The sequence below is a fragment of the Henckelia pumila genome, chromosome 2 (genome assembly GCF_033568475.1).
Source record: "Henckelia pumila isolate YLH828 chromosome 2, ASM3356847v2, whole genome shotgun sequence".
In the NCBI taxonomy this organism is placed as follows: domain Eukaryota; kingdom Viridiplantae; phylum Streptophyta; class Magnoliopsida; order Lamiales; family Gesneriaceae; genus Henckelia; species Henckelia pumila.
In genome coordinates, this window is record NC_133121.1 from 65,529,996 (window position 1) to 65,602,084 (window position 72,089).

The 72,089-nt window shown below is 38.3% G+C and overlaps 1 protein-coding gene across 1 annotated transcript; it reads right to left on the reverse strand.

Annotated features, from left to right (window-relative positions):
* Positions 1-44,244: 44,244 nt before the first annotated feature.
* LOC140877701 (uncharacterized) lies at positions 44,245-55,791 on the reverse strand. The gene is made up of 8 exons (XM_073281255.1): positions 55,740-55,791; positions 46,480-46,974; positions 46,084-46,383; positions 45,763-45,969; positions 45,614-45,711; positions 45,075-45,521; positions 44,896-44,996; positions 44,245-44,386 (listed from the first exon to the last, which is right to left on the reverse strand). The coding sequence occupies exons 1-8, from the start codon at positions 55,789-55,791 to the stop codon at positions 44,245-44,247; spliced, it is 1,842 nt and encodes a 613-aa protein (XP_073137356.1).
* Between the last annotated feature and the right edge of the window lie 16,298 nt (positions 55,792-72,089).

Genomic DNA, 72,089 nt, shown 5'->3' on the forward strand with positions numbered 1-72,089 from the left:
AAATTGGAGAATGAATGGAATAAGTAACTTTTAATTTGTGAATGTGTTCCAAGATTAAAAGTTGACTTAAAATAATTAGTTTATGAAAATGGTGATTTTCTAAACTATTATTTTGAACTTAGTTAATTAATTCAAGTGTTGAATTAATTTAACAGTAGTAGACATTTTAATGTACAAATAATTAAATTAATTCAAGTGTTGAATTAATTAAACACTATTGAGTCTAGTAGAGCTCAAATTAATATAGTGTTGTATAATTATTGATACTAGTGGACTTGAATGGGTTCAAGTTAAATTTAATTAATTGATTAAACTTAAATGGGTTTAAGTTTAATAATTAATTAAAAATAAGTTCAAATTACATTTAAATATATATATTTATATATGTATATATATATAGGCGTGTATATATATATATATATATGATATATATATGTGTGTGTATGGAATTTGAAGGGTTGTAAGATGGTTTGCAATTTTCCATGCATGCCTTGCAATTTTCCATGCATGTTTAATTGTACCCATTAAATCCTTAACCATTAATATATTATTATGAATAATATATACATATAACACACAATATTCCATTCCAATTCAACCATAGTGGCCGAACACTCCTTGGCAATTTTCTCCAAATTTTTCTTTCATTTTGAGGAAGAATTAAAATGATATCTCAATGAAAAATCCTCTAAATATTCTAGTGCATATTTAGAGTGGATTTAGATTGTCTAGTCGTGGACCTTATTCGGAGGTCGAAGAGTTGAATCCATTTTGAGCAAGGAGTGCTCTTGGAAGCTTGTAGATTGAGTCTACCATTTTTCAAGAGCCTAGTTGTTTATCAACTTGGTTGGAGCCATAAATCAATCTTTGAGATTGATAGGTAAAATTCTAAACACCCTATGGTTGTTTGAGTTTTTTGAATACTACACAAGTGCTCGGATTTCTTTTATTAAAAATTTTATATTTTCGCTGCGTTTCCGGGCACGAGTTAACCGATCCCCTTCAGTGGTATCAGAGCCTAGGTTACTCTTTTGTGTAGTATTTGTTGGATATTATGTTGAGGTCAATTTCTAACCGCATGAGAAAATCAATATTTTAACATTTAGGGAAAATTTTATAAAAATTATTTTTTTTATTTTCGGGCAGCCCGTGGGCTGCCCGAAGGTGTCCTAGGGGCAGCCGTGGGCTGCCCCATATTTTTAATAAAAAAAAAAAAAAATTTTGGCCGGAATCCGGCGACGGAGTTTCGGTGACGACTATGACGACTTGAGTTTTTCAAAAGGTGTTTTGGAATATCATGTTTCATAGGCCCTAAATTGTTAAATATATTATAGTTAATTTTTATGAAAAATTAAACTTTATAATATGTGATTTTTCTCATAAAATAAATAGTTAAAGTGTGACTTTGATTATTTATAGTAAATTGTGATTTACAAGAAATTCAATTATAAATAAATTAATTTGAAAGTAAACAAAGGTGTTTGTTTATTTTGTTAATTTATTTTATAATTGTGGTGGTTAGTGATTGGACCAAGATATATAATATTTGATCAATTAATTATTGAGATAATTAATTGATAGTGTATGATATGTGATATTGTGCATGAAGGATGATTAAAAGCCCAATACCAATTTGCTAGGTGTATGCTAGGATATTTTGTGTTGAATGGTTGTAATAATTATCAAATTACAAAGTGGGCTTGGTTTATGGCCCGTTCCCACCCCATGAGATGTATCCCTATTTGCCATGGATATTTTCATGTAAAATATTTAATAGCGGAAGTTCAAGATTGGAAGATGGTGGGCCATGATGAATTATGAAGATTCAAGACATGTAAATATTGGAAGCTTATGTAATTGTTGCATTTGCATCCCATGCATTCCCTAAGAATTGGACCTAGGCCCGTGTTTGGCTCACACGGGCCAAATAGTTTTTGGGGCGATTAATCATCCTTATTAATTAGTATGTGCGTTATTATTTTATAATAACAAAGTTGCATGAATCCGGCAAACATACGATCAAACATGGCGATCTTTAAAATTAATGATGAGACCTTTTCAAAATTAAAAAACCCTCATTTTGAATTAGATTCAAAATTTATATCAAGCCCGAAAAGGGGAATTATAAATTTGTTTATAATTTCCATGTCTTCCATCGACAATAGATGCATGACGAACGCTACCCGTATTCAATGCTCGGCTCATATTATTGGGGGGGCTTGGATGCCGGAAAGCTGTGACATCCATTGACATGGTGATGTGAACTACGTGGAACTCCCATGACTTCGGCTCATATTATTGGGGGAACTCATGGCGACCGTCCATTAAGGTTCGATATCGATGGGTAAGGCTTGACACGTAAAGATGAACGATGTCATATTATTGGGTCCTAATCAAGCGTGAGACAAAAGTTTACGTAAGGGTTGCATGGAGATGCAATTGGAAACTACCTTTTAGAAATTATGATTGGCTGATATTATTCGGGATCGTAATTGGCTAATTGGACCTTATGTACCTACTGAGGAAAGGAGTTTCCCGTTTTTACTAGAGGGTAGTAAAAATGTCAAAACAGTGGGAGTAAATATTTATAAAGTTAAAGTCCATACTTCATATCTTATTAAATATTTTAAAAAGTCATTGACATTTATCTGTTATTATTTTTCAGTACAAAGTTTTGACAATGTCATCAATTCGCAATCCGTTGTCTGCAATACTCGACAAACATTTACTGACCGGTCCAAATTACCTCGATTGGCTAAGAAATTTGAAAATCGTCTTGAACTCGGAAAATATTGCATACACACTTGATGAGTCGCCCCCTGATACGGCTCCGACTGATTGTAGCCCTGAGGAGCTACAGACTAACAAGGATTGGTGTGACCATGACTTGAAAGCCAAGTGTTATATGCAGGCTTCTATGAATGATGAGCTTCAGCGACGTTTTGAGAGTGCAAATCATGCTGCTGACATTCATTTGCATCTCAAAGAACTTTTTGGTGAACAAACACGCCCTCTTCGACATGCGATTGTCAAGGAGCTAATCACTTTGCGCATGCGAGATGGGGCTTCGGTCCATGAGCATGGCCTGAAGTTGATTGGGCTCGTGGAGAAACTCGTTAGCATGGATCTTGTGCTACCAACTGAGTTGACCACAGACGTGTTGCTCTTGTCACTGCCTAGCTCATTTGATCCTTTTGTGGTGAATTTCAACATGAACAGGTTAGATCCAACCCTTGAGGAGTTGGTTAACATGCTTGTTACGTTTGAATCCACAATCAAGAAAGAGAAGCCGGTTCTTTATGTGGGATCTTCATCTGGTTCAAAGAATAGACCACATGGGAAGGGAAAGAAGCGTTCCTTCCATGCTCCCAAAAAGAACGTGCCCTTGAAGAGGCAAGCTCCGAGTCCCGTTGTGGTAGCCACACCAGTTAAGGCTAACAAGACTAATGACGTCTGTCATCACTGTAAGAAACCTGGACATTGGAAGCATAATTGCAAGGAATATCTTGATCTGAATGGTTCTGGAAAAGGTATGTTCTACATTGAAGTAAACATTTCACTTAACTCTTCTTCTTGGGTATTGGATACCGGCTGTGGCTCACATCTCTGTAATGATTTGCAGGTGATGGCAAGAAGTAGGAGACTCAGAGATGGTGAGACCTTCTTGAGGATGGGCAATGGGGCAAGAGTTGCAGCCAAAGCTATTGGAGATGTTTACTTATTGTTGGACAATGATTTTAAATTATGTTTGAGAGATGTTTTGTTTGTACCAGAATTGGTGAAAAACATTGTTTCCATTTCTATGCTTGATAAAGATGGATATTCTTGTTTATTTGGCAAAGGTGTTTGCAATATTTACAAGAATGAATGTTTAATTGGTACAGGACAATTGGAAAATGATCTCTATAATTTAAAATTAAAAGATATTCCTATGTATAATGTCCAAGAGATATCAACAACATCCAAAAGAAAACAAGATACTCTAAATCCAGCACACTTATGGCATGCTCGATTAGGTCATATATCTTTTAAAAGGATGAACAAGCTAGTGGGAGAAGGCATGTTTGATATGTGTGATATTAATTCTCTTACTACTTGTGAACCCTGTCTAAAAGGAAAGATGACCAAAATTCCCTTTAAGGGCCATGTGGAGCGAGCCAAGGGACTGTTGGATTTGATCCATACAGATGTGTGTGGTCCACTTAGCATCACCACTAAGCACGGACATTCTTACTTCATTACCTTTACCGATGACTTCTCTAGGTATGGGTATGTGTATTTGATGAAATACAAATCTGAAGCTTTTGAAAAGTTCAAAGAATTCAGAAATGAAGTAGAAAAACAATTGGGACAAAGCATCAAGGCACTTCGATCGGATCGAGGTGGTGAGTACTTGAGTACTGAATTCCAAGAGTATCTTAGGGAGAATGGGATTCTCTCACAGTGGACTCCTCCTGGTACACCTCAGTTGAATGGTGTTTCAGAACGTCGTAATCGAACTTTGATGGACATGGTTCGGTCTATGATGGGGTTCACGGAGTTGCCGTCATCCTTTTGGGGATATGCACTTGAGACAGCGGCACTGTTGTTGAACAATGTCCATTCAAAGGCAGTTGATAAGACACCATATGAGATATGGATTGGAAAATCTCCAAAGTATTCTTATCTAAGAATATGGGGATGCCCTGCTTATGTAAAACAGATAGTGGGAGATAAATTGGATGCTCGATCCATTTTATGCTACTTCGTGGGATATCCAAGGAATTCGGTTGGATATTATTTCTATCATCCCAAAGAAACAAAGGTGTTTGTTTCTAGGAATGCAACCTTCTTGGAGAAGGAATTTCTATTGGATAGAAAATGGGAGATGATAGAACTCGAAGAAGTTCGAGAAACACCCACGATTGTGGAACCCACACCCGAACAGCCAAGAGAGGAGACACTAGCTCCTAGAAGATCCGAGAGGATCTCAAGACCACCTATGAGGTATGGTCTGCTTCTTGAAGAGGGCCAAGATGAGCCTGACCATGGATGTGATCCAAGGACCTTCAAGGAAGCATTGTCTGATGCCGATTCATCCAAGTGGCTTGAAGCTATGGAATCTGAGATGAATTCCATGTATTCGAACCAAGTGTGGAATCTTGTGGATCCACCTGAAGGAATTGTTCCTATAGGGTGTAAATGGATTTACAAGAGGAAGCTTGGGACGGATGGGAAGGTTCTGACCTTCAAGGCTCGATTGGTGGCAAAAGGTTATACTCAAAGGCAAGGAGTTGACTTTGAAGAAACTTTTTCTCCAGTCGCAATGTTCAAGTCCATAAGGATATTGCTTGCCATTGCCGCATGGTATGACTATGAAATATGGCAGATGGATGTGAAGACAACTTTTCTTAATGGGGATATTAAGGAAGAAATTTACATGTCTCAACCTGAAGGGTTCACATCTATCGGAAGTGAGCATAAAGTATGCAAACTTCAGAGATCTATCTATGGTCTCAAACAGGCATCTAGGAGCTGGAACCTCAGATTTGATGGTACAATCAAAGAGTTTGGGTTTACTAAGAATCCTGAGGAACCATGTGTGTATAAGAAGGTCAGCGGGAGTGCTGTGACATTCCTAATACTTTATGTTGATGACATTCTACTCATTGGGAATGATGTAGGAATGTTGCAATCAACTAAAGTATGGTTATCGAGTAAGTTCTCGATGAAGGACTTGGGTGAAGCATCTTTTGTATTGGGAATACAAATCTATCGGGATAGATCGAAAAGATTGCTTGGTCTCACCCAGTCCACATACATTGATACCATCGTGAAGAGGTTCTCGATGGATGAGTCCAAGAGAGGACATCTACCAATGTGTCATGGCGTGTCTCTATCCAAGTCCATGTCTCCCAAAAATGATGCAGAGATAGAGACGATGACACGCATTCCATATGCATCTGCAATTGGTAGTATCATGTATGCGATGATATCTACACATCCTGACGTGGCCTTTGCACTTAGTGTTACAAGTAGATATCAATCGAACCCTGGTCTTCCACACTGGAAAGCTGTGAAAGACATTCTCAAGTATTTGAGAAAGACTAAGAATATGTTCTTGGTTTATGGGGGTGAAGAACTAAAATTGGAAGGCTATACCGACTCTAGCTTCCAAAGCGATGTTGATGATTCGAAGTCAACTTCCGGTTTTATATTCATGCTCAATGGTGCTGCTGTTTGTTGGAAGAGTTCCAAGCAAAATAGCACTGCGGATTCAACCACTGAGGCAGAATATATTGCTGCATCCGATTCTGCAAAGGAAGCTGTTTGGATTAGGAATTTCGTCCAAGAGTTGGGCGTTATTCCTAATGGAGTTGATCCAGTCCCGGTGTACTGCGACAACACTGGTGCAATTGCTCAGGCAAAAGAACCAAGGTCTCATCAGAAATCCAAACATGTACTGAGAAAATATCACATCATCCGGGAAATTGTGGAAAGAGGAGATGTCTTGTTAGACAGAGTCGCCTCCGCAGATAATGTTGCTGATCCACTAACTAAGCCTTTACCAGGACCATTGTTCGAAAAGCATCGCGAATCAATGGGTTTGAAAAATATGGGTAGTTGGCTCTAGTGCAAGTGGGAGATTGTTAGAGTAGATGCCCGTCGAGCCAATGTGTTGGCCGATGGTCCTTGAGAAAACTCTTGTATGACAATCTTTATTTTAATAATATTTGACATTATTTAATTTGGCACATCTTTATCTTTATACCCATGCAAGCTACATAGATAAAGCCCTTGAATATACAAATAGTAGAAAGAATATGAGATGGTCATGTGATGACTATCATGAAACTCATATTTGGAATACTGTATATTCTAAACTGTTCCTAGTCGATTCAGCCGCCATAAAGAAGGATAAAGGCTGCTCGAGCTTGAGACTAGTATTTGCGATGTGAGTACCATGTTTCATTGGTAGGGGACATGGAGATGTCCAAGCATGCAAATAGGTGCTCCTTGTAGAGTGCACTGAACAACCCTCCCTAAAGGATTTTCCAAGTGGTTCTCACTTATCGAGTGGAGAAGTCCTAGTTTATGGTTGTACACCATTAGTCCTATAACCCGGGACAACATGGAGACTCTATATGCTAGTGCTTCACTTTGACTTGTTTACCGACTCATCTGGGGTCATCAGGTGGCAATGTTGGGTGTTGTGACGAAACATATAGGAGTCAATGCATTGTAGTCGGGGATTCACCGCTTACCTACGGGTATGGATATCCTATGTTATATCATGGATACATAGCTTGAAATCTCTGATCAGAGTAAGTGGTAATTAAGAAAGGAGTTTCTTGAATTACACTTTCGATGCAACTACGGCATGACACATAGTTATCGATTCAATGACAACTCTCGATAAACCAATGGTTGTCGAATCGGTCGGGATATATGAGTTGAAGGGACCGTACTGTACGCTAACCATAATTGATTGGTTCTTGCAGGCACTATCATTTGATACCTAGGGAGTCATGTAAGCAATGCTGCTAGATGTTTACATGACTGGTTGGGTACTATCAGACTTGAGTTTTCTGACGTTCTTATTATCAATGTGTTGATTAATAAGAATGGAGCTATCTAGGGTATGCTCATATAAGGGACTTGTTGATCCTGAATCACATGGAGATGTGAACCCACTGCTAGTTGTATCAGTGAACCATTGAGGGTCACACAAGTACTAGCTTTCTAGATCCCGTTGAGATTAAAATTAGTTCATTGTGTTGAATAACTTATAAAGAAGTTTATAAGTAAAATAAATTAGAAGTTTGACTTCTAAATTGGAGAATGAATGGAATAAGTAACTTTTAATTTGTGAATGTGTTCCAAGATTAAAAGTTGACTTAAAATAATTAGTTTATGAAAATGGTGATTTTCTAAACTATTATTTTGAAGTTAGTTAATTAATTCAAGTGTTGAATTAATTTAACACTAGTAGACATTTTAATGTACAAATAATTAAATTAATTCAAGTGTTGAATTAATTAAACACTATTGAGTCTAGTAGAGCTCAAATTAATATAGTGTTGTATAATTATTGATACTAGTGGACTTGAATGGGTTCAAGTTAAATTTAATTAATTGATTAAACATAAATAGGTTTAAGTTTAATAATTAATTAAAAATAAGTTCAAATTACATTTAAATATATATATTTATATATGTATATATATATAGGCGTGTATATATATATATATATGATATATATATGTGTGTGTATGGAATTTGAAGGGTTGTAAGATGGTTTGCAATTTTCCATGCATGTCTTGCAATTTTCCATGCATGTTTAATTGTACCCATTAAATCCTTAACCATTAATATATTATTATGAATAATATATACATATAACACACAATATTCCATTCCAATTCAACCATAGTGGCCGAACACTCCTTGGCAATTTTCTCCAAATTTTTCTTTCATTTTGAGGAAGAATTAAAATGATATCTCAATGAAAAATCCTCTAAATATTCTAGTGCATATTTAGAGTGGATTTAGATCGTCTAGTCGTGGACCTTATTCGGAGGCTCGAAGATTTGAATCCATTTTGAGCAAGGAGTGCTCTTGGAAGCTTGTAGATTGAGTCTACCATTTTTCAAGAGCCTAGTTGTTTATCAACTTGGTTGGAGCCATAAATCAATCTTTGAGATTGATAGGTAAAATTCTAAACACCCTATGGTTGTTTGAGTTTTTTGAATACTACACAAGTGCTCGGATTTCTTTTATTAAAAATTTTATATTTCCGCTGCGTTTCCGGGCACGAGTTAACCGATCCCCTTCATGAACTATTGGAACACGGTCGTTCTCCGGATCGAAAAAGAAAGTGATACCCGGTGCAGCGGAAGTTTTAAAATTTTATATGGAATGATTCCATATGGATATCAAATTCCTACGATTAAAATTGATAACATAAAATTTAAACAATATAAATTTTACCTTAAAATCTCGAAGCGAGATTATGGACACCAACAGGTTAAACTGCTCTTGTTGTATATCCCAGGAACTGATGAACGAACAATTTTTCAATCAGGTCCACGAACAAAAATTTAATCCCTCTGATAGATTGCACTAGAAAGTCTATCAGAAGTTTCTACGAAGTGATAGAACAGATATGATATGTTAAATCAGTCTGCAAATTCAAAAATTTACAGACTGAATTTTCGAACACTGTGAGAGGGAGAGGGAGGGGTCGGCCGAAAACCCTAAGAGAGAGCTCTATAGGTTTTCGAAATTATGACCTATGTTGTGTAATTTCTGTACTGCAATAACTTATTTATAATGTGGGATGCTAACAGCTTAGGGCCCATTAGTCATAAGTTCAAGCCTGACAAGCAAAACCCGCATGTTCAAAAATTAATATAAAATTCATCGTGACTCAGATTGATAAAGCAATTTCACCAATGTGCACAGAAACCATTTCTGCATCTTTTAAAGTCAAGATAAATTTTCTGAATCCGAATTCAGTGATTTTCAAAAATGTCCATCACTATGTCATTTTAGGAAATCTTACTCCCTCTACTCTTAAATAAGAAGTCCCACTTCTTTATTCACTAAATTTAACTCTTTAAATTTAATTATCTCAACGGGGATTAGAAATCCATTGCTTGTGTGACCCTCAATGGTTCAGGGATACAGCTAGCCGTGGGCTCACAACTCCTTGTGACTCGGAACAACAATTTCCGACTTACCCATCGAATCATGGTAAGAGCGCCTAGCAACATCGCCCCATGATTCCCTAGGTATCACTGATAGTGCCTGCAAGAACCAATAGATTTTGGTTAGCGTACAGTACGGTCCCTTCATCCATATATCCCGATCGAATCTTACAACCATTGGTAAATCGAGAGTCGTTCGAGATTCGATAACTATGCAATGCATCTTGAAGATCAAATAGTGACATCGCATGTGCTACTATGAAACCAAGTAACCTAAAACACATCATGTACTATGGCCAGAGATTCGTCACACTAATATATCCTCAGATTGCATAGGATATCCACACTCGCAAGTATGTTGTGAATCCTTGACAACAAAGCATCGACTCCTATATGTGTCGTAACTGTACCCAATCCCGACACCTGATGACCCCAATAGAGTCGGTAAACGAGTCAAAGTATAGTACTAGCATACAGAGTCTCAATGATGTTTCAAGTAGTAAGGACTAATGGTGTACAACCAAAACCGCAGACTTTATCCACTCGATAAGTGATAACCACTTGGAAAGTCCGGATAGGGTAGTTCGATCATTCATCATATGAATATCCATTTGCATGCTTTGAACATCTCTATGTTCCATACCAATGAAACGTGGTACTCGGCATCGCAAATGCTAGTCTCAATCTCGAGCGATCCTTATCCTTATTAACGGACGGCTCAATTGACTAGGAACTGTTTAGAATATACTGTGACTATAAGATGTGTTTCATGATAGCCATCCCCATGTGCTACCATATCTTACATACACTATAGTATATTCAAGGTCTTCATCTAAACATCTTATAGTATGTCACAACATAATAATATGATAAAAGATAAATTAAATGCTATTATAAAAGTGTAAATTATATTAAACAAAAGATTTTTTATACATAGAGTCATAAAAGCCCTTAGCCACAAGTTGGCTCACCGGGCACCCACTCTTTCAATCTCCCACTTGCCCTAAAGCCAACTAGTCATACTACGTAGTTCCATTGCTTCGCGATGTTTGTCAAATAATGGTCCTGGCAAGGGCTTAGTAAGTGGATCAGCGATATTGTCTGCAGAGGTCACTCTCTCGACAGTGATGTCACCTCTTTCTACGATCTCCCGGATGATGTGGTATTTACTCAGTACGTGTTTGGATATTTGATGAGACCTTGGTTCCTTTGCCTGAGCAACGGCACCCGTGTTGTCACAGTACACCGGGACTGGACCAACAGCTTCAGGAACAACGCCCAACTCTTGGACGAAATTCCTCATCCAAACGGCCTCTTTAGCAGCAGCTGATGCCGCAATGTATTCTGCCTCAGTGGTGGAATCCACTGTGGTGTCCTGCTTGGAACTCTTCCAAGAGACAGCACCGCCATTGAGCATGAACACAAATCCAGATGTTGACTTCGAGTCATCCACGTCACTTTGGAAGCTAGAGTCGGTATAGCCTTCCAATTTCAGTTCTCTTCTTCCATATACCATGAATACATTCTTAGTTCTTCTCAAGTACTTAAGAATATCCTTCACGACTTTCCAATGCATTTGACCGGGATTGGATTGATATCTGCTCGTGACACTCAGAGCAAATGCCACATCCGGTCTGGTAGATATCTTCCCATACATGATACTCCCTATGGATGACGCATATGGTATGTGTGTCATTTTCTCTATCTCTTCGTCAGTCTTGGGACACATAGACTTGGACAGAGAGACTCCATGACACATAGGTAGATGTCCTCTCTTGGACTCATCCATTGAAAACCTTTTCAATATAGTGTCGATGTAGGTAGCTTGAGTAAGTCCTATCATTCTCTTAGATCTATCTCTATAGATCTGTATCCCTAGAATATAGGACGCCTCACCCAAATCCTTCATCGAAAATCTACCTGATAACCATATCTTTGTTGACTGCAACATCCCTACATCATTCCCAATGAGTAAGATGTCATCAAAATAAAGTACTAAGAATGTCACAGCATCCTTAACTACTTTCTTGTACACGCATGGTTCCTCCGGGTTCTTGATGAAACCAAAATCCTTTATTGTTTCATCAAATTTCTGGTTCCAACTTTTTGATGCTTGTTTGAGACCATAGATCGATCTCTGAAGCTTGCATACCTTATGCTCGCTTCCCATGGATGTGAATCCCTCGGGCTGTATCATATAGATTTCTTCCTTAATGTTTCCATTAAGGAATGCAATATTCACATCCATTTGCCATATCTCATAGTCATACCATGCAGCAAAGGCAATAAGGATTCTTATGGACTTGAACATTGCGACTGGTGAAAAAGTTTCATCATAGTCAACACCTTGTCTTTGAGTATAACCTTTTGCCACCAATCGTGCCTTGTAGGTAAGTACCTTTCCATCAGGCCCAAGTTTTCTCTTTTAGATCCATTTACACCCTATTGGAACAATTCCATCGGGAGGATCTACTAAAGATAAAACTTGGTTTGTATGCATCGAATCTATTTCCGACTGCATAGCTTCAAGCCATAAATTCGAATCCGCATCAGAAATTGCTTCCTTGAAGTTTCTTGGATCACATCCAATGTCGGGTTCACTTTGATCCCCTTCAAGAAGAGAACCATAGCTAATAGGAGGCCTAGAAGTCCTCTCGGATCTTCTAGTAATAGGCGTGTCAATCAATGGTTCCTGAGGTGTAGGACCATTATTTTGTATCTCGGGTTCTTCTCGAATTTCTACGAGTTCCATCATCTTGCCTTTCTTATCCAATAAGAACTCCTTCTCCAAGAAGGTGGCATTCCTTGAAACAAACACTTTTGTTTCAGTAGGATGATAGAAATAATATCCGATTGAATTCTTCGGATACCTTACAAAATAACATAAGGTGGATCGACTATCCAACTTATCTCCCACTGTCTGCTTCACATAAGCAGGACATCCCCAAATCCTCAAGTACGAATACTTAGGAGCTTTGCCATTCCATAACTCGTATGGTGTTTTGTTCACTGCTTTAGTGTGGAAGTTTTTCAACAACAATACCGCCGTTTCAAGAGCATAGCCCCAAAACGAAGGTGGGAGCTCAGTGAAGCTCATCATAGATTGAACCATGTCCAACAATGTTCGATTGCGACGCTCCGAAACTCCATTCAGCTGAGGTGTCATAGGAGGAGTCCACTGAGAGAGAATCCCGTTCTCTTTTAGATAGCTCAAAAACTCGGTACTCAAGTATTCTCCACCTCGATCCGATCGAAGTGCTTTAATACTCTTACCTAGTTTGTTTTCTACTTCAGCCTTGAATTCTTTGAACTTTTCAAATGATTCAGACTTATATTTCATCAAATACAAGTACCCATACCTAGAATAATCATCAGTAAAGGTAATGAAGTAGGTGTGACCAAATTTTGTACCAATACTAAATGGTCCGCAAACATCTGTATGGATCAAATCCAATAGATTTTGACTACGCTCTTTTTTTCCTTTGAAAGGAGATTTGGTCATTTTTCCTTTCAGGCAGGACTCACAAGTAGGTAGAGAGTTAATGTCAGACATATCAAACATGCCCTCTCCCACTAGCTTGTTCATCCTCCTTGTGGAAATATGACCTAGCCTAGCATGCCAAAGGTTTGCCGGGTTTTGACTATCGATTTTCCTTTTGTTCGTTGTTACCGGTTTATCAACATAATTTATTGGAACGTCTTTTAATTTTAAGTTATATAGATCGTTTTCAAGTTGTCCATTTCCAATCAAACATTCATTCTTGTAAATATTGCAAATCTCATTCACAAAATTGCAAGAAAAACCATCTCTATCAAGCATAGAAACAGAAATAATGTTTTTAATCAAGTCTGGAACAAATAAAACATCTTTCAAAAGTAACTTCAAATCGTTCTGCAAAATTAAATAAATGTCTCCCACAGCTTTGGCTTCAACTCTAGAACCATTTCCGAGCCTCAGCTGAGTCTCACCCATCCTAAGCTTGCGACTTCTTGTCATCACCTGCAAATCTTTGCAAATGTGAGATCCACATCCGGTATCCAATACCCAAGAAGTATTATTAAGTGAAACATTTATTTCAATATAAAACATACCCTTCGCAGTTCGCAACTGCTCAAGATATTCCTTGCAGTTACGTTTCCAATGACCGGGTTTCTTGCAGTGATGGCAAACATCTTTGGATTTTTCCATGTTTGAAGCATTTGTCTTGTTCTTCTTCTCGGGTCCGGTTTTCTTGGATGGGGCAGAACGTTTCTTACCCTTTGTACTTGGCCCCTTCTTAGCAGAAGAAGAGGATCCTACCAAGAGAACCGGTTTATCCTTCTTTAAAGTGGCTTCATAAGTTACAAGCATATTGACCATCTCTTCAAGGGAGGCCTCTATCTTGTTCATATTGAAATTCACCACAAAACCGTCAAACGATGAAGGAAGAGAGAGAAGTAATAAGTCCACATTGAGTTCATGCTCCAATACCAATTCAAGCGTTACCAACTTCTGAATGAGCCAAATCACGCATACACCATGATCACGGACCGAAGTCCCTTCATGCATGCGACACGTCATTAACTCTTTTACAGTAGCGAACCTCTCAGCTCTCGATTGAGCCCCAAAAAGTTCCTTGAGTTGTACATGAATGTCAGCAGCATTCACGGTATCCTCAAATCGCCTCTGGAGTTCATCAGACATCGAAGCTTGCATATAGCATTTGGCCTTGATATCATGGTCCCACCATTTATCAAGTTTTGCCAACTCTTTCGGACTTATATCAGCTGGTGCTTCCTTCGGAGGAGATTTTTCTAACACGTAGAACATCTTCTCCGAGGTCAAGACAATCTTCAACTTACGGAACCATTCCGTATAGTTTGCGCCAGTCAGTTTATTTTGTTCGAGAATAGAGAATAGTGGATTGCGCGAATTCATCTTAATGAAATACTGAAAAGAAACAGACAATAATCAGTGATTGTTTAATTAATTTACTAAGACATAAAATAAGGCAAAATTTATTTTATGAATCTCACTCCCACTATTTTAACGATTTCACTACCCTTTAGTGGGAACATGGAGTCCAATTGACAAACTATAGTCCCGAATAATATCAGCCAACCATAATTTTCAAATGGTAGAGCCCAATTGCTTCCAAAGCAACCTCCATGTTTTTTTTACCTCATGTCCAATAAGGGCCCAATAATATGACGCCGTTTATTGTGACACGTCAAGATGACCCATCAATATTAAGTTGTGATGGACGGTCGCCATGTGGATCCCCAATAATATGAGCCAATCCCATGGGAGTTCCATCCAACTTACAACATGTGTCGATCCAATGTACAGCTTTCCGACGAACGGGCCCCCCCAATAATATGAGCCGGACCGTATCCGCGGGTAGCATCTCATACATTGATCGTTGATGGAAGGTAGGAACATTTAAACAATATTTAAATTTCCTTTATTTATCTTGATATCAATTTTAAATCATATTTAAAATGAGGAATTTTTAATGTTTGAAAATTTGTCTCATCATTTAAAATTTGTATGCTTGCGGGATTCATACAATTTAGTCTAAACATGCATACAATGATAATATCATATATTATATTTTAGGATGATCGATTCCATTACTAATCGACCAATGGTTGCCAATCACGAGTCTAAGTCCAATCCTAGGTGATATGCAAGTATGCAATGCAATCCTATTACATTGTGATTCCAATTTACATTTCTTCAGTCTTTATCATTGCTTGCTGGTCCCACCTCCATCTTCAAAATCTCCCACTATTTCTAGTGAATTTACAATACATTACTATGACAAATAAAGGGATACATTATAGGGATGGGAACGGGCCATAAACCAGACCCACTTTTATTACAAATGATAAAATCAAATTTGGGCCATAAACCAGGCCCATTAATAAAATCCAACAATCAATAATAAAGCCAAATGTAAACAACCTAACATACACCTATAATATTGGTCATGGCAATCGATCATCCTTATCTAATAATATTTAATTCAAAAATTAATTTATTGGATATCATGCAATGGCAATAAATATAAATAGATAAAATCATATTTCATACATAAAATCTTATTTTATATATAAAATCATATTTTATCTAGTTTATCCATAAAATCATATTTTACATATAAAATCCAATTTTATACATAAAATCATATTTTATTATCAATTGTACAAAAATTAATAATTAAAGATTTAATTTATGGGATTAAATTTATAAATTTCCAAAATTCAAAATTTATCCAAAAATTAATTTTCTTAAAAAATTTTGGGCTCAAACAATTTTGACCCATTGCCTCGTAGACCAACTGAAACAATTTTCAATCGTGCCAAAAACTGGGCCCAAAACCATTTTGGGCTAGAATTCATAATTCAATAAAAAATTTAATTTTTTTTTAATTAAAAAATTTCTGGGCAGCCCGGGAAATTAAAAATTTCTGGGCAGCCCGGGACAATCCCAGGCTGCCCGCCCGTTGCTAGGCCGCTCCATGCGGCCCAGCTGCGCGGGCTATGGCAACGCTTTCCCTAGCTCGCACAGGGCTGCTGCGTGCAGCCCATCTGCGCGCAGCCAAGCTGCACGCGGCGCTGCTCGCTGCCTTCAGGCAGCGGGCAGCCTTGAAATTTTTTTTTTCTTTTTCGTTTTATTTTTCTGAAAAATCGAGGCTTTGTACAATCGATAAAATTTTAATCGTAAAATCCGAGAACAACCTGGCTCTGATACCACTGTTGGAACACGGTCGTTATCCGGATCGAAAAAGAAAGTGATACCCGGTGCAGCGGAAGTTTTAAAATTTTATATGGAACGATTCCATATGGATATCAAATTCCTACGATTAAAAATTGATAACATAAAATTTAAACAATATAAATTTTACCTTAAAATCTCGAAGCGAGATTATGGACACTAACAGGTTAAACTGCTCTTGTTGTATATCCCAGGAACTGATGAACGAACAATTCTTCAATCAGGTCCACGAACAGAAATTTAATCCCTCTGATAGACTACACTACAAAGTCTATCAGAAGTTTCTACGAAGTGATAGAACAGATATGATCTGTTAAATCAGTCTGCAAATTCAAAAATTTACAGACTGAATTTTCGAACACTGTGAGAGGGAGAGGGAGGGGTCGGCCGAAAACCCTAAGAGAGAGCTCTCTAGGTTTTCAAAATTATGACCTGTGTTGTGTAATTTCTGTACTGCAATAACTTATTTATAATGTGGGCTGCTAACAGCTTAGGGCCCATTAGTCATAAGTTCAAGCCTGACAAGCAAAGCCCGCATGTTCAGAAATTAATATAAAATTCATCGTGACTCAGATTGATAAACCAATTTCACCAATGTGCACAGAAACCATTTCTGCATTTTTAAAGTCAAGATAAATTTTCTGAATCCGAATTCAGTGATTTCCAAAAATGTCCATCACTATGTCATTTTAGGAAATCCTACTCCCTCTACTCTTAAATAAGAAGTCCCACTTCTTTATTCACTAAATTTAACTTTTTAAATTTAATTATCTCAATGGGGATTAGAAATCCATTACTTGTGTGACCCTCAATGGTTCAGGGATACAGCTAGCCGTGGACTCACAACTCCTTGTGACTCGGAACAACAATTTCCGACTTGCCCATCGAATCATGGTAAGAGCGCCTAGCAACATCGCCCCATGATTCCCTAGGTATCACTGATAGTGCCTGCAAGAACCAATAGATTTTGGTTAGCGTACAGTACGGTCCCTTCATCCATATATCCCGATCGAATCAACAACCATTGGTAAATCGAGAGTCGTTCGAGATTCGATAACTATGCAATGCATCTTGAAGATCAAATAGTGGCATCGCATGTGCTACTAGGAAACCAAGTAACCTAAAACACATCATGTACTCTGGCCAGAGATTCGTCACACTAATATCTCCTCAGATTGCATAGGATATCCACACTCGCAAGTATGTGGTGAATCCTTGACAACAAAGCATCGACTCCTATATGTGTCGTAACTGTACCCAATCCCGACACCTGATGAACCCAATAGAGTCGGTAAACGAGTCAAAGTACAGTACTTGCATACAGAGTCTCAATGATGTTTCAAGTAGTAAAGACTAATGGTGTACAACCAAAACCGCGGACTTTATTTACTCGATAAGTGATAACCACTTGGAAAGTCCGGATAGGGTAGTTCGATCATTCATCATATGAATATCTATTTGCATGCTTTGAACATCTCTTTGTTCCATACCAATGAAACGTGGTACTCGGCATCGCAAATGCTAGTCTCAATCTCGAGCGATCCTTATCCTTATTAACGGACGGCTCAATCGACTAGGAACTGTTTAGAATATACAGTGACTATAAGATGTGTTTCATGATAGCCATCCCCATGTGCTACCACATCTTACATACACTATAGTATATTCAAGGTCTTCATCTAAACATCTTATAGTATGTCACAACATAATAATATGATAAAAGATAAAGTAAATGTCATTATAAAAGTGTTAATTATATTAAACAAAATATTGTTTATACATAGAGTCATAAAAGCCCTTAGCCACAAGTTGGCTCACCGGGCACCCACTCTTTCACGAACAATTCTTCAATCACGAACAGAAATTTAATCCCTCTGATAGACTGCACTAGAAAGTATATCAGAAGTTTCTACGAAGAGATAGAACAGATATGATCTGTTAAATCAGTCTGCAAATTCAAAAATTTACAGACTGAATTTTCGAACACTGTGAGAGGGAGAGGGAGGGGTCGGCCGAAAACCCTAAGAGAGAGCTCTCTAGGTTTTCGAAATTATGACCTGTGTTGTGTAATTTCTGTACTGCAATAACTTATTTATAATGTGGGCTGCTAACAGCTTAGGGCCTATTAGTCATAAGTTCAAGCCTGACAAGCAAAGCCCGAATGTTCAGAAATTAATATAAAATTCATCATGACTCAGATTGATAAACCAATTTCACCAATGTGCACAGAAACCATTTCTGCATCTTTTAAAGTCAAGATAAATTTTCTGAATCCGAATTCAGTTATTTCCAAAAATGTCCATCACTATGTCATTTTAGGAAATCTTACTCCCTCTACTCTTAAATAAGAAGTCCCGCTTCTTTATTCACTAAATTTAACTCTTTAAATTTAATTATCTCAACGGGGATTAGAAATCCATTACTTGTGTGACCCTCAATGGTTCAGGGATACAGCTAGCCGTGGGCTCACAACTCCTTGTGACTCGGAACAACAATTTCCGACTTACCCATCGAATCATGGTAAGAGCGCCTAGCAACATCGCCCCATGATTCCCTAGGTATCACTGATAGTGCCTGCAAGAACCAATAGATTTTGGTTAGCGTACAGTATGGTCCCTTCATCCATATATCCCGATCGAATCAATAACCATTGGTAAATCGAGAGTCATTCGAGATTCGATAACTATGCAATGCATCTTGAAGATCAAATAGTGACATCGCATGTGCTACTATGAAACCAAGTAACCTAAAACACATCATGTACTCTGGCCAGAGATTCGTCACACTAATATCTCTTCAGATTGCATAGGATATCCACACTCGCAAGTATGTGGTGAATCCTTGACAACAAAGCATTGACTCCTATATGTGTCGTAACTGTACCCAATCCCGACACCTGATGACCCCAATAGAGTCGATAAACAAGTCAAAGTACAGTACTAGCATACAGAGTCTCAATGATGTTTCAAGTAGTAAGGACTAATGGTGTACAACCAATACCGCGGACTTTATCCACTCGATAAGTGATAACCACTTGGAAAGTCCGGATAGTGTAGTTCGATCATTCATCATATGAATATCCATTTGCATGCTTTGAACATCTCTATGTTCCATACCAATGAAACGTGGTACTCGGCATCGCAAATGCTATTCTCAATCTCGAGCGATCCTTATCCTTATTAACGGACGGCTCAATCGGCTAGGAACTGTTTAGAATATACAGTAACTATAAGATGTGTTTCATGATAGCCATCCCCATGTGCTACCACATCTTACATACACTATAGTATATTCAAGGTCTTCATCTAAACATCTTATAGTATGTCACAACATAATATATGATAAAAGATAAAGTAAATGCCATTATAAAAGTGTAAATTATATTAAACAAAAGATTGTTTATACATAGAGTCATAAAAGCCCTTAGCCACAAGTTGGCTCACCGGGCACCCACTCTTTCAGTTCCTAAGACCGCATTCAGAACGAGGTATGGTCATTTTGAGTTTATAGTCATGTCGTTCAGTTTGACTAACGCTCCAGCAGTTTTTATGGGTTTGATGAACCGTATCTTTCAGCGTTATTTAGATGAGTTTGTTATTATCTTCATCGATGATATTCTTATCTACTCGAAGAACCGTACTGACCATGCAGAGCACTTGAGGATCATCTTGCAGATTTTGCGAGTTGAACAGTTGTTTGCCAAGCTATCTAAGTGTGAATTATGGTTGGATCGAGTTGTCTTTCTCCATCACATTATTTCTGGAGATGGATTTTTTTCGATCCCAGCAAGATTGAAGTGATTATGAATTGGTCTAGACCGACATCAGTACCTGAGATCCGAAGCGTTTTGGGTTTAGCTGGTTACTATCGCCAATTCATCAAGGGTTTCTCGTCTATTGCCAAGCCGATTACCCATCTGACATAGAAGAATGCGCCTTTTATCTGGACTGAAGATTGCGAGGCTAGATTTGTTGATTTGAAGAGGAGACTGACCAGTGCTCCGATTCTTTCTATTCTGAAAGGTACTGGAGGTTTTACCGTGTATTGAGATGATTCTAACCGAGGCTTGGGTTTTGTTCTTATGAAGCATAAGCATGTGATAGCGTATGCATCGAGGCAGCTGAAACCGCACGAGACTCGTTATCCGGTTCATGATCTTGAACTAGCTGCGATCGTATTTGAAGATCTGGCGTCACTATCTTTATGGTGAGTCTTTCGAGATCTTTTCTGATCATAAGAGTCTTAAGTACCTGTTTTCTCAGGAAGAGCTGAATAAGAGACAGAGGAGATGGTTAGATCTGTTGAAGGATTTCGACTGTGAAATCAAGTACTATCCGAGAAAGTCGAATGCAGTTGCAGATGCCTTGAGCAGAAAGCTTTGTTCTTTCTCTCTTTCTACTATTGGTGTTTCTCAGTTGATCGATGATTGTTGCACTTCTGGTTTAGAGTTTGAAATAGATAGAGAGACTCTCAGAGTGTTTCCTATTCAAGCCAAGGCGGAGTTGTTTATTGCGATCAAAGAAGCACAGAAGTCTTATCCGAGCATTCAGGTTTCAGTAGAGAAAGTCAGATCTGGGCATCAGTCTGAATTCCAGGTTAGAGATGACTTTTTGTTTGTGAATAACCGTATTGTTGTGCCTGATATTTCGTAGTTGAGACAGCGTATTCTCCGAGAGGCTAATTGCAGTCGATTCAGTGTTCACCCTGGAGGTCGTAAGATGTACAACGATCTGAAGAACCAGTTCTGGTGGAAGAGAATGAAGAGCGATATTTTGAGGTTTGTATCTCGATGTTTGAACTGTCAGCAAGTGAAAGCAGAAAGGAAGCGACCGGGTGGTCTGTTTCACAGTCTATCTGTTCCTGAATGGAAATGGAATCACATTTCTATGGATTTCGTCATGAAGCTACCACGATCTGTTCGAGGATGCGATGCTATTTGGGTAGTGATCGACCGATTGACGACGTCTGCTTGTTTTATTCCGTACAGGATGGCGTATCGTCATGATCAGATGGCTGAGTTATATGTTAGCAATGTTGTGAGATTGCATGGTGTGCCGAAGTCGATCGTTTCAGACTGAGACCCTAGATTCACTTCGCACTTTTTGCACAGTCTGCAGAAGGCACTTGGTACTCGATTGCATCCGAGTACAGCTTATCATCCTCAGACCGACGGACATTCAGAGCGGACTATCCAGACGTTAGAGGATATGCTGCGAGCGGTAGTGCTAGACTTTGGCACTAGTTGGCAAGACTCTTTGCCTCTTGTTAAATTTTCTTACAACAACAGCTTCCAAGAAAGTATTGGTATGGCGCCTTTTGAGGCTTTGTGTGGCAAGAAGTGCCGATCTCCATTTTTTTGGGATGATTTGTCCGAGTCACCTGATTTGGGACCGGATATGGTTAGAGATATGGCAGAGCAAGTTAAGATCATTCGGTTGAGAATGAAGTCAGCTCAGGATAGACAAGCAAAGTATGCAAATGTCAGACGTAGACCTCTGAGTTTTGAGCAGAGAGACCGTGTATTCCTTAAGATTTCTCCTTTCAGAGGTACTGTCAGATTTGGAAAGAGAGGGAAGTTATCTCCGAGATTCATCGGGTCGTACGAGATTCTCGAGAAGATAGGCGATCTTGCTTACAGACTTGCACTTCCTCCGTCTTTATCTGGTATTCACGATGTTTTTCACGTCTCTATGCTGCGGAAGTATCATCCAGATCCTTCTCATATTCTTCAGCCTGACGAAGCCGAGTTAGACGAGACTCTGAGCTACTTTGAGCAACCGATTCAGATCCTTGATTGGAAGGAGAAGCAGCTCAGAACCAAGTTGATTCCGTTGGTGAAAGTACAGTGGAGCCGTCACGGGGTCAAGGAAGCAACTTGGGAGACAAAATCCGATAGAGAAACGCAGAAATATGATCAAAGTATCCAGAATTCGATTGAGATGGTCAGAGCAGGACATCAATCCGAATATAAGGTCAGTGCTGATGAGGTTCTTTATGTGAATAACTGTATTGTTGTACCAAATATTTTTGAGTTGAGACAGGATATTTTGAAAGAAGCTCACTACAGTCGATTCAGTATTCATTCTGGAGGCAGAAAAATGTACAATGACTTGAAGAATCAGTTTTGGTGGAAAAAAATGAAGTCTGATGTAACTGAGTTTGTGTCTAAGTGCTTGAATTGCCAACAGGTGAAGGCTGAAAGAAAAAAACCAGGTGGTTTAATGCACAGCTTATCTATTCCAGAATGGAAATGGGATCATATTTGGTAGCGCTTATCGCGTACGCCCAAATTACCTGACTCAATTAGATAATCACTGAAAATGTAGTAGCGTGAGTAGGGATCGTTCCCACGAGGAAAGTGAAATTTATTTGTGTTCTTTAAAATAAAAGGGGGTTTTGGAGTTTGGATTAACTACTAAAAACTTTAAGCAATCAAAATTCACTAGCATGCAAAATTTAAATAAAAGACTGGAGAAATTCAATAAGAAATAAGACTTGGTATCGGTCGACTACACCCTTGATATTATTCATTCAATCATTGATCATCTAAAAATAATTAATCTTATCAAATATTCGTCATTGGAAATTTAATTTCAGTCTCACCTTAATTTTAGTTAACTAGACAACAGCAGTCTAAGTTAACCCTTACCCCATAAACTAACCCAATACCAGCGATCAGATTTAAATTCACGGTAGCATTCAAACTAGTAAAACTCACAAAACTAGACAACACAAACACCAGCGGTTGTATTTAGCCTAGTCAATTATTATTCCTACGAAATAATAAATTCAAAAGCAAAAAATATTACACGCAGTTGCTTCGCAAATTAGAGGTTTCAAACAATTACGGATTTGAATTCTAATTTAGCTTTTGTTTATATAATGAAATTCTAAGAGGGCCAATCTAAAAATCTCATACACAAGCATATCAATCAATTTAGAATAATTCTTGATACTCGATAAAAATCAAACATTGTAAATCAAAATCTCATGAATAAGTAAAATCAAGGGTTTTGTATTCCTCAACCAAGTACTAAAGTTTAGCCAACAATACTCATGAATTTTCTACAAAAAATCATGAGAGAAAATAAAAATAAGAAAAGATAGATGAAAACCTAGCCGTCCACAGAGTGTTCTTCGCGTTCTCCGCGTGTAGAATAGTCTGATAAAATCCCTAAAACCGACTTAAAAATCAAATAAAAGTCTAGAGCCTTAATTAAAAGAGTTTTCAAAATTATAACTTTTTCCCGCAATAGACTCGCGCGCTCGATCCGGTAAAATTCTAGGATCGAGCACGCAAAACTGGGAAACCTTCTGCCTCAAAAATTCCTTGATCTCGCTCGATCCGGGACTTCCACCTGATCGAGCGCACAACATAGAGCATCCTACTGCCTTCAGACTTCCTTGGCCGCGCTCGATCTGGGCAAATGCCAGGATCAAGCTCATGCTTCTATGATGAAAAATTTGCTTCGCTGCTATCTTTGGACGCATGGACGCACTTCGATTTCTTTAATCAAAACAAGGTAATTCCTACACAATGAATAAAAAAAAGTAAGTTAAGAAGCTCAATGCATGACATAAATTAAAACTAGAATAAAACATGAATAATGACACAAAATGCATGCAAAACACTTAACAAAGCGACACTAAAAATGCAAACAAAACACTACTACCAAATACCCCCACACTTGAACCTTGCTCGCCCTCGAGCAAGTTATGCAAAAACAAAATGAAACAGAACAAAAACATAAGCAAGGATGAATCACGCAAATCATAGCCTCAGAGAAAACCATTTTCACCTAAAAAATAAGCTCATAGCAAACTCTCAATTATCAATGATACACCTTCAGTCGAATGCAAACGTGTGTGTGTGCCATGTTACCCCAGCTACATGCAACTTCAAAAGACAAAGTTTCAAGACTGTTCGCTGACCTGTAACAATTCAGTGCAAGTCTCACTTCAAGTGCCCATTCCTTCCAATGACCTCTATATACATCCACCTCCAATCAAGAGTTAAATTTTTTTCAAAAATCAATTTGTCAACTATCTCATCATAGGCTAACAATTTCATCCTCAACTCATGCACACAAAACACTCATAAAACAATTTACGAACTATATGCAAGTACGCAACAAACACAATGCAAAACAAACAACAAAACACTGACTGCACCCCCCCCCCCCCCACACACTTAACGTGAAAGAGTGGGTGCCCGGTGAGCCAACTTGTGGCTAAGGGCTTTTATGACTCTATGTATAAACGATCTTTTGTTTAATATAATTTACACTTTTATAATGGCATTTAATTTATCTTTTATCATATTATTATGTTGTGACATACTATAAGATGTTTAGATGAAGACCTTGAATATACTATAGTGTATGTAAGATGTGGTAGCACATGGGGATGGCTATCATGAAACACATCTTATAGTCACTGTATATTCTAAACAGTACCTAGTCGATTGAGTCGTTCGTTAATAAGGATAAGGATCGCTCGAGATTGAGACTAGCATTTGCGATGCCGAGTACCACGTTTCATTGGTATGGAACATAGAGATGTTCAAAGCATGCAAATGGATATTCATATGATGAATGATCGAACTACCCTATCCGGACTTTCCAAGTGGTTATCACTTATCGAGTGGATAAAGTCCGCGGTTTTGGTTGTACACCATTAGTCCTTACTACTTGAAACATCATTGAGACTCTGTATGCTAGTACTGTACTTTGACTCATTTACCGACTTTATTGGGGTCATCAGGTGTCGGGATTGGGTACAGTTACGACACATATAGGAGTCGATGCTTTGTTGTCAAGGATTCACCACATACTTGCGAGTGTGGATATCCTATGCAATCTGAGGAGATATTAGTGTGACGAATCTCTGGCCAGAGTACATGATGTGTTTTAGGTTACTTGGTTTCCTAGTAGCACATGCGGTGTCACTATTTGATCTTCAAGATGCATTGCATAGTTATCGAATCTCGAACGACTCTCGATTTACCAATGGTTGTTGATTCGATCGGGATATATGGATGAAGGAACCGTACTGTACGCTAACCAAAATCTATTGGTTCTTGCAGGCACTATCAGTGATACCTAGGGAATCATGGGGAAATGTTGCTAGGCACTCTTACCATGATTCGATGGGCAAGTCGAAAATTGTTGTTCCGAGTCACAAGGAGTTGTGAGCCCACGGCTAGCTGTATCCCTGAACCATTGAGGGTCACACAAGTAATGGATTTCTAATCCCCGTTGAGATAATTAAATTTAAAGAGTTAAATTTAGTGAATAAAGAAGTGGGACTTCTTTTTTAAGAGTAGAGGGAGTAAGATTTCCTAAAATTACATAGTGATGGACATTTTTGGAAATCACTGAATTCGGATTCAGAAAATTTATCTTGACTTTAAAAGATGTAGAAATGGTTTCTGTGCACATTGGTGAAATTGGTTTATCAATCTGAGTCACGATGAATTTTATATTAATTTCTGAACATGCGGGCTTTGCTTGTCAGGCTTGAACTTATGACTAATGGGCCCTAAGCTGTTAGCAGCCCACATTATAAATAAGTTATTGCAGTACAGAAATTACAAGACACAGGTCATAATTTTGAAAACCTAGAGAGCTCTCTCTTAGGGTTTTCGGCCGACCCCTCCCTCTCCCTCTCACGGTGTTCGAAAATTCAGTCTGTAAATTTTTGAATTTGCAGACTGATTTAACAGATCATATCTGTTCTATCTCTTCGTAGAAACTTCTGATAGACTTTCTAGTGCAGTCTATCAGAGGGATTAAATTTCTGTTCGTGGACCTGATTGAAAAATTGTTCGTTCATCAGTTCCTGGGATATACAACAAGAGCAGTTTAATCTGTTGGTGTCCATAATCTCGCTTCGAGATTTTAAGGTAAAATTTATATTGTTTAAATTTTATGTTATCAATTTTAATTGTAGGAATTTGATATCCATATGGAATCGTTCCAAATAAAATTTTAAAACTTCCGTTGCACCGGGTATCACTTTCTTTTTCGATCCGGAGAACAACCGTGTTCCAACAATGGTATCAGAGCCAGGTTGTTCTCGGATTTTACGATTAAAATTTTATCGATTGTACAAAGCCTCGATTTTTCAGAAAAATAAAACGGAAAAGAAAAAAAAAATTCGGGGCTGCTTGCTGCCCGAAGGCAGCGAGCAGCGCCGCGTGCAGCCCTGCGTGCAGCCCATCTGCGCGCAGCAGTCCTGCGCGAGCTAGGGCAAGCGTTGCCCTAGCCCACGCAGCTGGGCTGAATGGAGCGGCCCAGCGGCTGGGCTGGACACGGGCGGGCAGCCCGGGATTGTCCCGGGCTGCCCAGAAATTTTTTAATTAAAAAAATCAATCCCGGGCTGCCCAGAAATTTTTTAATTAAAAAAATTAAATTTTTTCGTGAATTATGAATTCTAGCCCAAAATGGTTTTGGGCCCAGTTTTTGGCCCGATTGAAAATTGTTTCAGTTGGTCCACGAGGCAATGGGTCAAAATTGTTTGAGCCCAAAATTTTTTAAAAAAATTAATTTTTGGATAAATTTTGAATTTTGGAAATTTATAAATTTAATCCAATAAATTAAATCTTTAATTATTAATTTTGGTACAATTGATAATAAAATATGATTTTATGTATAAAATTGGATTTTATATGTAAAATATGATTTTATGGATAAAATAGATAAAATATGATTTTATATATAAAATAAGATTTTATGTATGAAATATGATTTTATCTATTTATATTTATTGACATTGCATGATATCCAATAAATTAATTTTTGAATTAAATATTATTGGATAAGGATGATCGATTGTCATGACCAATATTATAGGTGTTTGTTAGGTTGTTTACATTTGGCTTTATTATTGATTGTTGGATTTTATTAATGGGCCTGGTTTATGGCCCAAATTTGATTTTATCATTTGTAATAAAAGTGGGCCTGGTTTATGGCCCGTTCCCATCCCTATAATGTATCCCTTTATTTGTCATAGTAATTTATTGTAAATTCACTAGAAATAGTGGGAGATTTTGAAGATGGAGGTGGGACCAGCAAACAATGATAAAGACTGAAGAAATGTAAATTGAAATCACAATGTAATAGGATTGCATTGCATACTTGCATATCACCTAGGATTGGACTTAGACTCGTGATTGGCAACCACGGGTCGATTAGTAATGGAATCGATCATCCTAAAATATAATATATGATATTATCGTTGTATGCATGTTTAGACTAAATTGTATGAATCCCGCAAGCATACAAATTTTAAATGATGAGACAAATTTTCAAAAATTAAAAATCCCTCATTTTAAATATGATTTAAAATTGATATCAAGATAAATAAAGGAAATTTAAATATTGTTTAAATGTTCCTACCTTCCATCAACGATCAATGTATGAGATGCTACTCGCGGATACGGTCCGGCTCATATTATTGGGGGGGCCCGTTCGTCGAAAAGCTGTACATTGGATCGACACATGTTGTAAGTTGGATGGAACTCCCATGGGATTGACTCATATTATTGGGGATCCACATGGCGACCGTCCATCACAACTTAATATTGATGGGTCATCTTGACGTGTCACAATAAACGGCGTCATATTATTGGGCCCTTATTGGACATGAGGTAAAAACATGGAGGTTGCTTTGGAAGCAATTGGGCTCTACCATTTGAAAATTATGGTTGGCTGATATTATTCGGGACTATAGTTTGTCAATTGGACTCCATGTTCCCACTAAAGAAAATGTTTCTCGTCTTTCACTAGAGGGTAATGAAATTGTTAAAATAGTGGGAGTGAGATTCATAAAATAAATTTTGCCTTATTTGATGTCTTAGTAAATTAAGTAAACAATCACTGATTATTGTCTGTTTCTTTTCAGTATTTCATTAAGATGAATTCGCGCAATCCACTATTCTCTATTCTCTAACAAAACAAACTGACTGGCGCAAACTATACGGAATGGTTCCGTAAGTTGAAGATTGTCTTGACCTCGGAGAAGATGTTCTACGTGTTAGAAAAATCTCCTCCGAAGGAAGCACCAGCTGATATAAGTCCGGAAGAGTTGGCAAAACTTGATAAATGGTGGGACCATGATATCAAGGCCAAATGCTATATGCAAGCTTCGATGTCTGATGAACTCCAGAGGCGATTTGAGGATACCGTGAATACTGCTGACATTCACGTACAACTCAAGGAACTTTTTGGGGCTCAATCGAGAGCTGAGAGGTTCGCTACTGTAAAAGAGTTAATGACGTGTCGCATGCGTGAAGGGACTTCGGTCCGTGATCATGGGGTACGCGTGATTTGGCTCATTCAGAAGTTGGTAACGCTTGAATTGGTATTGGAGCATGAACTCAATGTGGACTTATTACTTCTCTCTCTTCCTTCATCGTTTGACGGTTTTGTGGTGAATTTCAATATGAACAAGATAGAGGCCTCCCTTGAAGAGATGGTCAATATGCTTGTAACTTATGAAGTCACTTTAAAGAAGGATAAACCGGTTCTCTTGGTGGGCTCCTCTTCTTCTGCTAAGAAGGGGCCAAGTACAAAGGGTAAGAAACGTTCTGCCCCATCCAAGAAAACCGGACCCGAGAAGAAGAACAAGACAAAGGCTTCAAACATGGAAAAATCCAAGGATGTTTGTCATCACTGCAAGAAACCCGGTCATTGGAAACGTAACTGCAAGGAATATCTTGAGCAGTTGCGAACTGCGAAGGGTATGTTTTATATTGAAATAAATGTTTCACTTAATACTACTTCTTGGGTATTGGATACCGGATGTGGATCTCACATTTGCAATGATTTGCAGGTGATGACAAGAAGTCGCAAGCTTAGGATGGGTGAGACCCAGCTGAGGATCGGAAATGGTTCTAGAGTTGAAGCCAAAGCTGTGGGAGAAGTTTATTTAATTTTGCAGAACGATTTTAAGTTACTTTTGAAAGATGTTTTATTTGTTCCAGACTTGATTAAAAACATTATTTCTGTTTCTATGCTTGATAGAGATGGTTTTTCTTGTAATTTTGTGAATGGGATTTGCAATATTTACAAGAATGAATGTTTGATTGGAAATGGACAACTTGAAAACGATCTATATAACTTAAAATTAAAAGACGTTCCAATAAATTATGTTGATAAACCGATAACAACGAACAAAAGGAAAATCGATAGTCAAAACCCGGCAAACCTTTGGCATGCTAGGCTAGGTCATATTTCCTCAAGGAGGATGAACAAGCTAGTGGGAGAGGGCATGTTTGATATGTCTGATATTAACTCTCTACCTACTTGTGAGTCCTGCCTGAAAGGAAAAATGAACAAATCTCCTTTCAAAGGAAAACCTGAGCGTAGTCAAAATCTATTGGATTTGATCCATACAGATGTTTGCGGACCATTTAGTATTGGTACAAAATTTGGTCACACCTACTTCATTATCTTTACTGATGATTATTCTAGGTATGGGTACTTGTATTTGATGAAATATAAGTCTGAATCATTTGAAAAGTTCAAAGAATTCAAGGCTGAAGTAGAAAACAAACTAGGTAAGAGTATTAAAGCACTTCGATCGGATCGAGGTTGAGAATACTTGAGTACCGAGTTTTTGAGCTATCTAAAAGAGAATGAGATTCTCTCACAGTGGACTCCTCCTATGACACCTCAGCTGAATGGAGTTTTGGAGCGTCGCAATAAAACATTGTTGGACATGGTTCGATCTATGATGAGCTTCACTGAGCTCCCACCTTCGTTTTGGGGCTATGCTCTTGAAACGGCGGTATTGTTGTTGAACAACGTCCACACTAAAGTAGTGAACAAAACACCATACGAGTTATGGAATGGCAAAGCTCCTAAGTATTCGTACTTGAAGATTTTGGGATGTCCTGCTTACGTGAAGCAGACAGTGGGAGATAAGTTAGATAGTCGATCCACCTTATGTTATTTTGTAGGGTATCCGAAGAATTCAATCGGATATTATTTCTATCATCCTACTGAAACAAAAGTGTTTGTTTCAAGGAATGCCACCTTCTTGGAGAAGGAGTTCTTATTGGATAAGAAAGGCAAGATGATGGAACTCGAAGAAATTCGAGAAGAACCCGAGATACAAAATAATGATCCTACACCTCAGGAACCATTGATTGACACGCCTATTACTAGAAGATCCGAGAGGACTTCTAGGCCTCCTATTAGATATGGTTTTCTTCTTGAAGGGGATCAAAGTGAACCCGACATTGGATGTGATCCAAGAAACTTCAAGGAAGCAATTTCTGATGCGGATTCGAATTTATGGCTTGAAGCTATGCAGTCGGAAATAGATTCGATGCATACAAACCAAGTTTGGTCTTTAGTAGATCCTCCCGATGGAATTGTTCCAATAGGATGTAAATGGATCTAAAAGAGAAAACTTGGGCCTGATGAAAAGGTACTGACCTACAAGGCACGATTGGTGGCAAAAGGTTATACTCAAAGACAAGGTGTTGACTATGATGAAACTTTTTCACCAGTCGTAATGTTAAAGTCCATAAGAATCCTTATTGCCATTTCTGCATGGTATGACTATAAGATATGACAAATGGATGTGAAGACTGCATTCCTTAATGGAAACATTAAGGAAGAAATCTATATGATGCAGCCCGAGGGATTCACATCCATGGGAAGCGAGCATAAGGTATTCAAGCTTCAGAGATCGATCTATGGTCTCAAACAAGCATTAAGAAGTTGGAACCAGAAATTTGATGAAACAATAAAGGATTTTGGTTTCATCAAGAACCCGAAGGAACCATGTGTGTACAAGAAAGTAGTTAAGGATGCTGTGACATTCTTAGTACTTTATGTTGATGACATCTTACTCATTGGGAATGATGTAGGGATGTTGCAGTCAACAAAGATATGGTTATCAGGTAGATTCTCGATGAAGGATTTGGGTGAGGCGTCCTATATTCTAGGGATACAGATCTATAGAGATAGATAAGAGAATGATAGGACTTACTCAAGCTACCTACATCAACACTATATTGAAAAGGTTTTCAATGGATGAGTCCAAGAGAGGACATCTACCTATGTGTCATGGAGTCTCTCTGTCCAAGTCTATGTGTCACAAGACTGACGAAGAGATAGAGAAAATGGCACACATACCATATGTGTCAGCCATAGGGAGTATCATGTATGAGATGATATCTACCAGACCGGATGTGGCATTTGCTCTGAGTGTCACGAGCAGATATCAAGACAATCCCGGTCAAATGCATTGGAAAGCCGTGAAGGATATTCTTAAGTACTTGAGAAGAACTAAGAATGTATTCATGGTTTATGGAGGAAGAGAACTGAAATTGGAAGGCTATACCGACTCTAGCTTCCAAAGTGACGTGGATGACTCGAAGTCAACCTCTGGATTTGTGTTCATGCTCAATGGCGGTGCTGTCTCTTGGAAGAGTTCCAAGCAGGACACCACAGCGGATTCCACCACTGAGGAAGAATACATTGCGGCATCAGCTGCTGCTAAAGAGGCCGTTTGGATGAGGAATTTCGTCCAAGAGTTGGGCATTATTCCTGAAGCTATTGGTCTAGTCCCGGTGTACTGTGACAACATGGGTGCCATTACTCAGGCAAAGGAACCAAGGTCTCATCAAAGATCCAAACACGTACTGAGGAAATACCACATCATCCGGGATATCATGTAAAGAGGAGACATCACTGTCGAGAGAGTGGCCTCTGCAGACAATATCGTTGATCCACTTACTAAGCCCTTGCCAAGACCATTATTTGACAAACATCGCGAAGCAATGGAACTACGTAGTATGACTAGTTGGCTTTAGGGCAAGTAGGAGATTGAAAGAGTGGGTGCCCGGTGAGCCAACTTGTGGCTAAGGGCTTTTATGACTCTATGTATAAACAATCTTTTGTTTAATATAATTTACACTTTTATAATGGCATTTACTTTATCTTTTATCATATTATTATGTTGTGACATACTATAAGATGTTTAGATGAAGACCTTGAATATACTATAGTGTATTTAAGATGTGGTAGCACATGGGTATGGCTATCATGAAACACATCTTATAGTCACTGTATATTCTAAACAGTTCCTAGTCGATTGAGCCGTCCGTTAATAAGGATAAGGATCGCTCGAGATTGAGACTAGCATTTGCGATGTCGAGTACCACGTTTCTGAAAGAGTGGGTGCCCGGTGAGCCAACTTGTGGCTAAGGGCTTTGATGACTCTTTGTATAAACAATCTTTTGTTTAATATAATTTACACTTTTATTAATGGCAATGACTTTATCTTTCTTCATATTGTTATATTGTGATATACTATTGTTGTTTTGATAAAGACCTTGAATATACTATAGTGTATGTAAGATGTGGTAGTACATGGGGATGACTATCATGAAACACATCTTATAGTCACTGTATATTCTAAATAGTTCCTAGTCGATTGAGCCGTCCGTTAATAGGGATAAGGATCGCTCGAGATTGAGACTAGCATTTGCGATGCCGAGTACCACGTTTCATTGGTATGGAATATAGAGATGTTCAAAGCATGCAAATGGATATTCATACGATGAATGATCGAACTACCCTATCCGGACTTTCCAAGTGGTTATCACTTATCGAGTGGATAAAGTCCGCGGTTTTGGTTGTACACCATTAGTCCTTACTACTTGAAACATCATTGAGACTCTATATGCTAGTACTATACTTAGACTCGTTTACCGACTCTATTGGGGTCATCAGGTGTCGGGATTGGGTATAGTTACGACACATATAGGAGTCGATGCTTTGTTGTCAAGGATTCACCACATACTTGCTAGTATGGATATCCTATGCATTCTGAGGAGATATTATTGTGACGAATCTCTGCCCAGAGTACATGATGTGTTTTAAGAAATGGTTTCTTAGTAGCACATGCGTTGTCACTATTTGATCTTCAAGATGCATTGCATAGTTATCGAATCTCGAACGACTCTCGATTTACCAATGGTTGTTGATTCGATCGGGATATATGGATGAAGGGACCGTACTGTACGCTAACCAAAATCTATTGGTTCTTGCAGGCACTATCAGTGATACCTAGGGAATCATGGGGCGATGTTGCTAGGCGCTCTTACCATGATTCGATGGGTAAGTCGAAAATTGTTGTTCCGAGTCACAAGGAGTTGTGAGCCCACGGCTAGCTGTATTCCTGAACCATTGAGGGTTACACAGAGTAATGGATTTCTAATCCCCGTTGAGATAGTTAAATTTAAAGAGTTAAATTTAATGAACAAAGAAGTGGGACTTATTATTTAAGAGTAGAGGAGTAAGATTTCCTAAATTGACATAGGGATGGGCATTTTTGGAAATCACTGAATTCGGATTCAGAAAATTTATCTTGACTCTAAATGATGCAGAAATGGTTTCTGTGAACATTGGTAAAATTGGTTTATCAATTTGAGTCACAATGAATTTTATATTAATTTCTGAACATGCGGGCCTTTTTTGTCAGGCTTGAACTTATGACTAATGGGCCCTAAGCTGTTAGCAGCCCACATTATAAATAAGTTATTGCAGTACAGAAATTACACAACAGAGGCTCACAATTTTCGAAAACCCTAGTTGTTTTATTAAAAGTGGCCGCCCCCCTCCCTCTCTGCTCGGGAAAATCCAGCCTGTGAATTTTGAATTTTCAGTCTGGTTTAACGGATCAAATTCGTTAATTCTCTTCGTAGAAACTTCTGATAGATTTTCTAGTGCAATCTATCAGAGGGATTGAATCTCTGTTTGTGGACCTGATTGAAGAATTGTTCGTCCATTAGTTCCTGGGATATACAACAAGAGCAGAGTAATCTGTTGGTGTCCATAATCTCGATTCGAGATTGGAGGTAAAAATTTAATTGTTATTTAATTTTTACACGCACAATTTAATCGTAATGTTTTGATACCCATTATGGAATCGTTCCATATAAAATTTTTAAACTTCCGCTGCACCGGGTATCAATTTTGATTGATCTGATCACCGTTCTCCAACAGTGGTATCAGAGCCAGGTTGCTCAGATCAAGCGATTAAAATAATCGATTGTACAAAAACTTTTAAGCCTCGGTTTTTGAAACAAAATAAATTTTTTTTAAAATAAATTTTTTCGGGCAAAACACGGGCAGCGATTGGATCGCTGCCCGGGCCGGGGGCAGTGAGGGTCGCTGCCCCAGGCAGCGCACGGCGCTGCCCAGGGCAGCGATCGTCGCTGCCCGGCCCGATCCCCTTTGGGGCGCGGGCAGCCCGGGAGCGTCCCGGGCGGCCCGGGAAAATTAATTTTTATTTTTTAAATTAAAATTTTAATATGTTAAAATTCTATTTTTGGTCCGATCGAAAATTATTTTTGATTGGTCCACGAGGCGTCGGATCGAATTGTTCGAGTTCGAAAATTTTAAAATTGATTTTTGGATAAATTTGAATTTTTGGAAAATTTATAGATTTTATCCGTTATATCAGATTTTATGAAATTAATTATTTTTGGTACAATTGATGATAAGATATGATCTTATGGAAATATTGAGTAAAATATGATTTTATGTATAAAATTGGATTTTACATGTAAAATATGATTTTATTTGATAAAAAGATAAAATATGATTTTGTATGTAAAATAAGATTTTATATATGGAATATGATTTTATCCTTTTAATTTAAATTGCCATTGCATGTTATCCAATAAATTAATTTTGAATTAAATATTATTGGATAAGGATGATCGATTGCCATGACCAATTTTGTAGGTGTATGTTAGGAATTTACATTTGTTTTTATTGTTGTTGGATTTATTAATGGGCCTGGTTTATGGCCCAATATGAATTGTCATATGTAATAAAAGTGGGCCTGGTTTATGGCCCGTTTCCACCCCTTGAAATGTATCCCCTACTTGTCATAGTTATTTATTGTAAATACATTAGACTTAGTGGGAGATGAAGATTTGAAGATGGAGGTGGGCCCAGCAGACAATAAAGACAGAAGAAATGTAAATTGGAAGCTCAATGTAATAGGATTGCATTGCATACCTGCATATTACCTAGGATTGGACTTAGACTCGTGATTGGCAACCATGGGTCGATTAGAAATGGAATCGATCATCCTATATAATATATGATATTATCGTTGTATGCATGTTTTAGACTAAATTGTATGAATCCCGCAAGCATACAAATTATAAATGATGAGAAAAATTTTCAAAATTAAAATCCCTCATTTTAAATATGATTTAAAATTGATATCAAGATAAATAAAGAAAATTTAAATATTGTTTAAATGTTCCTACCTTCCATCAACGATCAATGTATGAGATGCTACCCGAGGATACGGTCCGGCTCATATTATTGGGGGGGCCCGTTCGTCGGAAAGCTGTACATTGGATCGACACATGTTGTAAGTTGGGTGGAACTCCCATGGGATCGGCTCATATTATTGGGGGATCCACATAGCGACCGTCCATCACAACTTAATATTGATGGGTCATCTTGACATGTCACAATAAACGACGTCATATTATTGGGCCCTTATTGGACATGAGGTAAAAATGTGGAGGTTGCTTTGGAAGCAATTGGGCTCTACCTTTTGAAAATTATGGTTGGCTGATATTATTCGGGACCATAGTTTGTCAATTGGACTCCATGTTCCCACTAAGGAAAACAGTTTCCCGTTTTCACTAGAGGGTAGTGAAATCGTTAAAATAGTGGGAGTGAGATTCATAAAATAAATTTCGCCTATTTTATGTCTTAGTAAATTAATTAAACAATCACTGATAATTGTCTGTTTCTTTTCAGTATTTCATTATGATGAATCTTCGTAATCCACATGTTTCAATTCTCGAACAAAACAAACTTACTGGCGCAAACAATACAAAATGATTCCATAAGTTAAGATTGTCCTAAGTTCGGAAAAGATTTTCTAAGTGTTAGAAAAGGCTTCTCCGAAAACAGCCCCGGCTGATGTAACTACCGAAAGGTTGGCCGAACTAGAGAAATGGTTGGACCATGATCTCAAGGCCAAATGTTACATGCAAAATTGGACAAGTCTAAACAAGTTTGCCATCACTGCAAAAAACCCGGTCATTGAAAACGTAACTGCAAAGAATACCTCAAGCAGTTGCGAACTGCAAAGGGTATATTTAACATTGAAATAAATTTTTTTCTTAATACTACTTCTTGGGTATTGGATACTGGATGTAGATCTCACATTTGCAATGAGTTGCAAATGATGACAAGAAGTCGCAAGCTTAGAATGGGTGAGACCCAGCTGAGGCTCGGAAATGGTTCTAGAGTTGAAGCCAAAGCTGTGGGAGACGTTTATTTAATTTTGCAGAACGATTTTAAGTTACTTTTGAGAGATGTTTTATTTGTTCCAGATTTGATTAAAAACATTATTTCTGTTTCTATGCTTGATAGAGATGGTTATTCTTGCAATTTTGTGAATGGGATTTGCAATATTTACAAGAATGAAATCTATATAACTTAAAATTAAAAGACGTTCCAATAAATTATGTTGATAAACCGGTAACAACGAACAAAAGGAAAATCGATAGTCAAAACCCGGCAAACCGTTGGCATGCTAGGCTAGGTCATATTTCCTCAAGGAGGATGAACAAGCTAGTGGGAGAGGGCATGTTTGATATGTCTGATATTAACTCTCTATCTACTTGTGAGTCCTGCCTGAAAGGAAAAATGACTAAATCTCCTTTTAAGGGGAAACCTGAGCGTAGTCAAAATCTGTTGGATTTGATCCATACAGATGTTTGTGGTCCATTTAGAATTGGTACTCAATTTGGCCACACCTACTTCATTACCTTTACTGATGATTATTCTAGGTATGGGTATTTATATTTAATGAAATATAAGTCTGAAGCATTTGAAAAGTTCAAAGAATTCAAGGCTGAAGTAGAAAACAAGCTAGGTAAAAGTATTAAAGCACTTCGATCGGATCGAGGTGGAGAATACTTAAGTACCGAGTTTTTGGACTATCTGAAAGAGAATGGGATTCTCTCACAGTGGACTCCTCCTATGACACCTCAGCTGAATGGTGTATCGGAGCGTCGTAATCGAACTTTGTTGGACATGGTTCAATCCATGATGAGCTTCACTGAGCTTCCACCTTCGTTTTGGGGCTACGCGCTTGAAACGGCGGTGTTGTTGTTGAACAACGTCCACACCAAAGAGGTGGACAAAACACCATACGAGTTATGGAATGGCAAAGCTCCTAAGTATTCGTACTTGAGGATTTGGGGATGTCCTGCTTACGTGAAGCAGATAGTGGAAGATAAGTTGGATAGTCGATCCACCTTATGTTATTTTGTAGGGTATCCGAAGAGTTCAATCGGATATTATTTATATCATCCTACTGAAACAAAAGTGTTTGTTTCAAGGAATGCCACCTTCTTGGAGAAGAAGTTCTTATTGGATAAGAAAGGCGAGATGATGGAACTCGAAGAAATTCGAGAAGAACCCGAAATACAAAATAATGATCCTACACCTCAGGAACCATTGATGGACACGCCTATACCTAGAAGATCCGAGAGGACTTCTAGACCTCCTATTCGATATGGTCTTCTTCTTGAAGGAGATCAAGATGAACCCGATGTTGGATGTGATCCAAGAAACTTCAAGGAAGCAATTTCTGCGGATTCAAATTTATGGCTTGAAGCTATGCAGTCGGAAATAGATTCGATGCATACAAACCAAGTTTGGTCTTTAGTAGATCCTTCCGATGGAATTGTTTCAATAGGGTGTAAATGGATCTACAAGAGAAAGCTTGGACCTGATGGTAAGGTATTGACCTACAAGGCGCGATTGGTGGCGAAAGGTTATACTCAAAGACAAGGAATTGACTATGATAAAACCTTTTCACCAGTTGCAATGTTCAAGTCCATAAGAATCCTTATTGCCATAGCTGCTTGGTATGACTATGAGATATGGCAAATGGATGTGAAGACTGCATTTCTTAATGGAAACATTAAGGAAGAGATCTATATGACGCAGCCTGAGGGATACACATCCATGGGAAGCGAGCATAAGGTATGCAAGCTTCAGAGATCAATCTATGGTCTCAAACAAGCATCAAGAAGTTGGAACCAGAAATTTGATGAAACAATAAAGGATTTTGGTTTCATCAAGAACCCGGAGGAACCATGCGTGTACAAGAAAGTAGTTAAGGATGCTGTGACATTCTTAGTACTTTATGTTGATGACATCCTACTCATTGGGAATGATGTAGGGATGTTGCAGTCAACAAAGATATGGTTATCAGGTAGATTCTCGATGAAGGATTTGGGTGAGGCATCCTATATTCTAGGGATACAGATCTATAGAGATAGATCTAAGAGAATGATAGGACTCACTCAATCAACTTAAATCGAAACCATATTGAAAAGGTTTTCAATGGATGGGTCAAAGAGAGGACATCTACCTATGTGTCATGGAGTTTCTCTATCCAAGTCTATGTGTCCCAAGACTGATGAAGAGATAGAGAAAATGACACATGTACCATATGCGTCAGCCATTGGTAGTATCATGTATGGGATGATATCTACCAGACCGGATGTAGCATTTGCTCTGAGTGTCACGAGTAGATATCAAGCTAATCCCGGTCAAATGCATTGGAAAGCCGTGAAGGACATTCTTAAGTACTTACGAAGGACTAAGAATATGTTCATGGTATATGGAGGAGGAGAACTAAAATTGGAAGGCTATACCGACTCTAGCTTCCAAAGTGACGTGGATGACTCGAAGTCAACCTCTGGATTTGTGTTCATGCTCAATGGCGGTGCTGTCTCTTGGAAGAGTTCCAAGCAGGACACCATAGCGGATTCCACCACTGAGGCAGAATACATTGCAGCATCAGCTGCTGCTAAAGAGGCCGTTTGGATGAGGAATTTTGTCCAAGAGTTGGGCGTTATTCCTGAAGTTGTTGGTTCAGTCCCGGTGTACTGTGACAACACGGGTGCCATTGCTCAGGCAAAGGAACCAAGGTCTCATCAAAGATCCAAACACGTACTGAGAAAATACCACATCATCCGGGAGATCGTAGAAAGAGAAGACATCACTGTCGAGAGAGTGGCCTCTGCAAACAATATCGCTGATCCACTTACTAAGCCCTTGCCAGGACCATTATTTGACAAACATTGCGAAGCAATGGGTCTACGTAGTATGACTAGTTGGCTTTAGGGCAAGTGGGAGATTGAAAGAGTGGGTGCCCGGTGAGCCAACTTGTGGCTAAGGGCTTTGATGACTCTTTGTATAAACAATCTTTTGTTTAATATAATTTACACTTTTATTAATGGCAATGACTTTATATTTCTTCATATTGTTATATTGTGATATACTATTGTTGTTTTGATAAAGACCTTGAATATACTATAGTGTATGTAAGATGTGGTAGTACATGGGGATGACTATCATGAAACACATCTTATAGTCACTGTATATTCTAAACAGTTCCTAGTCGATTGAGCCGTCCGTTAATAGGGATAAGGATCGCTCGAGATTGAGATTAGCATTTGCGATGCCGAGTACCACGTTTCATTGGTATGGAACATAGATATGTTAAAAGCATGCAAATGGATATTCATACGATGAATGATCGAACTACCCTATCCGGACTTTCCAAGTGGTTATCACTTATTGAGTGGATAAAGTCCGCGGTTTTGGTTGTACACCATTAGTCCTTACTACTTGAAACATCATTGAGACTCTATATGCTAGTACTGTACTTTGACTCGTTTACCGACTCAATTGGGGTCATCAGGTGTCGGGATTGGGTACAGTTACGACACATATAGGAGTCGATGCTTTGTTGTCAAGGATTCACCACATACTTGCTAGTATGGATATCCTATGCATTCTGAGGAGATATTAGTGTGACGAATCTCTGCCCAGAGTACATGATGTGTTTTAAGAAATGGTTTCTTAGTAGCACATGCGATGTCACTATTTGATCTTCAAGATGCATTGCGTAGTTATCGAATCTCGAACGACTCTCGATTTACCAATGGTTGTTGATTCGATTGGGATATATGGATGAAGGGACCGTACTGTATGCTAACCAAAATCTATTGGTTCTTGCAGGCACTATCAATGATACCTAGGGAATCATGGGGCGATGTTGCTAGGCGCTCTTACCATGATTCGATGGGTAAGTCGGAAATTGTTGTTTCGAGTCACAAGGAGTTGTGAGCCCACGGCTAGCTGTATTCCTGAACCATTGAGGGTTACACAGAGTAATGGATTTTTAATCCCCGTTGAGATAGTTAAATTTAAAGAGTTAAATTTAACAAACAAAGAAGTGGGACTTCTTATTTAAGAGTAGAGGAGTAAGATTTCCTAAAATGACATAGGGATGGGCATTTTTGGAAATCACTGAATTCGGATTCAGAAAATTTATCTTGACTCTAAAAGATGCAGAAATGGTTTCTGTGAACATTGGTAAAATTGGTTTATCAATCTGAGTCACGATGAATTTATATTAATTTCTGAACATGCGGGCTTTGCTTGTCAAGATTGAACTTATGACTAATGGGCCCTAAGCTGTTAGCAGCCCACATTATAAATAAGTTATTGCAGTACAGAAATTACACAACAGAGGCTCACAATTTTCGAAAACCCTAGTTGTTTTATTAAAAGTGGCCGCCCCCCTCCCTCTCTGCTCGGGAAAATCCAGCCTGTGAATTTTGAATTTTCAGTCTGGTTTAACGGATCAAATTCGTTAATTCTCTTCGTAGAAACTTCTGATAGATTTTCTAGTGGAATCTATCGGAGGGATTAAATCTCTGTTTGTGGACCTGATTGAAGAATTGTTCGTCCATCAGTTCCTGGGATATACAACAAGAGCAGAGTAATCTGTTGGTGTCCATAATCTCGATTCGAGATTGGAGGTAAAAATTTAATTGTTATTTAATTTTTACACGCACAATTTAATCGTAATGTTTTGATACCCATTATGGAATCGTTCCATATAAAATTTTTAAACTTCCACTGCACCGGGTATCAATTCTGATTGATCTGATCACCGTTCTCCAACAGTTTCATTGGTATGGAACATAGAGATGTTCAAAGCATGCAAATGGATATTCATATGATGAATGATCAAACTACCCTATCCGAACTTTCCAAGTGGTTATCACTTATCGAGTGGATAAAGTCCGCGGTTTTGGTTGTACACCATTAGTCCTTACTACTTGAAACATCATTGAGACTCTGTATGCTAGTACTGTACTTTGACTCATTTACCGACTCTATTGGGGTCATCAGGTGTCGGGATTGGGTACAGTTACGACACATATAGGATTCGATACTTTGTTGTCAAGGATTCACCACATACTTGCGAGTGTGGATATCCTATGCAATCTGAGGAGATACTAGTGTGACGAATCTCTGGCCAGAGTACATGATGTGTTTTAGGTTACTTGGTTTCATAGTAGCACATGCGATGTCACTATTTGATCTTCAAGATGCATTGCATAGTTATCGAATCTCGAACGACTCTCGATTTACCAATGCTTGTTGATTCGATCGGGATATATGGATGAAGGGACCGTACTGTATGCTAACCAAAATCTATTGGTTCTTGCAGGCACTATCAGTGATACCTAGGGAATCATGGGGCAATGTTGCTAGGCGCTCTTACCATGATTCGATGGGCAAGTCGAAAATTGTTGTTCCGAGTCACAAGGAGTTGTGAGCCCACGGCTAGCTGTATCCCTGAACCATTGAGGGTCACACAAATAATGGATTTCTAATCCCCGTTGAGATAATTAAATTTAAAGAGTTAAATTTATTGAATAAAGAAGTGGGACTTCTTATTTAAGAGTAGAGGGAGTAAGATTTCCTAAAATTACATAGTGATGGACATTTTTGGAAATCACTGAATTCGGATTCAGAAAATTTATCTTGACTTTAAAAATGCAGAAATGGTTTCTGTGCACATTGGTGAAATTGGTTTATCAATCTGAGTCACGATGAATTTTATATTAATTTCTGAACATGCAGGCTTTGCTTGTCAGGCTTGAACTTATGACTAATGGGCCCTAAGCTGTTAGCACCCCACATTATAAATAAGTTATTGCAGTACAGAAATTACAAAACACAGGTCATAATTTCGAAAACCTAGAGAGCTATCTCTTAGGGTTTTCGGCCGACCCCTCCCTCTCCCTCTCACAGTGTTCGAAAATTCAGTCTGTAAATTTTTGAATTTGCTGACTGATTTAACAGATCATATCTGTTCTATCTCTTCGTAAAAACTTCTGATAGACTTTCTATTGCAGTCTATCAGAGGGATTAAATTTCTGTTCGTGGACCTGATTGAAGAATTGTTCGTTCATCAGTTCCTGGGATATACAACAAGAGCAGTTTAATCTGTTGGTGTCCATAATCTCGCTTCGAGATTTTATGTTATAAATTTTAATCGTAGGAATTTGATATCCATATGGAATCGTTCCATATAAAATTTTAAAACTTCCGCTGCACCGGGTATCACTTTCTTTTTCGATCCGAAGAACGACCGTGTTCCAACAAAACAAAGCTTTGCCCTCAATGCTCGAGAACTAAACTAAACAACTAACAACACAAAAGAAAATGAATGCAATGCAAAGGAATGAAAACAGAAAAAGAAAACTCCCCAGGTTTATGGATTGGCGTCCGCCCCATCCTCATCATGCTCTGGCGGTGGCACTGGGTCGACCCATGGAAACTCAAAAGGTGGCGGGAAAGGAACAGCTGGTGGGAGCGTGGTGGGATCAATCCCAAGTCTCTCGGAGATGCCACGAGTAATGTAATCTATCACCTGAAAATTTGCAGCTGTGGCCGCATTGAATATGTTCTGGTGCTGCGTGAAAGCGGCCATCTCTTGAACAGTAACTGCAGTAGGGCGGCGTGAAGGTGGAATAGGACGCACCGGTTGGTGCACCACCACAAATTGGTCATCCACCAGAAATAGGCTCCGCCTATAAGCTCTTTTGGCATCAACAGCTGCTTGGTCAATGGGTCGCATTGGCTGCAACCATTCCTCGTCTGCTCTAGCTTGCACACCAGCGCGCAGGCATAACTGTGTAATGATCATGGGAAAGAAAAGACCGGATGTCTTAGAAGTGATCGACTGCCGTATCTGATCATGAATAACTCGACCCACATTGACCGGGAGTCCGACATCAAGAGCGTATAGCAGCACAGCACGCTCAACATGAACTTCACTCTTGTGTGAGATTGGCATTAGGCGGCGGCAGAGGAATGCGTACCAGGTGGCCGGATTCACAAAAAGATATTTCTCTTTGAAGCACTTGTAATTAATCGGATCCAACCAAGCAGCCCCGGTAAAGCACAACTGAGTAAGGATCTCGTGAACATCCGGGGAAAGGGCAGCACTTTGGAAAATGCTGTCATCGACATCTGGTGTCTCTAGCATGGCGTTCAACTCAGAAGCTGCGTAGGAAATCAAAGTGCCCCGGACAAAGGCCTTGCCATCCGTCCGCTCCGCAGCATTAGCATAGAATTCCCTAACAAGAGGGACAATGGTTGGAGCGGGTTGCTTACAGAACGTTCCCCACCCACGTGCCAAGACTTGAGCCGCTTCTTCGTTTACAGTCACATCGAGATCAAAACCCCTCTCAGTAATAGGGGAGCGATGGTTCTTAGCATGGTCATAGCGATCCCGGGCCGCTTGATTAACAAAACGGCCGGCAAGGTTGAAGGATGCGGTTGTAGCTCGTGTGCCTTGGCGAGAAGATTCGCCTCTCTCAGTAGTACGCTTTGGACCCATGATCACTCAAAAATTGGCAAGGATGAGTAATATTGGCAATTCGTCGAACACCTTGTGTGCACGAACAATTCCAGCTTTTCTAGCAAAATATGACCTTGGAGGAGTAGAGAGGAAGGAAAAAATAAAGATTCCAAGCCCTTGAATGATCCTGCAATAGATAGATAACCAATTGTGAAAAATTTGGAAATTTCGAAAATTTGGAGGAAATTGGTTCTAAGGGCCGAGGGGAATTTGAAAGGGGGAGTGGGGGAAAAGAGGGAGAAAATGCTCAGAAATAAAGCAAAGTAAAGGGCGCGCTCGATCCTATAACTTTCCCGGATCTAGCGCGCCTGTTAAAATGTACGGGCAGTGAGTTTAGAAATTCCGCGCGCTCGATCCTACAACTTTCCCGGATCGAGCGCGCCTGCTACTTCAGAAGTTATATTTTTTAATTTTCCAAAAATTTTCCGAAACAAAAATTAAAAACAAAAATTCTCCGAAACCAAAATTAAAAACAAAAATTCAACGAAACAAAAAAATAGAACGAAGCAAAAACAAAAAAAACTGATTGCTGGGTTGCCTCCCAGTCAGTGCCTTTGTTTACGGTCATTGGCTCGACTGAATGTTGCAGTTCCTCAGGGTGGTTTAAATCTGGTTCCTTTGTCCACCTTTACCCACTTCATAATTTTTCCAGTCAATGTTCCATGCTTTTTCTGCTTCGACTTCTTGGCGATTCTTTTCGCTCGGTCAGGAGGATGTTTTGTCGCGGTTTTTGGTGCCTACATATCAGAGATAAAATTTTCAGCAGTAGAAATTTCAGCAGGCGTTGCAAGTATATTAACAACACTTTCACAAACAGGATTTTTCAGGGCATCAAAAATATTAAATTTGGCAATTTTCCCATCGAATTCCATAGTGAGAGTACCGTTATCAACATCTATTACAGACTTAGAAGTTTTCAAGAATGGTCTTCCTAATAAAATAGGATTATTCAATTCATTGTTTTTCATGTCAAGAATATAAAAATCAGCCGGGAAGACCAATTCGCCAACTTGCACTAGGACATCTTCTAATAAACCCCTCGGGAAAATAGTAGATCGATCAGCCATTTGGATAACAATATCAGTTTCATTCAAAGACCCAAGATTTAAGGAAGCATAAACAGAGTATGGCATGACATTAATCGACACTCCTAAATCTTGCATGGCTGTATCAAGCTGAACATCTCCTATTTTACATGAAATCGAGAACATACCTGGGTCCTTGCATTTTGTAGGTACCTTTCTTTGAATAACGGCAGAGACCTTGCTCCCAATTCAACTTTCTTACAACCCTTCAATTTTTGTTCTCTTTTCGCAGTACATAATTCTTTCAAAAATTTAGCATAGCGAGGTACTTGCTTAATAGCATCTAACAGTGGAATGTTTACCTCGCATCTACAAAAAGTTTCATAGAGCTCCTTAATCCCCTCATTTTTCCTAGAATCCTTCAAAGCTAAGGGAAAAGGGGCTACAGGTTTATACTCATAAAAAGGGGGAAACTTACCTCGCGGTGCTTCTTTAGGGATGGGCTCATTCTCCTCCACCTTAGATTCTTCGTCCCCTTCAGTCTCTACCGGTTCTTTGACCAATCCATTGTGAATCTGCAGCTCTTTTCCACTCCTCAAAGTAATAGCACTCATGTTCTCCCTCGGATTCACCACTGTTTGTGAAGGCAAACGGCTGGAATTTTGTGCTTCCAACTTGCAGATTGCTGCAGCGAGATGCCCCATTTGCGTATTTAAGTTTTGGATGCTCGTCCGGGTGTCCTGTTGAAAAGCCAAAGTATTAGTGGCAAGATTCTAAACTATGTTTTCAAGAGACTCACCTGGCGTAGGAATCTGAGGGCGCTGTGGTGGAGGGTACGGTTGCCTATAAGATTGATTGTGCTGTGGTGCTTGAGGTCCAGGCTGATTCGCTTGTGGATTGCCATATCTAAGGTTTGGATGATCCTTCCAACCTGGATTGTATGTGTTAGAGTAAGGATCATACCTCTGCTGAGGTGGTCCTGGAAATCCTCCTGCCACATTAACTTGTTCCGCAGACCCCTCTTGAAGAGTGGGACACATGTCAGTTGCATGTCCCAATTGAGTACAAATTCCACATACCCTTGCAATCTGTCCATTTCCTACAGCCATATGACGCACAAGAGACGTCAGTTCGCTCAGTTGTTGTTCAAGGGAAGAAACGTTTACCTCGTTACTTTTTCTGGGCGCAGGATCACTTCTGGTGGTACCAAATTGCTGAGAATTAGCAGCCATATTCTCTATTAGATTTCTTGCTTGCACTGGAGTTTTATCCACGAAAACCCCACCACTGGCCGCATCCAGCATACTCCTATCATGAGACAACAACCCTTCATAACAGTATTGAATTAGTAAATTTTCACTTATCTGGTGCTGCGGACAGCTGGCGCAAAGTTTCTTGAAGCACTCCCAATACTCGTGCAGTGACTCTCCCATCTGCTGTTTGCACCCATAAATTTCTTTCCGGATGTTTGCTGCTCTAGAAGCTGGAAAGTACTTCTCTAAAAATATCCTCTTCATCTCAGTCCAGGTGGTGATGGATCCAGAAGGTAGGTAGTACAGCAAATCCTTAGCAGAACTCTTTAAAGAGAAAGGAAAGGCTCTGAGCTGAATCTGCTCCTCTGTTACTCCATGCGGTTTCATGCTTGAACACACCACGTGGAATTCCATCAGATGCTTGTGCGGATCCTCACCTGCAAGACCATGAAAAGCAGGCAGTAAGTGTATCAGTCCAGATTTCAATTCAAAATTAGCATTATTTTCTAGAGTGGGGAAAGTAATGCATAAGGGCTGTTGGTTAGGATCAGGAGTGCCCAATTGTCTCAAACTCAGATTGGCGTTAGCAGCCATCTCTTCTTCTGGGAATGCAGCTCAAGCAGCTTCCTCTTGTTGTTTTCTACGAAGTTCTCTCCTCCGCGTATGCAAGGTCCTTTCTATTTTCGAATCGTAGAGAAAATCTTCTTCAGCAGAGTCACCTGAAAGCATGAACAAACTAGAGTAGCACTACGAGGAATAAAAATAAAATAAAAAATTAAAATTAAAAATAAAAATAAGAAGAACACAATAAATTAACACCGTTCTCCGGCAACGGCGCCAAAATTTGGTAGCGCTTATCGCGTACGCCCAAATTACCCGACTCAATAAGATAATTACTGAAAATGTAGTTGCATGAGTAGGGATCGTTCCCACGAGGAAAGTGAAATTTATTTGCGTTCTTTAAAATAAAAGGGGGTTTTGGAGTTTGGATTAACTACTAAAAACTTTAAGCAATCAAAATTCACTAGCATGCAAAATTTAAATAAAAGACTGGAGAAATTCAATAAGAAATAAGACTTGGTATCGGTCGAATACACCCTTGATATTATTCATTCAATCATTGATCATCTAAAAATAATTAATCTTATCAAATATTCGTCATTGGAAATTTAATTCCAGTCTCACCTTAATTTTAGTTAACTAGACAACAGCAGTCTAAGTTAACCCTTACCCCATAAACTAACCCAATACCAGCGATCAGATTTAAATTCACGGTAGCATTCAAACTAGTAAAACTAATGAAACTAGACAACACAAACACCAGCGGTTGTATTTAGCCTAGTCAATTATTATCCCTACGAAATAATAAATTCAACAGCAGAAAATATTACACGCAGTTGCTTCGCAAATTAGAGGTTTCAAAAAATTACGGATTTGAATTATAATTTATCTTTTGTTTATATAATAAAATCCTAAGATGGCCAATCTAAAAATCTCATACACAAGCATATCAATCAATTCAGAATAATTCTTGATACTCGATAAAAATCAAACATTATAAATCAAAATCTCATGAATAAGTAAAATCAAGGGTTTTTTCTTCCTCAACCAAGTACTAAAGTTTAGCCAACAATACTCATGAATTTTCTACAAAAAATCATGAGAGAAAATAAAAATAAGAAAAGATAGATGAAAACCTAGCCGTCCACAGAGAGTTCTTTGCGTTCTCCGCGTGTAGAATAGTCTGATAAAATCCCTAAAACCGACTTAAAAATCAAATAAAAGTCTAGAGCCTTAATTAAAAGAGTTTTCAAAATTACAACTTTTTCCCGCAATAGACTCGCGCGATCGATCCGGGAAAATGCGAGGATCGAGCGCGCAAAACTGGGCAACCTTCTGCCTCGAAAATTCCTTGAGCTCGCTCGATCCAGGACTTCCACCCGATCGAGCGCACAACATTGAGCATCCTACTGCCTTTAGACTTCCTTGGCCGCGCTTGATCTGGGCAAATTCCAGGATCGAGCGCATGCTTCCATGATGAAAAATCTGCTTCGCTGCTATCTTTGGACGCATGGACGCACTTCGATTTATTTAATCAAAACAAGGTAATTCCTACACAATGAATAAAAAAAACTAAGTTAAGAAGCTCAATGCATGACATAAAGTAAAACTAGAATAAAACATGAATAATGACACAAAATGCATGCAAAACACTTAACAAAGGGACACTAAAAATGCAAACAAAACACTACTATCAATATTTCCATGGATTTCGTAATTAAGTTACCACGCTCAGCCCGAGGATGCGATGCTATTTGGTTAATTATCGATCGATTGACGAAATCCGCATGCTTTATTCCGTATAAAATGACATATAGACACGATCAGATGGCCGATTTATATGTGAAGGAAGTTGTAAGACTACACGGTGTGCCTAAGTCTATTTTATCTCATAGAGATCCTCGATTCACATCACACTTTTGGCACAGTTTGCAACAAGATCTAGGTACGAAGTTACATTTGAGTACTACTTATCATCCTCAAACTAACTGACAATCTGAAAGAACTATTCAAACACTTGAGGATATGCTTAGAGCTATGGTGTTAGATTTTAACACTACTTGGCAAGAGTCATTACCACTCGTGGAATTTTCATACAACAATAGCTATCAAACAAGTATTGAAATGGCTCCATTTGAAGTGTTGTATGGGAATAAGTGTAGATCACCATTGTATTGGGATGATGTATCTGAAATTCCTGATATCAAACAAAGACCGTTGTGTTTTGAGAAAGGAGACAGGGTATTTTTGAAGATCTCACCTTTACAAGGCACAGTTACATTTGTCAAGCGAGGGAAGTTATCTCCACGATTTATTGGTCCGTACGAGATTCTCGAGAAGATAGGCAATCTTGCTTATCGACTCGCTCTTTCTACATCTATGTCCGGTATCCATGATGTATTCCATGTCTCTATGCTTCGAGAGTATCAACTTGATGAATCTCATATCTTGCAACCTGATGAAGATGAGATCGACGAGACTCTTAGCTATTTTGAGCAGCCTATTCAGATACTTGATAGAAAAGAAAAGCAACTCCGAACTAAGACTATTCCATTGGTGAAGATTCAATGGAGTCGGCATGGTATTGAAGAGGCTACTTGGGAAGCTGAAGAAGATATGAGACAGAGATTTCCAAAAAAATTTCATTGATGTGAGTCTTATTCTGTTTTTTCTTATTTCAGTATATTATGTGCATACAGATTATTTGAGATTTCGAGGACGAAATCATGTCTTAGAGGGGGAGAATTGTAAAGCCCCGAAATTATTTAATTTTAATCTGAGAATATGTAATTTGGGAATATTTGGAATTTAGAATTAAATTCTAATAATCTTAAATTAATTAGGATTGAAATTGAATTATTTTGAGTTTTCGGGGACTGAATTGCAAATAATGGAAACTTGAGGGGCCAAATTGCAAACATTGGCATAAATGACTTGGAAACTTGTATAATTGTATCTCAACGTATATCATCATCTTCATATCCAATTTTTAGCAAGGAATCGAGAATTCAGATTTGCAAATCCAAATATCATTTTCAAACTACGATATCTTTTGATCCGGCCAACTGATTTTAATTCTGAGAATAGCGCTGGGATCCTCCTGCTACGAACTTCGATTTTATGTAAGTATCAATGTGATTCAGTAGGTTTCGAAATCTTGAGGTTGGGGGAAATCAGATTTAAGCATGAATATGTGTTCTTGAAGTTATATCTAGTTCGATATCGAAGTCGGATCGAAGAACAGATGCCGAATTTTTTATGATTTATTGTATGAAATTTGAAACCTATGTTGTCTGATATTGCTGGTTTAGGAGGATATCTTTCTGATATGAAGTGTATATGAAGTTGATACACTTGTTAGAGTTGATAGGATTGAGTTTTGATTACCGACTTTCAGTCGATACACCGCCCGTTCAAGATTTGAGTTGTTTTGTATTCCATTGATTGAACTATGGATTGAAATGAGTTATTGTTGATATATGTAGCTTCAATATGATTTATTTCAGATTAGATAAGGGCGTGATCAACTCGAGAAGTTTGCTTCCGAACTGGGATAGATTGAAGAAGGTTTGAAGCCATTGTTCACTTGATGTTTGAGTTGAGGAGATGAGCAGATTTTTTATATGTGTTCTTGATGATATTTTCAGATTTGAAGCATTCAAGAACCAAGATCAAAGAAGGTAAAAAACGATATCAATCAAAGAGGGATTTTGATACGAGATTGATGTATTTCGAGTTCTCCTCGAAGAAAATCACATACTAATTGTTTTATGATTATGTTTTAGATTTAGACTTGAGTTTATGATCCATCTCAGGTAGTGAATCTTTGATTATATTGATGTTAATGACGTCATGTTGGTTACAAAGAAAAGAGAATGGATAACCATATTAAGATCGTATACGAATCTTGACACCGGGATTCAGATATGAATCTTGAGGCCTTGAGCGGCTTAAAACCTCGATGACAGACGTCGGTTACAAAGTTTTACTGCTTAACTTAAATATTGAGTTGATTTATGATTGTTAAAGCATGTATATATCTGTTATACTGAGAATGACTTCTTACCGGAGTTTATCCGGCTATTTTTTTGTTTTGTATGTGTGCATGGCAATAGGAGGGGCAGGAGCTAGTCAAAGACGACCTTGATAGCTCGTGAGAGAATCTAGCACGTGTGGACTTGGGTCTTAGCTGAGGTGTATGTGCAATAGCTGTTTTATATTTTAGAAACAAGTGTTGGTTGTTATGTTGAGGAACATATGGAACTTGTATGTATCTTAGCTAGTTTGAATACTTGAAACTAGTAGTTTGATGTAAGAAAGCAAGAATATTGTGCTTGATCTTGATACATATGTCTATACATGTTTATAGCATTGAGTTAACATGTTTTGGAATTGAAATTGGAAGAGAGATCAAGACTTGAACAGTTTTGACAGCAAAAGCAATCTGTTGTTTTCTTGAGCAGAGCAAGCTCGCTTGATCGGTTGTGTTTGATCGATCGAGCGAGGCATGTGATTTTTCAAACCCGAGAGTTGGGAATTTCTGCTCGCTCGATCGGTAGCTTTTGACCGATCGAGCGAGGTGTTGTTTTTTTTTAAAAAAAAATTTGATCTTTATTTTGTGATCTTGGATTTATTATGAAATACCATATGAATTGAATTAGCGACCTGAGCCCCCACATCCTCTGATCCCGATCGGAGCGTCCAAACCCTCCGTCCGAACTCCCTCAGCCAACCACGTGTCTAGCTTCTAGAGGATGCCATCCGATACTAGTTCGGAGCTTCCAATCCACCTTCGGAGCGTCCGAATTCCCCTCAATGATGTCATCAATGACGAATTAATTCCGGACAGCTGGCCTATGAAAGATTGGAGCCTCTGATTTGAGTTCGGAGCCTCCGAAATCTTCAGAGCATCCGTTCATGGGTGTTGGCTCCGTTTTATCCGAACCTGGTTCGACGCAGCCGATCCCTCCGAATCCTTGGAACCTTCCCGGCCATATTCGAGTGTTATGGATCCAACTTTGGACTCCGTTAAACCATTTGGAATTTCTTTAATCATGTTTTACTTAATCTAAACATGATCATTAGATTTATTACTCATTAATAATTAATTTCAAATACGGGTTACTACAGATACCACTTGTTGGGGATCGGGTGCGTGTGTAGAGGGATGATGAATACACACTCTAAAATATTTTATGCTTTAAAGATATGTGGTTAAGTAAATGTTAGTGTAACGCCCCAAAAATTTATTAACGAATTAATTGGCAATTAAAAATAATTATTGAGTTGGAAAAATAATTATTACTGCCAAATGAGTTATAGAGTGTATTTACAAAATACACGTGCCAATTAGTCAATGAGTTTGACTATTTCTGAATATCTGATAATTTTGGCATTTTGAGATAATTATTGAGATAATGGAATTAAAAATAATTATTGATGCCAGATAATTTAATTTGGAGAAAATAATCAGTTTGGGTCATTGGTCAAAGCCTAAAATTGACTCAATTTATTTATTGGGAATTAACTGATCTAGTTGTCAAGTCAAAGTTTGCTATTTCAGATAATTGTAAAAATGTGTTAAATTACATATTGGTGTAAAATAACACAAGAGCATTGAAATGGATCATACCGGGTCATTTTAGGACCAAATTTTATAATATTAAGTGGTACACTCTCTTTCATGCACTAAACACCTAAAACACACACTAAAACCCTAACCCCATTCACGTCCCGCCGTTGCCGACCGTCGACCGCCGCCTTTCGCCGTCGATTGAGCATGCCATCTTGTAGCTATCGTCGAGGCGATCACAACCATACCAAGAATCGTGAGTTTTGGTGTCCGATTTGGTGAGCACGACGTCGAGAAAGGGGCAAAACTATTCATCATCTTCCTCGCGCGAATCGTCGGATTTTAGGTCGATTCTTGTTGTTTTTGTGTTGTTAAAAGGTTCTAGGATGTGTGTAGATTATTTCCCAAGCTTATTACATCATTTTTAGTCGAAAATCGCATGGATCGGAGCTTAGAGCTTGCCGTCGCCGCCGCCTGTAAATCGCCGATTCCGGCCGCCTCGGTGGTCCTCTTTGGTTGGGGCTTAGTCCATTAGAATTGTCTTGTCATGTTCTACAAGCCTACAAAATTTCAGAAATTTAGGAGAAGTTTTGACATCGCCGCCGGATGCCGCCGTCTTCTCCGGCGAGTCTCCGGCCTTCGACATGCTAACCATTTTCGATCGTCTCGATGTGATAGATCCAAATATCCAAGTTTCGAGTCGAGATTCGAAATCGTTAAGCGGTGAGAGAGCAATAAAGTTCGGTAATTTTTGGTCAAAGTTTGACGAGAGTTGACCAAGGTTGACTTTTGACCATTGTGTGATTTTTCGCAGATCGGAAGCCCGTTGAAGATAATTAGAGGCAAAAATCAGCAGATTAGGGATTTGATCCAGAATTGGATAATTATGAGATTCGAGTCCCGATATGTGCAACCGCAACTGTATAGGTTTTTCGTGCATTTTAAACATAAAGCATGTTATACTCTTCCGTGCTCACACCGTTTAGATCAGTATATTCACTGTTTTGGTTATTAAATTGTGTTGTTGCATTTGTATGTGGATATGACAGCTCAAATTTTAACTCATGCATTATTCACGTTTTTATGTATTGTGGATGATTGTTCTGCCATGGCTAGGTCTTTGTTGTTGTTCAATGGTTGATGGTTGGATTAGGTCCCTTTGGGTGTTGATTTAAGATGTCTTGAACTTGTGTCGGCTAGGTGAACAATTGGATGGTTGTAAGGGTGGTCTATCTAGCAGGCAACTCAGGCAGGGCTCGGACGAGTGGGTTGTCCGGGTCGGGTAAAGTGTATTAGGGTGATATGTTATGGTTTGGTTTCGGATTATTTTATTTTGGGCCGAGTAATTTATTTATTAATCCAAGTGTTTGGTTTATTCATTGGGTCAATTTTTGTTATTGGGTCTAAGATGTTTATCGGACTTAATTTATTTATTAGGTCTAAGATGTTTATTGGGCTTGAGTTATTTATTTGAGCTAAAATGTTATTTGGGCTTGGATGAATTGATTTAGCTATTGAGTCAAGCTTATTGGGCTTAAGATAGTTATTGGGGGGTTAATTTATTAATTGGACTAAATTCGTTAATGAGCCTAAGTTGTTTAATTTATTTGGTTGAGCTAAATTCTAAGTCAGGCTCAGTACTATTGGGCCAATCTAAGTTTGATCTGGTTCATTTTAAGTGTGATGGAGCTAGTCTAAGTATTTTTGGGTAAGTATAAATGTTAACGAGTCAGTCTAAGTTTATGGGCTTTAGTTAAGGGACAACAACTCGAACTAGCCAGTGGCAAACAAAATAGTCCGTAAATATATATTTAATAGATGTATATGTATATTTTGATATAAATATGATTTTTATGGAAAAATGAATTAAATATATATTTACGGGCAAAATTTTAAGAAAATGATATTTCTAAGTTCATGATTCATGCATGTATTTTATGATGAGATAACGGGCATGTAAAGAAAATATTTTTGGAAAGTTGAAGCGATTTGTGACAAACACGGGACTGGAGGTCGGGATACCGGGCCCGATGACCTTTCCACTTATGATTATGAGCCTATGGATCCCCAAAGGTTGGGTGAAGTGGCATAGGGCGTTAGGAGTATACCCCACAGGCCGCCACCACGTACGATGGATTTAGATTGATCAATCGAATTAGGTTACACTTCACTGATATGACCCACAAAAAATGATTTTTATGTTTATGACATGTCAATGCTTATGTAATGTATCATTTTACGTATTATGTTATGATTTAGATTACGACGCAGCTTATGCATTCGATTTTACGATCATGCATGCATTAGAATCCTCAGGTTATTTTTATATACGTTATGTGCTTGCATGTGGTTTTATTTAGTAGTACTCGTTATTAAAGGTAGAGCATGTTGGGCCTTTAGGCTCACTAGATCTAAATGGTGTGCAGGTGAGTTTTATGTTATTCAGGAGCTTGTGGTACCGACGGGTGGTGAAGACCTCTGTGCATCCGTGGCGAGCTAGCACACCCGTGACCTTCGCCAGCTCATGTTTCAGTTGATTTAGTTTATGATGAGATATTTTATGTATTGAGCTATTTTCCGCACATGTTTACTATTTTTCATTAGTTTGCATACTTTTGAGATTATAGTCATTTGCATGGATTTTAACCTGTTCGAGTTTTTAAACTTTTAAGATGCAATCACTTTTTATTATGTATTAAATTTTATGAAAATCTATTTTAAGTATAGATGCATATATGTATGGGCATATGTTTAATATTTTTTAAAAAAAAATCCTTCGAGTCAGGGTCGTTTCAATTTGGTATCAGAGCAAGGTCCTTGTAGGGTTGGCTAGCCTGCTACGTGGAGCTCAGAAGTCGCATTACCAGTCTGTGAGTTTTAAATGCTTTAAATTATGTTTTACAAATGGGACCCATGAGTTAGTTTTCACTGAAATTCAGGTTATAAGGCTTTTAAATTAAAATACATTGCTATGCACTACGATTGCGTGAGGGATTATTGGGAATTGTAGTATGTCTCCGAGTCGCGTAGTTTGCGATGCGGGTAATCAGGATCCACCTTCGCCTCTACCTTCACCTGCAGCTCTACCACTCGCAGCTTTTGAGAGGGCCAACATGGACATGTTATCTGGTATCACGAGTTTACTTGAGCATCAGGCTGGACAGTTTAGGAGGGCGCACGAGGAGGACATCACTGAGAGGTTCTGCAAGCAGGGACCGAAGGAGTTTGCGTGAACCCGTGATCCACTTGTGGCTGAGGAGTGGATTATAGCTTTGGAGACGATATTTTCTTACATGGGGACGTAGGATGCCTATTGGGTCAGATGCGCAATCTACATGATGAAGGATGATGCAACTCTCTAGTGGGAAGGTGCAGTGACTGGTCTTGATCTAGCTACGATGATTTGAAGGGATTTCAAGACGGCTTTCTTTGAGAAGTACTTCACAGAGGATGTGCGAGGTCAGCTGATTTGTGAATTCATGAGCCTCCGACAGGGAGACAGGACTGTGGCCGAGTATTTGAGGAAGTTCGAGCGGTGTTGTCACTTCGTGCCCATGATTGCTACAGTGGAAGTGAGAGGTTGCAACATTTCACTAATGACTTGAGGTCTGACATCGAGATTATGTTTCCAGGGCAGATGTGACAAAGCACAAGGTAGTGGACTGTGACGTTCCGTATTTTATAACATTTAATAAAATAGTTGCGAAAAAGGTTGGGAAAGTTTTTCTAAACTTAAAAGTCATACAGCGAGTGCATCACACCAATTTCAAAAGAATTTAAATTCTAAATCTTTAACAATAAAACTCGTGACTCCGTGTTCACGAAGTCTAATAAACACTGATGCAACTCAATAACAAAGACCATTTAAAATACGGCAAGTCAAAACTTACTACTAACATTTAAATATGAAAAGGGAATGCGAGTTCAATTAATTATTATATAAATAAAATACATTTGAAAGCAATTGAGGAACTCACTTAACAACTATCAAACTGAAAAGAATATTTAATAGACGAACCATTTGAAATTCTCAAAACTCATCTTTAAAAGATTGACAATTTAAATAAATTAAATCATTACTCTTAAACATAGTACATAAATATTATAACAACATGACATAAATAAATATAATTAAATCTTTCTGCTTTAAATACATCAAAGCTTCTGAATTATCGTGCCATGCAATGTCTTCGTCTCTTGGACTCTGCAGCCATGCTACCAAAGCTTTTAAATCGAATTTGCTAATCCATCTGCACCATTCAAGTATAGTGAGTCTAATGACTCAGCAAGATTAAAAACATGCATATTGATAACGTAATATCTTCAAAATATTTTAAACTCAAAATGACTTGAACATACATAACATGATACCTTGAACTTGAAGAACTTTAACGTAAACATCATGGAACTTTAACTTAAAATCTTAAACATGAACTTCAAAACTCTTAAAAGATGCAAGAACTTAAACATATACATCAACTTACTTAACTTTAAATTTTGAAAGTAGACTTCATGCATTTCCTCAGAACTTTACCATTTCATTCTTAAATAAACATTTGCACTTAACATCTAATAAATAAAATCATGCAACTTGGACATACATTTATCCATAAACATAAACCATGAACATAACATAAAATCTTATCATTTTGGGGTGATGAATTATGTGAAATTGTGGCAACCGTCATAATGGGCACATTCGTAGTTCCTGTTGATCAACAAGCATTTCTTTCTTTTTGGAGGCCCCTCCGAAGCTCATCCCGGAGTACCTAACCCGTACATTGAGCCATATGGCATTACGCCTCATAACATTCGTTCATTTATTTTCGGAGGCCCCTCCGGAGCTCATCTCGGAGTACCTAACCCGTACATTGAGCCATTTTTGGAAAGGTCCCTCCGGAGCCCAAACCGAAGTACCAGTCCCGTATTGTCACCACAAAGACACATAAAACATCAAAATCTTTTCATGCATCAACATATCATATCATGCTTCATCTTAACATCATTCATTCATGCCTCATCATCTTATCATTTCATCATAACTTTCATCATTCATCATATCATTTCATTTATTATGAAGCATCATTGTTTCATCGTAACTTCCTTCATAAACTTTCATTCATGAACATAAAACTTTACTCAATAACTTCATTCATGTCATATATGATAAAAATCATACTTTCATATTTAACATAGGTTTCATGAATGAAACTTAGAGATGTACATGCATCACATAATGTAATCGATTCACGTAAGTCGTTCTTTTCGTTCTTGACTTAAAACTTGAAACTTTTTGCATAGAAACTCTTAAATATATTTTAGAAGCCTTAAAAGATCATAACCATGAATTTAGGACCCTAAAATAACATAAACAAATCATGAATTTCGAAGGCAAGGCGCAGGGGCGCCACCTTAGGGAGCGGGCGCGCGTGCCCTGCGCAGATGGGTCTGCTTGATCGCTCTCAAACTCTATTTTTCAATCCGAATTTGGAACGGTGGTAAACATAAAATTTGTAGCCTTGATCTCGTCTTTCAAATTCCAAAAACCTCATCTCAATTGGAGTTTTCAGTAAAACTATATTCTCATTATACCAAGATGTGTCACTGCCGGGAATTCAAAACACTCGACACACTTTGGGGTGATTTTGATCAATCTTCCAAAATCATTTTAAACAAACTCAAAACATGAAAGTTGTAGATAAATGAGGTATCTTTCAAATAAAATTATCCTCATATCATTTGGTTTAGTAAACTAGTCTTAATCATCAAAATGGTAACAAGTGCCGCTAATCCGAAACAATCCAACACATGTAACATTTTAAAGCTTTAACTCAAACTAACTCAATACTTCAAAATATGGTATTTTCTACTGCTCTAGCTATATACTTTAAATAAAACATCCCTTGAAACTTCAAGAATACATAAAAACTTAAATGAAACCTGTATCTCTTGAATCAAATTCAAGAACATGACAATAACGACTTATGCTTCACGATTTCATACTATTACATAACATGCTCTTCAAACTCATAAAATCAAAACTCCATGCTCTTGAAATTCTTGAAATTCATGCATACATATCTCAACATACATCTTTTCATATCAAAATAAATATATTTTGAATGGTGGTTTCAAAACCTTTAAAATTTGTACTTGCCTAAACTTACATGTACACATCAACGAATTCACGTATCAAAATATTCATGATCTTGAAAATGGTTTTAAACATGTAAACTTGTAATATACATGCTTTTCAAAACTCTTAAAGATATAAGCATATAACATCATGAACATTTTTATAATTATTTTTATCAAAATACATAATATCTTGAATGGGTTTCAAAAGCTTTAAAACTTGCTTGCCTTTGATATTTGAAGAACAAGATTGGCTTGGACCTTGGTAGAGATCTAGCCATACCCAAACGGAATCGAGACATGCTCAAAGTGCTTCTAAAACAATATGAAATACAAGAATTGGTTCAGCTATTCCGAAGTTTTGAAATACAAACATAGATGGTAGAAAAATCTCCAAGATCGAAGCTTGATCTTTAGAGAAATGAAGCAGAATATAACACACTTACAGGTTTTGATTTGGGCCTAAACGAGTATCAAAAGTATCGATTTATTGCTAAAATAGAAGGTATGGATGTAAGGAAGATAACCCTTCAAACGGATTGAAGTTTGGGCACCGGATGAAGGAGTTATGAGCACAATTCAGCAGCTGCTCATACGATGGCGAGTTGGAGGATGGAGGTTGAGAAAATGGAGAAGGGAAAAGAAGATGATACGTATGGAAGGGAATAGAATGAGATAATAGGTAAGGGAGAAGACAAGGGGACAAGGTAGTAATGGTGTGGGGAAACCGATAGATAAGTAGGGTATGGAGAAATAATTTCAAAGTATGTGCTAACTACTCAAAACACAGTCAGACCAACACACCTCAACTCGGACTAATAAAATTTTTCCTCCCGATGATTAAAAATAAAATCATGTCAATATTATACTCAAAATACTCGTAGAATTATTTTCTACGATATCGTTTATAGGCTAGACTCGTATTCTCAGTCCAGAATCAATTCTAATAAAAACATTTAATACAACAAATAAACACATATTTTAATACATAAAACATCAACTTTTAAATAATTTACACAACACATAAAATTATTTAATTAATAATAACGTTTAAATCATAAATAATCAAATGAAATAACTTAAAATCATTTAAAATTATTGTAATAAATCATGAATAGATTTATGGATTTTTCAGATATTACACGGTTAGTCGAGCGTACCATTCCGAGAAGGGGAGGAAGGAGATGCAGGCTTATTTTCACAAGCAGAGGCAGTTCTAGCAGTCATCTAGAGGACATTCTTGGCAGCAGCCAGCGAAGAAGTCTTATTTTGGGTCATCTAAGTGATCAGATTCTCCTAGATTACATCAGCAGCAGTAGAGGCCGCAAGGCCAGTGGGGACAACAAAGATAGGGGTAGTTTCCCCTAGCACTGGAGGTGTACCTTTCTGCAGACAGTGTCAGAGGCCTCATGCTGGAAAGTGTTTGGTTGGTTCAGGCAGGTGCTACCATTGCGATGATCCAGAACAATTTCGAGGAACTGTCACTGTAAGGTCCAAATCCACTAAACTCACTTACGATGATTTTTAAATAATTTTTATGGTTTTATGCCATAAATTATTTAAGTTATGATTTAATGATCATGGTTTCATGATATAATTATTTTATGTTTAACGCTTTCAATTAAGTTTATGATTTCAGGGCGAGTTTGATTCTGGATTCATGGAACGAGACTAACCTATGCACGAGATCGTAAGAAATATTATTACGAGAATTTCAAGTATAATATTCATATGTTTATAATGTACGAACCAAGAAAGGAAATATTATCAGCCCGAGTCGAGACGTGTTGGGCTGACTGCGTTTTAGTAGCCGACACACATTACGTATTGAATTTTGATTATTGCACTCAACCACCACTTACCCCATCATCAATTGCATGTCTCCTTGACTTATTCATTCCTTCACTTCACGTTTCCTTCATCACTTTCTGCTTCCTTCTTCTTCTTGGTTCATCAATCGATTTCTTCAAGATCTTCACCATCCAAGTTCCAAATCTCGTTCGTGCCGTGGTTAGCTTGTTGCCAAAAATCCGGATCAACTCCATCTTCATTTCAAGGCAAGTTTTTCAACTAGTATTTTAAGGTTTTGAAACCCATTCAAGATTATAATTATTTTTATATGAAAATATGTATGTATGCATGATTTTCAAGAATTTCAAGAGCATAAAGTTTAGATTTTAAGGGTTTGAAGAGCATGTTATGTGATAGTATGAAATCGTGAAGTATACGTCGTTCTTGTCATGTTCTTGAATTTGATTCAAGAGCTACATGTTTCATCTAAGTTTTTATGTGTTCTTGAAGTTTCAAGAGATGTTTTATTTAAAGGATATAGCTGGAGGAGTAGAAAATATCATATTTTGAATTATTGAATTAGTTTGAGTGAAAGTTTTGAAATGTTACTTATGTTGGATTGTTCCGGATTAGCGGCACTTGTTACTATTTTGAAGATCAAAATTATTGTATTGATCCAAATGATATGAGGCCAATTGTATTTGAAAAACTACTTATTTATCTACAACTTTCATGTTTTGAGTTTTGTCAAAATCATTTTGGAAGATTGGTCAAAATCATCCCAAGGTGTGTCGAGTGTTTTGATTTCCCGGCAGTGACACATCTGGGGTGAATGAGCATAACGTTTTACTGAAAATTCAAATTAAGGTGCAGTTTTTGGCATTAGAAAGCTAAGATCAAGGGCTAAAACTTTCATGTTTACTACCTTTCCGAATTCCGAATGCAAAATAGAGTTTAAGAATGAACAAGCAGACCCATCAGCAGGGTATGCGCGCCCGCGCCCGAAAAGTAGCGCCCCCGCGCATGGCCTTCTGATTTGAAGCTTTATTTATGTTATTTTGGGGTCCTAAATTCATGGTTATGATCTTTAAAGGCTTATAAAGTATATTTAAGAATTCTTATGCAAAAAGTTTCAAGTTTTAAGTCAAGAACAACTTACGTGGATCGATTACATTATGTGACGCATGTACATGTCTATGTTTCATTCATGAAACCTATGTTCAATATGAAAGTATGATTTTTATCACTTATGACGTGCATGAAGTTATCGAGTAAAGTTTAATGTTAATGAAATGAAAGTTATGACAGAAATTACGATGATATGATGATGCTTCATAAGAAAATGATATGTTATAATGATATGATGATGAAATGAAAGATGATGAAGCATGAATGAATAATTTTATGATGAAGCATGAAGATATGATATGTTGATGCATGAAAATATTTTGATATTTTATGTGTCTTTGTGGTGGCAATACGGGACTGGTACTCCGGTTTGGGCTCCGGAGGGACCTTTCCAAATATGGCTCAATGTACGGGTTAGGTCCTCCGGGATGAGCTCCGGAGGGGCCTCCGAAAATGAAAGAATGTTACGAGGCGTAATGCCATATGATTGTTGATCAACAAGAAAAGATGAATGTGCCCATTATGACGGTTGCCACAATTTCGCATAATTCGTCACCAAATGATAAGTTTATGTTATGTTATGTTATGTTACGTTTAATTGATAATTGAAATCTCATGATTTTTTACTGCATACTCTTGCTGAGTCTTTAGACTCACTATACTTGAATGGTGCAGGTAATGAGGAAGACATTTATGCATATGTCGACAAGTTCAATGCCGGACATGAAGAAGAGCAAGGAGTCGGACCGGTGGGCGATGTATGAGTGTGTTATGTGATGAGTGTGTTACGTACTGAGTATGTTTGTGTCAAGTTAATGAACTAAATGTTGTTATGTTGATTGAAGAAAATACGCTTTAATTGTTTCAAATTGTTATGATTTGGTTTGTAAACTATTTTGAAATGTTTTTAAGTAAGGTTTGATGTATGCATACATCTTTCAAAAATTTTCTTTTCCGCACAATGTTTTATGGTCATGTTAGTTTGGTAACATCTTCATCGGTTGAGGGCGTTACAGTCACAGGGTGAGGCAGACCACAGAGCACTTGTTTGTGGTGCATGTTGAGGATGCAGATCATGATACTTCTCTTATCACGGATAGTCCTAATTTGCGTTCTTAAATTCAGTTATTGAGATGCTTAGTTAAGATTTGCATTGGAAATTGCTTGACTATTGTACTTGTGTTTTAGAAATGGACGTGTGGGATGAGAATTCTGAATTGGTGAAATTAGAATGCTTAGGATTGAACTTAGGATGCTAATTGGTTGCTCTAGAGGAACGACCTATATCTGTTAGGAAATCTTTTGCGTACAGGAAAGATTAGCCTTAGAGGTATTGTTACGTTTGTGTTGCTAGATTATGGAGCTACGCATTATTTTATATCTCAGTAGTATTTGAGGATTTTAGTAATTGTTTGCTATATGTTAGATGCGAATGTTGGGTCGGAGAGAATGTTTTGAGAATTCTCTTAGAGATTTGATTGATTGCTATTGAGGAATTTAGATTTTATTTTTCTCAGGAATTGTTGAGCCAAATGATTTGGGTGAAGGGTATTATTGAGAGATGAATTAGTTTGTTGCAGATATGAAATTTGAGGATTTGGTGATAGTCCTAATTGAGTAATTAAGTATTGATTGACGTTTAGTTGATTTTGTGAGGGTTTGGGAAGGTGCTTTTGGGATAGAGGAAAATCAGTTACGTAAGTCATTTTATCGATTCTTTCCAAAAATATTGGAATTCTTCTTGTAGTTCATGCATTCCTTGATTCGCATGACATTGTTCATTGAAGATTCGGTCAATTTGGCTTCGAATGATATTTCGGTTATGAATTTTGGAAATTCATATTTCTTGAGAACTTGAATTCTAAATCTGTACATGGATATTGATTTGGGTGAGTATTGTTATTCTATTTCATTGGAATCTCGATTTTATTTTGTTGACATCGGATTACACCTTGAGATTTTATTTCATTTTCGTTGAGTGCGTGCGGATTTCCTCGTGTGTAAGCCACGCTGACAACCTTGATTTTGATTTGTATTGATGGTGGACATGATGTCATACCTGTTGGCAGTTGATCATCTGATTTGATGTTTATTGATTGGCTCGTATCCATTGTTCATGGAGTCTTGAATTGATTCGCTCACCCCTTGTATTAGATTGCAAACGAGTTTTTTTCTTTTTGTAGATTTGTTTTCCAGATTATTGTATTTTGATATTGTTCTGAACCATGACTCTTCGATTTCGATTTTATTATGACCCATCAAGTACTTATTTATTGAGCTGATTTATACTGAAAGTCGTCTTGACATTGTTTTGGCTCGTAACTGATAGTGATTGTTAGCACCATAGGAATTTAGTGTTTGGCGGGCACCAGATAGAATCGTGGAACAGTTGATATCGAGGTTTTGTTGAGATCCTGTTGTGATTGAATTTCAGGGCTCTTAGGAGTTGAGACTACTGTTAGTGGAGTTCACCTATAGCATCAGTTGTTAGGCATCCATAGGTATGGCTCCATACGAGACTTTTTCGAAACAAGGTGTAGTTATTTCGTGCATTGGAACGTTGGTGGAGAGAGGATTCTCTTAGGTTCCGAGTTAGTTCAGCAGACTACAGATATCGTGGTTCGAATTTGGGACAAGATGAGGGTCACACAGAGTCGTCAGAAGAGTTATGCTGACCGACGACTATGAGACCTCGAGTTTGCTATTGGAGACCATGTGTTTGTGAGGATTGCGCCCATGAAGAGCGTGATGCGTTATGGATATGAGCCTCTGCAGTTGGCGTCAGAATTGTCGTCCGATGAACGACTAGAGCAGATTTTAGCACGGGAGGAGCAGATACTTAGAACGCGAGTTTTTCCCTTGGTCAAGGTCCGGTGGTAGAATCAGTCAGAGGAGGAGGCTCTTTCGGAGGCCAAGGTCATTATGCAGACGTATTGTCCAGAGCTTATCGATACTTACTCCAATTTCGAGGACGAAATTCCATTTAAGGGGAGGAGAGTTGTAACGCCCCAAAAATTTATTAACGAATTAATTGGCAATTAAAAATAATTATTGAGTTGGAAAAATAATTATTACTTCCAAATGAGTTGTAGAGTGTATTTACAAAATACACGTGCCAATTAGTCAATGAGTTTGACTATTTTTGAATATCTGATAATTTTGGCATTTTGAGATAATTATTGAGATAATGGAATTAAAAATAATTATTGATGCCAGATAATTTAATTTGGAGAAAATAATCAGTTTGGGTCACTGGTCAAAGCCTAAAATTGACTCAATTTATTTATTGGGAATTAACTGGTCTAGTTGCCAAGTCAAAGTTTGTTATTTCAGATAATTGTAAAAATGTGTTAAATTACATATTGGTGTAAAATAAAAGAAGAGCATTGAAATGGATCAGACCGGGTCATTTTAGGACCAAATTTTATAATATTAAGTGGTACACTCTTTCTCATGCACTAAACACCTAAAACACACACTAAAACCCTAACCCCATTCACGTCCCACCATCGCCGACCACCGCCCGCCGTCTTTCGCCGTCGATTGAGCATGCCATCTTGTAGCTCTCGTCGAGGCGATCACAACCATACCAAAAATTGTGAGTTTTGGTGTCCGATTTGGTGAGCACGACGTCGAGAAAGGGGCGACACTATTCATCATCTTCCTCGTGCGAATCGTCGGATTTCAGGTCGATTCTTGTTGTTTTTGTGTTGTTAAAAGGTTCTAGGATGTGTGTAGATTATTTCCCAAGCTTATTACATCATTTTCAGTCGGAAATCGCATGGATCGGAGCTTAGAGCTCGCCGCCGCCTCCGCATGTAAATCGCCGATTCCGACCGCCTCGATGAACCTCTTCGGTCGGAGCTTAGTCCATTAGAATCTTCTCGTCAAGTTCTACAAGCCTGCAAAATTTCAGAAATTTTGGAGATGTTTTGACATCGTCGCCGGACGCCGCCGTCGCGCCGTCGTCTTCTCCGGCCGTCGACATGCTAACCATTTTCGATCGTCTCGACGTGATAGATCCGAATATCCAAGTTTCGAGTTGAGATTTGAAATCGTTAAGCGGTGAGAGCTCAATAAAATTCGGTAATTTTTGGTCAAAGTTTGACGAGAGTTGACCAAGGTTGACTTTTGACCATTGTGTGATTTTTCGCAGATCGAAAGCCCGTTGAGGATAATTAGAGGCAGAAATTAGCAGATTAGGGATTTGATCCAGAATTGGATAATTATGAGATTTTTGAGTCCCGATATGCGTAACCGCAACTGTATAGGTTTTTCGTGCATTTTAAACGCAAAGGCGTGTTATACTCTTCCTTGCTCACACCGTTTAGATCAGTATATTCACTGTTTTGGTTATTAAATTGTGTTGTTGCATTTGTATGTGGATATGACAGCTCAAATTTTAACTCATGCATTATTCACGTTTTTATGTATTGTGGATGATTTTTCTGCCATGGCTAGGTCTTAGTTGTTGTTCAATGGTTGATGGTTGGATTAGGTCCCTTTGGATGTTGGTTTAAGATGTCTTGAACTAGTGTCGGCTAGGTGAACAGTTGGATGGTTGTAAGGGTGGTCTATCTAGCAGGAAACTCAGGCAGGGCTCGGACGAGTGGGTTGTCCGGGTCGGGTAAAGTGTATTAGGGTCATATGTTATGGTTTGGTTCCGGATTATTTTATTTTGGGCCAGGTAATTTATTTAGGAATCCAAGTGTTTGGTTTATTCATTGGGTCAATTTTTGTTATTGGGTCTAAGATATTTATTGGACTTAATTTATTTATTGGGTCTAAGATGTTTATTGGGCTTGAGTTGTTTATTTGAGCTAAAATGTTATTTGGGCTTGGATGAATTGATTTAGCTATTGAGTCAAGCTTATTGGGCTTAAGATAGTTATTGGGGGCTTAATTTATTAATTGGGCTAAATTCGTTAATGAGCCTAAGTTGTTTAATTTATTTGGTTGAGCTAAATTCTAAGTCAGGCTCAGTACTATTGGGCCAATAAAAGTTTGATCTGGGTCATTTTAAGTGTGATGGAGCTAGTCTAAGTATTTTTGGGTCAGTATAAATGTTAACGAGCTAGTCTAAGTTTATGGGCTTTAGTTAAGGGACAACAACTCGAACTAGCCAGTGGCAAACAAAATAGTCCGTAAATATATATTTAATAGATGTATATGTATATTTTGATATAAATATGATTTTTATGGAAAAATAAATTAAATATATATTTACGGGCAAAATTTTAAGAAAATGATATTTTTAAGTTCATGATTCATGCATGTATTTTATGATGAGATAACGGGCATGTAAATAAAATATTTTTGGGAAGTTGAAGTGATTTGTGACAAACACGGGACTGGAGGTCGGGATACCGGGCCTGATAACCTTTCCACTTACGATTATGAGCCTAGAAATCCCCAAAGGTTGGGTGAAGTGGCATAGGGCATTAGGGGTACACCCCACAGGCCGCCACCACGTACGATGGATTTAGATTGATCAATCGAATTAGGTTACACTTCACTGATATGACCCACAGAAAATGATTTTTATGTTTATGACATGCCAATGCTTATGTAATGTATTATGTTACGTATTATGTTATGATTTATATTACGACGCAGCTTATGCATTCGATTTTACGATCATGCATGTATTAGAATCCTCAGGTTATTTTTATATAGGTTATGTGCTTGCATGTGGTTTTATTTAGTAGTACTCGTTATTAAAGGTAGAGCATGCTGGGTCTTTAGGCTCACTAGATCTAAATGGTGTGCAGGTGAGTTTTATGTTATTCAAGAGGTTGTGGTCCCGACTGGTGGTGAAGAACTCTGTGCATCCGTGGTGAGCTAGCACACTTATGACATTCGCCAGCTCATGTTTCAGTTGATTTAGTTTATGATGAGATATTTTATGTATTGAGCTATTTTTCGCACATGTTTACTATTTTTTATTAGTTTGCATACTTTTGAGATTATAGTCGTTTGCATGGATTTTAACCTGTTCGAGTTTTTAAACTTTTAAGATGCAATCACTTTTTATTATGTATTAAATTTTATGAAAATCTATTTTAAGTATAGATGTATATATGTATGGGCATATGTGTAATATTTTTTTAAAAAAAATCCTTCGAGTCAGGGTCGTTTCAGTTAGTCTACTTAACCAATTTTCTCAGCTTCCTAGATGAAGAAGAGCTACTAGATGATAGTGCGGAAACAACTCTTACTAAGCTAGGTGATAATGATGAGAATATGATGCAATGCATTACATTAAATGTGCTCATATTTGTTTGTGGGTGTTCAGAGCTCAATATCCTACGTCGTACCTTTTTCCTCACGTAAATGATACACTAGAAGACTTTGGTTATTACAATGTCTTGTATTACACCCACTCCAAGTTAGAACTTATCACGGCCTAAAATGGAACTCCTAGATTTACACTGATAAGATCCTAAGTTCTTATCAAAATTCTTCGAATGATGATGTGTACGATTAAGATTTGGAAGCTTAGATTCTCAAGTCCTTGGAGTAAGGTTAGTGTTCTTCAAACAGAAACTTGGATTTGAGTAACCCTTAAAATGATCTCTTGCATATCATATTTGCTTTTGCTTAGCAAGGGTTGTGTGAGCAATAGAGTGTTGAAAGTTCTTATTGCTCTAGATCAAAGACTTTGATAATGCGTTGGCTCACTTCTCTAGTGTCTTCTCATATTCCATTGATATATATAGTTCAGTATTCCAACGTCTCTTTTTCTTTGATATCTGTTCTCTATCTTAGTCGCTTTGTCAACATTGTACGAGATGTCTTTTCAAGCAGATACTTTAGCAGATTATTTTCCTCTTTAAGTGGAGTAAAGTCTGCTAGAATTTTGAATATCTGTACTGGAGTTGTTGTTTTGTCCATTCAATGTGTTTTAACAATAAATGCTATATATGACTAATAAACCTTTATCAGACGGCTCTTTAAATGCTTGTCCTTTCGCATTTAAGTTGTCATGTCAAAGGTCTGTTAGTAAATACTTGTGGCTTATAAGATCGGTAGGCATCTTGAGACAATAGATATAATCTGATACTCGGTTGACATCAATACTTGCTGCTAGTGACATTGATTGGTTGATGTCTGAGCAGTTGATATCTTCTCATAAAATCGGTTGACGTTCCTGTGATCGGTTGATATCCTTGTCCTCAGATCGGTACATGTGTTCTTGTTAGTACATTTGAATGGCGGCAGTGTAGCGACCGACCCGGATCCACTACCTAATCAGAGTTAGAGCATAATTAAGCATGATTTTAAAATAAATCGCTGCGGAAGACTTAAATAAAAGTAGAACGGAAGAATACAACCCGTTAAATAAACCAATACAACCCAATCGAATTTCAAATAATCCTAAGGGTAAAGACCTATAGCTAATCATGTTGTCTTCACTGGTCACTGGCTACTCCAAGCTCCTGATGCTCAACCCTGCACCTACATCTGCCCCATCGAATGGGGTGTCCAGATATACAGAAAAGACTGGACGTGAGCTCTAAGATCAATACGCAAATACGGATAAACATACAAATATGATGCATGCAAATGATAGGGTATCCATATCTTGGATAACTGTATACAAACTGCTCAAACTGGCGCCTGGGACATGAGCTTGTCACATCGAAGTTGCTAACCACTATGCGCAACCACTCACTCTCGAATCTCGGACGCAAACCACGGAGTCCCCTAGATGCCAGTACCTGGATAAGCCCGTAGGCCGCAATGGTACTCGACATCAAAATGTCCCAATAGGGCTGAGCAACCCTAACTGGATCATCTCAAAATATGTACAGACACAATATGATATGCACATGCCACATAACAATAACATGCAAACACATAAATGCAACATATAAGCATGTGTATCTGCTGGCAATCTCAGTCAGTACTTACGTACCTTACTACAGGCAGTCCTAGCAGTCCCACTCTAGGTTCCAAGCCTATCATCAACTCTACAATGCAAATACCCATGCATCATTAATTAAGCTCTAAAAGCCTTAACTAAGATATTGCATACTCCTAAATAATTTAAGGAGATCATAGCTATACCTGCGTCTGTCGTCAGCCCACTGATGGAGACTGCCTCAAAAACTTAAGCATAGCTCTGCTACGACGCCGGGATCGCTCCGCTACTTCCGAATTCGCAATAGGACGCCTAGAAATCCCTAGACCTGAGTTAGAAGGCTAAGAAACGAGAGAGAAGAGAGGAGAGGAGCGAGTTGAAATGAACTCCTCGGCCCTCTATTTATAGAGCACGATCGGATCGTCCGATCATGACTTCGGACCGTCCGATTGCGACTTCGGACCGTTCGATTGCCTATCGGATCGTCCGATCTCCGCCACGCGTCCAAACAATCTCATGCAACCATACACTGTTTGGATGGTCCGATCTGACCCTTTGGATCGTGCGAACTCGATATTATGGCATTTGTGATGTCAGCCATCCGATGATACAAATACACGTGTCCTTGATCCGGTTCGGATCGTCCGAACCCGGTTTTGGAGCATCCGAACTGCTCGCATCCTCCGAACTAGATTCCGAACACAGCCCCTTTGGATGGTCCAATCCCAGACCGGAGCGTCCAATCTGCTCGACCCATAGGACTATTTTTGGATGTCCTGGATCCATTTATGAAGTTTGTTAATTCAACAGAAATTTCATTAACTTCAATTTACTTAATCTAAACATGATCACACGATTAATATACTCAATAATCGCTAATTACGGATACGGATCACTACATTCTCCCCCCTTAAAAGATTTCGTCCTCGAAATCTAGGGTAAAACCTCGAGAACGTACTAGAGACACTTGCTCGAGTGTGATCATCGTCCCAAGGAAAAATCTTAGACTGACGAAGACCAAGTAATAACCTGACTGGCTTACGACATTCGTCGAATCACTAACTGAATCTGACCATCTAATGGTTCCCAAAAGCTATCGTTGCATAACACCTCTAGTCAAGAAACACCAATCCCAACACGGAGCTGTCACATCCTATCATGAATCTCTCTTCAAGTGGATCCAGTTGACACTAAGCTATACTCCAATGTAACTGCTTAACACTATTTCCAGACTGGTTATCCTTCCCATGCTCCCTTGAAGCAAAGACAAGCTTCTAAAGTAATACTAGGAACTCAGACAACCAAGTCTAGTGCGAATCGTACTTCACGTTCTCAGTATAACCCAACTTGTACCTTGTTGAGAATATCGTTACTTGGAAATCATGACGCTAAGTCATCTCTTAACCATTGACCTGCGAAGCTATATGCATATACCGCAATGGCAATCATCGCATCTCTAATGATTTACGTCATCTCGACCATAGGTTATTCACCCATGAATTTCCAATCAAAGGACATGTAGTGACCCTTACCCGGATCACCTACTAAACAGAACTTATGCATGCAATTAACTTAACAAAACAGATATCAGAATAAAACTGCGGAAACCATAAACATTATACAATCCCAAATAAAGGAATCTGTAATTATCCAATAATATACAACCAAATCGAATAGCTGTATAAACCCAAAACAACAGTAATAAAATCTAGACGAAGCTCCAGCTGACCAACCACTGACTAGCCCCTCCTGGATCCACCCTCCTCGTCCAATCGCAAACCTGCCCCATGGAATAGGGTGTCCAGAAAATACAGAGTACGAGACGTGAGCATAAAATGCTCAGTGCGAGAGTATGAGTATACATGCATGCAAAGTGAACTCCCTATAGACTCGAGGTCAAGGATCAGATAACAGAGACAGACCGGGCCCTGGTATGTAGCACGCTGTGCCGTCGCTTCAGGAGGTGGCTCCCATACCGAGATAATCGTGGATACGCCGGACCCAAATCGATGGAAGTCCATCCACTAACAGGATAGGGTATAACCCTACTACAGACATCTCGAAGGAGATACAGCAAGTTGCGAATGAATGCAGCATAATATCATGGCATATAAATCATGCAGTCATATAATACATGCATACTCAGTCAGGATATCTCGAACAGTACTTTCGTACCTCAAAACAGTGAAAGCTCTACCAACTCTAGGTCCACGCCTATAGTCTGCTCTACACTGCCAAATGATACTACTATCATTAAAGTGCTCTAAAAGCCTTAACTAAGCTATTGCATACTCCTAAATATTTATAGGGAGCAAAAGCTATACCTTCGTCCGTCGTTAGCCCTTTGATGTCGATGCCTCCAGAACTTGGGCACGACTCCGCTACGACTACCGAACGTCTCTCCGACCTCCGGACCAAGCCTGAGAAGACTAGAACAGCTCCAAAAGGACTAGAAAGGAAAGGAGAACTCGGAATTGGCAAATGAAAGTGAAGTCTCGGCC

Excerpts from the sequence above, each read along its gene's own strand:
- LOC140877701 (XM_073281255.1), bottom strand. The coding sequence starts at position 55,791 with ATGTCCATGTTGGCCCTCTCAAAAGCTGCGAGTGGTAGAGCTGCAGGT. Across the intron at positions 46,384-46,479 it reads GCAATTTGGTACCACCAGAA|GAAATGGACAGATTGCAAGG; the intron begins GTGATCCTGCGC and ends ATATGGCTGTAG. Across the intron at positions 45,522-45,613 it reads TGTTAGATGCTATTAAGCAA|GTCTCTGCCGTTATTCAAAG; the intron begins GTACCTCGCTAT and ends ATTGGGAGCAAG.